The sequence below is a fragment of the Cupressus sempervirens genome, chromosome 5 (assembly GCF_028749045.1).
Source record: "Cupressus sempervirens isolate cs-2001-9-10 chromosome 5, ASM2874904v1, whole genome shotgun sequence".
NCBI classification, from domain to species: domain Eukaryota; kingdom Viridiplantae; phylum Streptophyta; class Pinopsida; order Cupressales; family Cupressaceae; genus Cupressus; species Cupressus sempervirens.
Window position 1 is genome coordinate 341,190,856 of NC_143122.1, and position 72,089 is coordinate 341,262,944.

The following is a 72,089-nucleotide window of genomic DNA, read 5'->3' on the forward strand; positions in this document are numbered from 1 at the left end:
GCCAAGGATGGATGATCTTATGGACTACTTGAGTGGAGCTTAGTACTACACAAAGATAGATCTCAAGAGTGGCTATCACCAGATATGGATATGAGAAGGAGATGAGTGGAAGACTACATTCAATACCAAGGACAATCTATATGAGTGGTTAGTCATGCCCTTTGGAATGACCAATGTGCCAAGCACCTTCATGCAGCTTATGAATGAGGTACTAAAGAAATTTTTGGGAAAATTTATTATTGTCTATTTGGATGATATTTTGATTTTTAGTAAGTCTTTGGATGAACATTTATTACACATTCATAGTGTCCTTGAAAGGTTGAGGGAAGAGAAATTGTTGATTGATCTAAAGAAGTGTAGCTTTGTCAAAAGGAAGTTATTCTATTTGGGGTTTGTTGTATCATTTGAAGGTCTAAAAATGGACCTAGAGAATGTGAAGGTCATCATAGAATGGTCTACTCCAAGGTCTGCCACTGAGATGAGTTCATTCCATGGTTTGGCTATTTTTTATAGTAAGTTCATTAGGAACTTCAGTAGTATATGTGTAGCCCTAACTGAAAAAATGAGGGGGGATAGAAAAGAGCTCAAGTGGACTACAAGAGTTGCAAGTAGTTTTGAATTGCTAAAGAAGGTGACAAAACAACCTATGTTGACACTTCCTAATTTCAAAAAAGTGTTTCAAGTGGATTGTGATGCTAGTGGCAGTGCTAATAGGGCTATGTTGAGCAAAGAAGGAAAGCCTATTTCCTATTTTAGTGAAAAATTTAATGATACAAAGAAGAAGTATTTTGTTTATGATTAGGAGTTCTATGCAATAGTTTAGGCCTTAAAGAAATGGAGGCATTATTTGTTTCCAAAATAATTTGTCTTGTATACTAATTATCAGGCATTGGAGTACCTAAATAGACAAGGTAATTTGAATTAGAGACATTTGAAATGGGTAGAGTTTATGTAAAGATATACATTTGTTTTGAAACATAGAAGCAGAAGGTCTAATAGGGTTACAGATGCATTAAGTAGAAGATAGTTTTTTCTAACATAAATGTAGGTTGAAGTGGTTGGGTCTGATGAACTCAAGAATCTATACCTTGAGGATCCTAACTTTTTAAAAGCTTGGAAGGCTTGTAAAGAATCTGTTACTCAAGATAGGACCACGTGACTGGATTACATAATCTAGGATGGTATGTTGTTTAAAGGAAGTCAATTGTGTATTCCAAGGAGCTCCATGAGAGAGAACATGATCAAGGAGAAACACAATGGAGGGATGGTAGGACACTTTGGTTGAGATAAGACCATTTCCATTATTAGTGAACATTAGTTTTGGCCTCAACTATCATAGGATGTCAAGAAGTTTTTTCACAATTGCCAAGTATGTCAAAAAACCAATGCTTTAGTCAAAATACTAGACTTTATCAGCCATTTCCTATTCCATTGAAGCCTTGGGAGGACATAAGTATGAATTTTTTTAATGTATTTTTGAGGACACAAAGGGGCAATGACTCTGTATTTGTGGTGGTTGATAGGTTCTCCAAGATGGTACACTTCATTCCATGACACAAGACTCATGATGTAGTGCATATTATAGATTTTTTTTAAAGAGAAGTGGCGAGGCTACATGGTCTCCCAAAAAGTATTGTTTCTGATAGAGATACTAAATTTGTTGGGTATTTCTAGAAGATTTTATGGAAGAAGTTGAAGACAGAATTGAAGTTTAGTTCTACACATCATCCACAGACTGATGGACAAATAGAAGTAGTGAATAGAAGTCTAGGCAATTTGTTAAGGTTTTTAGTAGGAGATAAGCCCAAAGGATGGGATTTGATTCTACCATAAGCAAAATTTTCTTACAACAATTTTATGAATAGGAGTACTGGTAGATCTTTATTCCAAATTGTGTGTGGGAGTAGTCCAAGGACTGCACCAGAGCTGAGGAAGATGGATCAAGGAGATAGGAAAAGTGCTCATGTAGAAGACTTTGCTAAACATGTCAAGAACCTACATGAGGAGGTACATGCACATATTACCAAGATGAACCTATAGTATAAGGTTAGAGAAAATCAAAAGAGGAGACCTAAGGATTTCCATGTTGGGAATTTGGGTTACTTAAGGTCATTTCTGGCATTTTAAACATAGTTTTTGGTGCAGTTTGGGAGAAGGTACTATGGGGAGGGTTTTCTCTAGAATTAGACAACATTGTAAGCCCCTAGGGCATGTCATTGAGTCTATTTTCATTGTACTGAATGTAATATCATATCAATTCTGATAATAATATTCACTTTTCCTATTGTGTTTGTTTTGTCTTGGGTTGTGCCTTCATCATACATCTCTTTAGAGAGATTTAGAAAGATTCATGAAAAGAAGAAGAAATAGGCACCTGATGTATTGTGAACTTTTTAATGTGAAGTAAAAAATTGATGTCTAATAAGGAGTATGCACCTATTGTGCATCTATTGTGTTTGAGATTCTTTTTAGTGTGTGGACAACTAATGTTGGTCAACAACAACATAAACTATTTGGTATTCTTGGAAGTTAGATGTTTTTCATCTATGTTGTCATCAATGCCAAAGGGGGATATTGTTATCATGAATCCTAATGATACTACATTGGGGGAGTATCCTGAGCATTGGAGTATATTGACATGTTGCATTAATGACTATGTTTTTCATTGATGTCTACATAGTATAGTTTTTATAAAGACTGGTTGAGTAGTAGACAGAGGTCTTGATGGTACATAAAATGGTTTGATTGTCTAGTGATGCATTGTTATGGACATGTTCAACATAGTGTCCTAATGATGTGGTCAAGTACACAGATTCTAAGTCAAAGATAAATGAAATTTGTACCTAATTTATAGAGAGAAGTTCAAAGACAAAGAACTAGGAAAGCAGTTCTTGATGTTTGTTGACTATATTACTGTATATGAGAAATATGTTAGCAAGAAACACTAATCTATCAAGAGAACAAAGCATTAACTAGCATAAAAATCATAACATATATAAGAGACAAAGTGAAACCCTCAAATGAGAATATGAACCATGGAATGGCTCTCCCAATGAGGATGGTCACTTGATTTAGGGATGAGTCTACTATGTGGATGTAGGATGTATGCTCAAGGTTCTCAAAATAGCTTCAATGGAGATGGAAATGGAAAATTGGTAGCTTGAGAGCTCTCAATTTGGCATTATAAGGGTATGGTTTAAAGGCTTTATTTCTCAAACTAGCATTATAACTTTAGCTCAAAGGTTGTGATGAAATGGCTTGGGAGGGGATTCAATTTATAGGCTAAGGGCTTGAGGGATGGAGGGTTAAGATGAAAGGAGAGATGAAAGCTTAAGGAGGGCTAGGATGCACTCAAAGGGGAGCACATGGATTGTGTTTGTTTAGCACCAACCAAGGAGTGACACATGTCACAAGGTGAGTAGATGGAGGAAAGGGGAAGGATGAGTCAACAAAGGAGGCTCAAGGGATAATATCCTCATAAATACCCTTCATTATGGCTTGTAAGAGCAATGAATGGGTTTGTAAGAGTCTTTATGGCCTTTGTAAGAGCATTCATGGCTAAGTGGTTGGGATATTTTGGAGAGAGTTGAGATTGTTGACTTTGCTTAGCTTAGGAAAGTCTTACGCTTGCTTAGGGAATGTGACAAGTTTAGGGGGGGGATTAGAGATGGTTTAGGATTAGACTAAGCTTGTTAGAGATTTGCAATTGGATGGCATTCATGATGGTGGGTGAGTTAGTGGCTAAGCTTGGTTAGTATGGGTGGATGGGGTGGATTAGGTTAAATGAAGGGTTAGGGATAGGTTAGGAGTTATTAGATTTGAGGGTTTTATTTATCAAATAGATTTATTTAATAAATGGGGATTTTGGAATTAGATAGAAGAATAGGATTAATTGATAAATGATAGGTTATTTGATTTATCAATTAGGACTATAGATGATTAATTAAATTAATCTGCTAGGGGATGGCAAAGGATTAATTAAATAGGAATTTAATTAATGATGCCTTTAGAGATAACTAAATAGGATTACCAAAGTGGTGTAATCAAATTTAGGTGTCTACAATTACATCTGAGGTGTAATGAAGAGATGTGCAGTGAGGCAGTGATAGTGGATAGTTAGGTGGTGATGTCAGTGAGTGCATAAGCACTAGTATCGCACGTGTGAAGTTTTGTATAGATTGTGAGCTGATAGTGCTATTGTAATTATAATTAATTAATAATCTTATTATAATTAATTAGGAAAGCCTCAAGGCCGACTCAAGGAATTATTATGAAGATGTGGTATAAAGGAAATATGTTTTCCTTGATTGTGAGTGTCTAAAAAAGTATTTTTGATCATTGTATGAAGTGAGAAGTGTGAAAAGGAGCATACTGCTTATTGGATGTGTGTAAGAAATCCACATGATTATTAGATGCAAGTTTCGTGATCTAGTTACAAGATCAAAAGGAGTAGAGGTTTGGTATACATGATAGAGAAAGAGGAAGGAATAGTACAATACCATTCTATCATTATGCAAGGAATAATACAAAGATCATTTGGACAATGGGTTCATTGGTGTTTCCCTTGAAGTTTTTTGGGAAATGGGTCTAGTTGTCTTCCACAACTCTTAATAGGATTGGCACAACTCCTAATAGGGTTGCAATCTCTTAATAGGGATTCAAAGTCTCCTAATAGGGACTCATATGTATTGAATCTATTCATAGACTCTTAATGGGGTCCATCCTCTAACAAGGAATATTTATATTAGTACATCATCTTGTGGTTACCATACCCACTAGGGTTTTCCCTTTGATCAAGGGTTTCCCTAGTTAACATATTTGGTGTTATTGTGTGTGAGTATCTTTTTGTGGTTTTAGTTTATATTATACATATGGTTAAGTTTTCTTAGGATTGATAATTATGATAATAGTTGGATAACTAATTCAGCGCCCCTCCTCCTCTCAGTTATATTAGTGGAGTATATTCTAACAAGTACCTATCTTGGTCTCCCTCTCACACTAAAAGAAGTAACCTCACAATATTGGAATGGGCTAGTGGAATGCTTACAGATGGAGCTTGCAAGTTGAACAGGTAAAATTCTAAGCCATGTAGGAAAACTTTAGCTTCTTGTGACCTCATTACATGACATCCCTATCTATTTCCTTTCACTCTTTAAACTCTTGGAAAGATGTAAAGAGATTATTGAAAAAATTTAGAGAAATTTCCTATGGTCCGGAATGGAGGACAAGCACAAAATAATTTTAGTCAACTAGGAGAAAGGTTTCCAACCTAAGTCAATGGGGTAACTGGACATTAGGAGGTTTGGGAATTTGAATAATTCCCTCCTGGCTAAGATTAGTTGGAAATTGTTGTGCCTTCAGAGTAGTTGGTGTAGTATTATTAGGGCTAAGTATCTTAGGGGTTAAGCATTGCACCAAAAACTTTGAACTATGGTACCCTTGATAGGATAAAAAATTTGGAACCATATTCTGAAAACACACAAAATATTAAAGAAGGGAGCTCATTGGGTGGTAGAGAGTGGGAACAATGTTGATTTTTGGGAAGATCACTAGCTACATGATGGCCCCATTATGAATACCAAGTTCTAACCTCTAAGAGAGTCATGTACCAAGCTCCATGGTACTCTGGTTTGCAGCTATATTGACCTTGAGCACAAATGGAAAAAAATTACAATTAGGACAATCTAGGAGTGAAGGTGTTTAAAGAAATTCAGGAGATGTTACAGAATTATTGTATCCCCTCTATCCCATTGGAGAATTATTTTATATGGAAACTTACCCCCTCTAGAGAGTTTATGGTAAAATATTCTAATGCTTGTTGTCTCAAGGGTGGTGAAGCCCTAAAGGAATGGAAGAAAGTTTGGCACCCTTGGATCCTACCATGGATAAATTTCTTTTGGTGGACGACTCTACACAAGGTCATCCTCACCATTGATAATCTACAAAAGAGAGGATTCCAGTTGGCTAATGGATGTATGCTATGTTATAATGCAATTAAATCCATACAATACCTCCTCATACATTATCCCTTTGCTATGGAGGTTTAGAGGGAGGTTCTCTCCTTATGGAAGACTCAATGGTGCTTCAATGAGAAAATTCACCAATTTTTTTGTTGGGATGGTCCCTCTAACCACCATACCTCAAAATATTCTAGAGAGTCATCCCCTCTTATGTGGTTGGGAAAATATGGAAGGAACCAAACAATCACATTTTTAGGGACAAGGCTACTTCTAGAAAGGTGGTAACCCAACAAGTGATCAAGACATTGAAAGAATGTATTGGGATATGGTAGTGGAAATCTCCTCTAAACCCCCTGAGAGACCAAGACATGAGATGTGATAATTATTGAGACCTAGGTCTAAAGTAACAAGATTTAATGACTCTAAAGCCAATGCTAGACGTAAAAGGGTTTGGCAACCCCCACCCCCTTGAAGACTGGTTGAAACTTAACTTTGATGGATCAACTATTGCTAGGAGGATGATGGTTGGAGGTGTTATACAGGATATTAATGAAAAGGTGGTGGTTGCATTTGTTGGGAACTACGTGTATGGGGAGGGGGGAGTGAACAATGAAGTGAAAGGCTTGACCGTATTATGGGGACTAAGGATATCACAAGCTAGAAGTATTAATAAATTAGCTATTGAGGGAGATTTGATGTTGATTTTTAATATTGTGAAGGATGGAGCTGTCAGGTATAACTAGAAGATAAAAGTGGTAATTGAGAAAATCTGCAACCTATTGAATGGGCTACTTGAAGTCCACATGGAGCACATATATCAGGAAGGAAATAGTATTGTGGATGACCTTTCCAAAGTGGGTCATAATGTTTAAGGAATAAAGGAACATGATGATGTTAGCCAAACTAGGCCATCTAGACAAATGCTGGTTGAAAGAGAATGTGTTCTTGTTCAATGTAATAAAGTAAAACAAATGGCATATTGATGTGAATCTAGGTTAGTGGGAGAACCCAAGAGTGAAAAATCATAAAGTTGATATTTGGAAGGATTTGGTGTATATGTTAATTTGGGGATCCATCATCATGAACATTTATTGCTATGGTGAGAGGAAGATTCGAGTGGATTTAGTTAGAAAAATAAGTCTAATAGAGGTGGGAGATGTATACAATAATAATGGAAGTAACATTATACTTCAATCAATACACAACTAGCAATGGTTAATTTTGATTGGAAAGGTACAGTTCATACATGTTAAAGCTAGAAGTGGATTAGAAATGTGAAGCCTTGTGAATTTATGATGAGAATCAATTGCTTTTTTTGATTCATTGTTAACATTAAACCTTTAAATGACCTTGGTTTCCAATTTTGCAACAAGGGGATGTCAAATAACACTATGGATTTAGTGATAGAACTTGGGGAAGACATGGATGCCAACAACTACATTCAACTGGAAAAGATTAAAAATTGTATCAAGAAGAGTGAGGCGTCATGGGTTTATCTATGTGAAGGTGGATTATTTTTTTTCATGCAAGGCATTGAAGGGTATGATGAACATGTATCCCTATAATTCATCGATACCTAGAATAATAGGAAGGTGAACATTAATGGGGTGATGTTCAAAATAATAGAGGAATTCATTGCAATAGTAGGTGGGTTGTCTCTGAAGGGTAGGAGTTGGAACAAGAAGACCAAGGTTTTTGGTGAAATGAGCATGAGAAAAAAATTTCACTCTAAGGAGGAGCTTGTTTGCATGAGGGGTGGATTTTCTAGGGAGGACCTATCCATACCCTGGGACATTGTATGCTATGCCATCATCCGCTATATAAATCTTGAAGATCGAAATTAGATATTTAATTATTACCATTTTCCTACTCTAAACCATTTTAGTAACTAGGACCTAATTTCCATGCGACAACTTATTTTGCATCTAGTGGAGGATAATGTGTTTACGATTCAAAGAAAGAGAGAATAAGGTAGATCCTTTTATATCCTACACTAGGTCTTCATGTTCAAACTTTAAAAATTACAGTTTTCCTTTAACCCACTTCTTCTGGTTAACCCTATCACCATCATAACTCCTCAAGTCTCTACAAACCCTAGCCCTAGTTCAGCCTTGAAGAAGGTGTACAATAAGCCCCTAGGTAATAGGAAAGACATACACATTATTGAGTCTGATACAGATACTAGGTGGAGTAATTAAACTTCAAGGAGGTCTAGGAAAAGGCTTAAAATAGAAAAATTTAAGATACCACCCAAGAAAGAGATGAGTTTAGAGTCCATACAAAGTGAAAAGAGGTCCACCAAAAGATAGAGGAAGATCATGCACCTTGGTTTGGGGGGAAATGAGATTCCTAGCTCATCTCACATTTTGAATACCCTGGAAGCTAACCCATCCTTGGGTAACATTTTAGGGTAAGATATTACTTCCCAAAGAAAGGATGCAACATAGAGCAGGGGGAGAATGGGTGTCATAGCCAGGGATAGGATCAAAGCAAAACTCGATTGGACATATTGGAGAATTTGATGCATGACCTAGCCTACAGCCATGAAGCCCTATGCCCAAAGGTTGAAACCCTAGTAGAGTTCTCCACTAAAGTCACACACACAATGGCCACCACTATTTATTTTCTATGGGTAAGAAAGGATGAGAAGGATGAGGGAAAAAAGAGTGAGATTTCCTACTCCCTCTACAACTTCCTAGCAAATGATTGGATCAAGAATCTATTGGAGAAACCTATCAAGGAAAAGGTTGAGAAACTAGCCATGGAGGATCTGAATGAAAAGAAGGTAAAGGACCTAGAGGAGAAGGAGGGGAGTTAGGCCATATTATTTCTTTTTCTTTATTTTCTTTAATGTTATGTTTAACTATGAACTCTATGCCCTTGGTGGTCTCTTTAGTTATTATGGATTATCATATTAGTAGTAGCATTTGTAATATCAACTGTTGGACCATTTTTTGGCATATACTTATTAATTTTAAGGGTAGTAAAGTGGATACTAGTGTTTTGAAGGTTAATATTAGGGGGTTTAAAATTAAGATGTTTTTGATGTTTTGTATGACTAGAAAAGGGATTGGTTAGATAATGGAGGGTAACTTTCAACTAGTCTCCAACCTACTGTACAACGGGGTCAAACCCCCTTTTTGGCTGCTATATACATATATTTAAAATTATCGTCATAGCTTGATTATAATAATTAAGTGTACTATATATTAACTATAATTATGACCCATAATTTATCTTTTATTAGTCCAAAGAGAGACCAAGAGTGACATAACTTAATATCATGGGTTGATGTGGTCTTGTCCCTCGCACATTGATATAAAATAATATGTTTACATTTTGGTAAGGATGAATGACATACATCATGAATGAACCATGATAAGACTTGGTTAAGCTTCATAAAGTTATGAATCATTACACTTCAAAAAATAATACATCAAGTTTTCTTACTCATTCATTGAAGATATAAACAATAATATAGATAAGGAAAAATAAAAGTATATCCTTTTACATATTAATTAAAGAGATAATATTGTAATCAACACTCTGTCAAAATTCATAAATGTTATTAGACACATGAGACCCATTATTGATTATTTTATCATTTAACCACCACTAAAACCAAGTTCAAATTGTCTTCCTCACATAATCAAACTACTGAGTACCTCTTGACTAGTACAAAACCATTAATACCTTTAATTTATATGTTTTAAAGTTTGATTTTCCTTATCACAATTGATAGAAGACCATATGAAATTCTACTAAGGATATTCAAAAATGTAAAACTTTTCTCCCTTTTATGAATATGTGGGTAGAAGTTTGAATAACAATTTATAGATTAAGATTGATATTTTATAACTTAATTTGTTGAGCTCTATTTTTATTAGTGTACAAACACGATGAAGATTGATAGGATTTTTGTTTTTAACATAGAATTACTATTTTTTTGTTATATTATTTTTCATTGAAGTCATAAGTTTTGATTAGATAGAGTGAGATGGGGCTCTGTTGAAAATAATTATTAATGTCAAGCCTTTACCGAGCAGTCAATGATAGTCGAGTTCACTTGGGCATTGAAGACAGTTTCCTATATAATTTGAGCATTTAGTTATAATCAAGTTCAAAGATATTATTGAACAAGCTCAGTCAGTTAATGAAACAAAGCCTATATTAACTGAGCTTAGTCAGTTATCAAAGGAAAATTAGTATGAAGTTAGTATTGTCCGAGTTGGGTCAGTTAACATTAGAATTTATGTGTTAAGCAAGTACTCAATTTTGTATTAGCCGAATGTCAACATATTAAGTCTAAATAATTTTTTTGGTTAATACAAGCCAACTTAAGGGATGATAATTGTTTGATTAAAAGAGTATTCAAGTTGACTTGACAAGGTGAATCATATGAATGAAAGGTAAAGTTGATGATTTAAATGTGGAATTGAAGAAGATGAATTAAGGAAGTGAATTTGGAAGAATAGTTGTAAGATGATAGACTATCTGAGTTGACGAAGCTACAAATAATATTCTGATCAAGGAGGATTAAGTAATCAAGCCAAAATAGAGATTTGAATCAGCAAAGTCAATTGCACCAACAATCAGGTCAAGTCATTGTTACTCCCTAATAATTGTAGTAGTGAATCAAATCTCCTAACAGAGTTAGCCTAATAGCTATTTAGTAAGTCCTCTACCAAGGTGGCATTTCTAGATTGAAGTGTTTGAAGACCTCTAACAAGGCCACTCATAATAGGGTGAATTAAATCCTCTAATAGGGTCATAGCTAACATTGTGTTTTTTGGTGTAAATATGTATTTACTATTTACACTTACTTAAGTTTACTTAGTTTAATGCATTATTTTAATATTTATTTATTAGCCACCTAGGAGTATGCATACTCTTGTGAGTTGTTATGTTGACAACATAGAAGTTCGCACCTCTTTTATGCACATGGTTTTAACAACACAAGAGTTAACACACTAATTAAGCATATGGTGTCTACAACCTTCTTAATTGCATCCACTCATCTAGAATGTTGGATAAGGTGTATGCTTAGTTGTCAATTCTTATATTATCTCTTGGTTGTTTCTAGAGACATTCTAGGTGCTTCCTGAGAGGCCTTTATTTACAGTTCTCCTAGTGTATTTGTACATTATATACTAAATAGAGCAATGTATTAGGACATACTATGATTAATAGATCATATCCATTTTTGGTCTACAGTTGTGCTTATGTTGAGTTCTATGATCTTGGGTGAATCTTTCCCTTAGAAAAAATTCTTACATGGCATCAGAGCTCAAGGAGATTCTCTTCACATAGCCATTCGAGACCATCTTCTTGCTTCAACACCTTAGCCCAAATCTAGAGTATTGCTATTATTGGGAGTGTCTAGAGCCAGATCTGACCTTGCCATTGCATCCAAAACACTAATTTGGTGAAAATCAGCTATAAAGTTGCCTACCCTAGGCCAAAGTCGAATGTGAGGCAATTTTTTTTCAAACTGGCACCCGAAGGACTGATTTGCAGAATTGGTATGATAACTTTAGATCTGTACATTTAATTTTTACATCTACTTTTTTTCATCAGTATCTCTACAAATTTTTTCAGATTTGCATTATTTTCCATAAATTTTTTAGCCATAAGGCCATAGGAGAGATTTTTTTTAGGTGAAGATTAGAGCTTGATGGTACAAATTAGACATTTGCATCACATTTAGAAGGTCAAAAAACCCCAAGATTGAATTTTGTTTCATCCAAATCAGACATCTGAGGCAAAATCTAGAGCCATTTGATTTTTTGAGGCGTAGTGGTGACTCAAAAAAAAATAATAGCAACAACAATTTTCAAATAGTGATATCTCCCTCATATGTACTCCTTTTTGCGAGCAATTTTTTTTTGTTTTAGGGTAGAACTTCATGATCTACACATTGGTGCAAGTGGTTTGAGATCTCTGTTCTTGATTATTTTTGAAACTCACAAATCTTAATTTTTTCCACTTAAAATGCTTAGTATAGGCTCATCTAGACTCCAAATTAGGTTCTATTTTTTTGAAAGTGCATATTTTTTTGTCTACTTCCTAGATCTATAATCAAATTATATCTTCTTTGGATAGAAATACTACTTTCAAAAATAGGGCCTAAATTGGCAAGTGGCTATCAAGTGCCTAAATCACACATTTTGTGGTGGGGGGGGGGGGGGGGGGGGTGGTGTTCTTTCATTCTTTGGAGGTTACATTGATTAGTCCATCATAGAAGAGGAGTATTGTTCTAGTACATGTCGCTATGGCATTAGACCCAAGTTGACAAAAAGAAACTATAACACATAGAGTGATACACTCCTTGATCATCTTAGAAGAGAGCATAAGGAAGTATTTCCTTATTTATGTTCCAAAAAATTGATCTCTAATGTATCAGAGCCACCTATTGGCAGACTGATTGTTATCATTCTTACTAGTCTCTCTTCTTCTAATTATTATAAACTGGTTACTAAGATATGGTATCCATATGATCTTTGGATGTATCTTTGGGAGACGTATGGAGATCTAACCATTCCTCCATTCCCAGAAGATATCATACCTCTAGTTGTAGCCACATCCTCTTTAGATGAGATCACATCTCTAGCTTCTGTTGCTCCTACTAATCCTATTCCAGCCATAGATGCTTCAAATTCAGTGTAGTAGGACCCTTTATGTCTTAATACTCTACCTTAATGTAACAAATTCCTTCTAGATATTGCATAGTTGTTTGTGGAGTCTCATATTAAAGATGTGGAAGACACTATTGAAGATATTCATCTTCTCTTTAAGGAAAATAATACATTCATTGTCATAGTGATAGATTCATGTACTTCAGCATAGCAGGGTACACATGGTCTTCTAGGTGATGACTTCTTGACTAACATTTCAAGTTTATTCATAGAGTCACACATAGTAGATTTGGAGGACTTCTTTGATGATTTATTGCTTCTCTTTACTGGGGATGATCCTTCTATAGTTGCTACGAGGGCCCACTCCAACCCTCATGTCCATTCTCTACATGATCAATCTTTTTGGGCTAATGTGATTGTGGATACTTATGTACAATATCTATAGGAGGTCTCTTTGTCATTTGAAAAGACTGTTGGTTTTTTGAAATAGGTTCTACATCACTCCTTGTTTGATCTATACTTCTTCTCAATAGTTTTGGAGGAATCCATCATCAGTATTGACATAGGGACACTTGAACAGGTTTCAGAGACACCGTTCATCTTAGAGATTCCTTCTCTATATAGGGGATGCATCTCCTTTTTACCCTTGCATTTGTTTCTTCCAAAGGGAAGAAACATCATTCAAAGGTCATGGATCAGCTTCTACAATGGAGCATTTCTCACCGATTGAAACACTACTTTTAGGGGGGGGAATACCTCGTCTCCTTCTTCCCCTTCTCACTTATATACACTAGATGTATGTCATAATGGGCGCGTCTTGATTACTCTAGGCATCCATGCACCCCTTTTCATCTCTCTTTTTTGGGGGAGAGTTTTTCCCTCTTTCTTTGCTTTATGAGAGATTTGTATCTTCATTATATACATGGGTACCTAAGATGGCCTAGTAGTCAGGACCCATCTTGCATTTCATCCTAGTTCTTGTAAGCTTAAGGACATTCCCCTAAGTTGCACTTAAGGGGGGGTGTTGGTGTAAATACGTATTTACTATTTACACTTAATTAAGTTTAATTAGGTTAATTCATTATTTTAATATTTATTTATTAGCCAGATAGGAGTATGTATACCCTTGTGAGTTGTTATGTTGACAACACAAAAGTCCACACCTCTTTTATGCACATGGTGTCTACAACACAAGAGTTAACACACTAATTAAGCACATGGTGTCTACAATCTTCTTAATCTTATCCAATTATCTAGAATGTTGGATAAGGTGTGCGCTTAGTTGTCAATGCTTATCTTATCTCCTAGTTGTTTCTAGAGACATTCTAGGTGCTTTTTGAGAGGCCTTTATATACAGGCACTCCTAATGTGTTTGTACATCATATACTGAATAGAGCAATGTATTAGGACATACTCTCATTAATAGATCATATCCATTTTTGGTCTATAGTTGTACTTGTGTTGAGTTCTACGATCTTGGGTGAATCTTGCCCTTAGGAAAATTGTTACAGTGTTTAACCTTCAACAAGGTTGACTCCTAATAGGGCTCATTTTAGAAGAGTGAAAAATAGTAACTAGTTGCAATTAGTGGTTTTCCCAAATTGGGTTTCCATGTTAAATTTTGGTGTCTCTTGTATTCATGTTATTTCCTTTATGCTTCTCTAACTAAGTTATTTATGGTTAAACACATTAAATATCTTAATATCTAGTTAACTCTATGCTAACTGAGTGACAATATTAAATTCAGTGTAACTGAGTTACAACAAAAAATTTAGTGTTAACTGAGTATTAGTAAGGATTTGGTTTAAAGTGTTGTTGACATCTTAAGGGACTTGGATTTATTTTTTGTAGTAAATGATTCACCCCTCCCCTATTAGTTACTCCTTCTCATTTTCAAAAATTGGTATTAGATCTATTGAAAATTGCAGATAAGGTTTTAATGACCTAAGGTAAAGATTAAGATGTCTTACATAAGGGAGATTCCTAAGTTGAACTGAGATAAATTCCAAGCATTGCAGTAACTCATGAAGCTATATTTGGAAACCATTGGAGACACATGCCTAAAATATCTAAAGAACAAGTATGTGGCACTTGTTGGACCTTTGAGTGTGGACCAAATTATGGAAAATAAGATTCACAACATAATGATGATTGATGAAGTCAAAGATTTTCCTACTACTCATGAAATGTGGATCAAGCTAAAAGATATCTATGGAGGAGATAAAAATGTGAGGAGAGCTAAGGCATAAAGTCTAAGAGGTCAATTTGATCAAATGACTATGAGAGAAGATGAAAATAGTGGTTAGCAAGGTACGAAGAACTCTTCTTCCTATTTATGAAATTAGAGTTTTAGTTATTCAACAAATGAGATGTGATCCCAAAAAATGATATAATTTTGGATGCACTAGTAGGAAGGTTGATAACCTTTGAGTTAGAAAAATTTGATAACTATGATCCTAACTCTAGTAGTATTGAGTTTGCATTTCAAGCTAAACTATCACTCAAAAAGAAATTTGGAAAATCTAAAAGCAAAAAGTTTGATAGTGAAGATGAAGATATTTCTAATGATGACCTTGAAGTCATTGAATCTCTGCTTTCAAGAAGATTCCCTAAAGCTAAAGGAAAGTACCAAGGTAAAATACCTCTAATTTTTTTTTCTTGTGAAGAAGTAGGCCACATTGCTGCAAGGTGTCTAAAAAAAGAAGGCAAAGAAGAAAAGAAGCATGACAAGTATAAAAGAAAGAAAGATTTCAAAAGCTACACAAATTACTTGAGGATAACGATAAGAAATCTTGTTACATGGCTAAAGACTCTAATAGTAGTGATGATGATGAAATGATTTACATATCTATTAAAGATGAATCAAATGATAAAATGACCCTCATTTCTCATATTAGCAAGAATGACACATGGATCATAAATAGTGATTGTTCTCACCACATGACTAGTGGTAAAACAAAATTTGAGCACTTGGAATATTATGATGGTGGGAATGTCAAATTTGGAAATATAAAAGGAAAATGATGCATTGCCTTTGTTAGAAATATAGATGGAGTAACTGAGAGGGGGGGTGAATCAGTTACCACAAAAAAAAATCCACAGATCCCTTAGATGTCTTAAAAACTAGTTACTGCTGTCACTCGGTAGCCACACAAAAAAATGCTATAACTCGGTAGATGTACTATAAGTTATTACTAATCTTTAAACATTCACAAAGATTTAACATGCATGCATAAAAGAAATAACATGAACACAAGAGACTAGATTTAATGTGGAAACACAATATGGGAAAAACCACCAAGTAACTAGCTACTAATTTTCACTCTTTTAAAGTGAGCCTTGTTAGGAACCAACCTAATTAAAGGTTACAAAAGCACACTATGAGGTGTGATCTTGTTAAATGATTTAATCACCCTACTATGAGTGGCCTTGCTAGAGGACTTTAGAACAATTCAATAGAATTGTGCACCTTGTTAGAGGATTTACAAAAATGGCTATAAGACCAACTCTTTTAAGAGATTTAGAAATCATTGCTACAATTGTGAGAAAGTAACAATGAGTTGACCTGAATGAGATGCAACTAAATTTACTGATATAGATCTCTATTCTGCTTCACTAGATCCTCATTGATTGAATACAACTTTTTTGCTCCTCAAGGATATCTGATCCTTCTTCAAACTTCACTCACACTTTCCTCTTGACACTTGCATGCTTTCACATTCATCCATCTATACTTTAGAATTCACAACTTGACATTTTATTTATACCTTACAAATTATCCAGTTAGCTCATTTACAACTTACAATTACCAATAATCATTACATGAAAAAATTAAACTTTATTTCTCAAAACAATGAAATCCTTCATTGGCCAACCCTGCTCGATAAACATTGCTCTAGAAATGATTTCCAATGTTAACCAACTGAAGCTCGATAAACACTATGAACTTTGAAAAATCTTTTGGAGACTGAGTGAACTTAGTAAACACTAGCTTTCCTTCACTGACCTTGTGAGCTTGGTAGAAACTGACTTCTGCCACAAAAACCTTCGACACTCAAGTGAGCTCAGTAGAAACTGTTTCCATAGAATAACTTTCAAGAATGCTTGGTAGACTTTGTAATTTGCTTTGTTGACCAACTAAGCTCACTAGACTTTGTATAATAATTGATATGACATTTGTGTAACATCAAAGACAACACACAATTGAACAATTGTATCCAACAATCTCCCTCTTTGGATTGATGGCAACACAACATGTCATAGCAGATGAAATTTGAAAATAAGTATTTTCAAACAAAACATTTCTCCCTCTTAGATTTTAAGCCACAAATTTCTCAAATACAGTAATCTCCCTCTATGAAGGAATTACATAGAAAACTCTCCACAAAAAAATTCAAATTTCATAAATATGATAGTACACTCTCCCTCTTTGACAACACATGCCAAAGACAACACAAATCATATGAGTAGCAATGTACCTTAAGTACTGATTCATATGCAATGTTTCCATAACTATGTTGCATCAACTGATAGATCTTCAACTTGGTTCTTGTTGATGCATCACTAAAAACTTCATTTTAGTGATCTTCAGATAGGGGAATGACCCCTGGCTTACCTCTTCAATATGAGAATACATCCTTAGGCAATGGCTTGGTGAATATGTTAGCAATTTGTTCTTTTGTATGGACATATTCAATCTGATCTCCTTATCCTACACCAATTCTCTGACAAAGTGATACTTTATTACAATGTGCTTGGTTTTTGAATGCATCACTAGATTCTTAGATATGTTGATTGAACTTGTATTGTCACAAAACATAAAAACTGGTTCTTTGATCTCAACCTTCATGCCTTCCAATAACTATTTGAACCAAACAATATTAGAACATTTCACTGCTGCTGCAACATACTCAGCTTCTGCTGTAGACTGAGATTACTTGTCCAAGAAACCAACTTCTTTCCAAGAAAGAATGCTCCTCCACTTGTACTTTTTTTGTCATCAATGTTTCTTGCCCAATCAGCATTAGTAAACACTTTCACATCCAGATTACCTTCAATTTTGTACCATAATCCATAATCTTCATTGCCTTTCAAGTATCTCAAGATCCTCTTGATTGTCATCATGTGATTTTCTCTTGTTTTTGCTAAAAATCTTGCCACAATACCAACTACAAGATCAATATTAGGCCTTGTATGAACTACATACTGCAACTTTCCAATCATTGATCTATATAAGGTTTGATCTACCTCTTTTGATTCATCATCCTTGGTAAGCATTAGTCCAATACACATGGAAGTCCCAATTGGTTTACAATCTTCCATACCAAAATTTTTGAGTATCTCCTTGATGTATTTAGATTGAATGATGTAGATACCATTCTTGCTCTACTAAATTTGATGACCAATTGAAGAATTTAATCTCTCCAAACATTGACATCTCAAATTCCTTGTTTATTTGCTCTAATTTTTTTTTGCATAGATCATCATTTCCTATAAAAAAAGTATCATCCATAAATATTTCTACCAAAACAATATTGTTGTCATGTCCTTGCTTGATATACAAGCTACTGTTATCATTAGTTCTCTTAAAACCAATTTGAATAAGATAGTTATGAAATCTTTCATACTATGCTCTAGGGGCTTTTTTCAGACCATACAATGCTTTGTACAATTTGCAGACCATGTCCTTCTTGTCTGGATCAACAAAACCTTCAAGCTGTTTAATGTAGATTTCTTCATCTAGAATACCATTGAGAAATGTAGATTTGACATCCATTTGATATACCTTAAATCCTTTATATTTAGCATATGTAAGTAAGATCCTGGCACCTTCCAATCTTGCAATAGGAGAAAAGGTCTCTCCATAGTCTGTTCCTTCTTCTTGAGAGTAGCCTTGTTTCTTGATATCTTACCATCTCCATTCAACTTATTTCTGAATACCCACTTAGTTCCAATCATATTTTTATCTTTAGGCCTAGGTACAAGAGTCCAAGTTTTGTTTTTCTCTATTTTCTCTATCTCTTCATTTATAGCCTCAATCCAAATTTCATTTTCTAAAGAATCTTTGACATTTTTAGGTTCAAAATCAGCAAGTAGACAAATACTTTTTAACTTACTTCTTGTCATAGTACCTTCAAATTTGTCTCCAATAATCTGATCTAGTGCATGATGTCTCCTTACATACTTTGCTAATACAGGTTCCTTGCCTTTTGACTAAGTTCCACTGTCTTCATTTTGAATTTCAATTTCAGGTTTTGGTTATTCTAACTATTGCTTAGGTCCTTCAGACTTGGTAGGCATTGGCTTGGTAGCATCTGAATGTGACTCAGGTTCCTTCAACTTGGTTTGAACTTCTTGCAACTTGGCGATTGAAGACTCAGGAGTAGAAGTTTCTTGATTGACAGATATGTCTGGCATTATATTAGGTTCAATGAAAACAAATCTCCTGTAATCTTCTGGTTCCTTTTTGCTTTCTTCTTCAATCCTTTCTACAAAATCATCAACTTTCATATGTGCACTTTCTATGACTTTTTGAGTAGACAAATTCAAACATCTATATGCCTTACTCTTGCAAGAATATCCCAAAAATATGCCTTCATCACCTTTCACATCAAATTTTCCTTTTCTAGATTCTTTGAAAATGTAACATTTACTTCCAAATATTTTTAGATAACTTACATTAGGTTTATAGCCATACCATAACTCAGAGGGGTTTTGAATGAGTCCTTCTTCAGTTGTACTCAATTCAAGGTATGAACTATAGTGCTGATAGCTTCCTTCCAGTATTTCATAGCAATGTTCTTTTCAATCATTAGAGTTCTTGCATAGTCCATGATAGATCTATTCCTCCTTTCAACTATTCTATTCTGCTTAGGAGTTCCAGGTGTTGATACTTGTCTTTTGATTCCCTTTTCAATGCAAAAGTTATTAAGCTCATGGGAGATGAATTCACCACCTTTGTCTGACCTCAAGCATTTCAGTCTTTTCCCTGTTTCCTTCTCTACTCTAGCCAAATACCATTTGTACTTCTCAAATGCTTTTGATTTCTCTCTCAGATACATGATAGTCATCATTCTAGAGTACTCATCAACAAAAAGAATGAAGAACTTTTCTCTAGTATAAATCTCAATTACAATAGGTTCACTCAAATCAATATGCACAATTTCTAAAATTTCTTCAGAATAGTAATTCTTACTTTTAAAGCTAGTATTTCCCATCTTACCAATCTGACAATTCTTGCATAGACCAAGTTCAAGTTTCTTTATACTAGGAATGCCTCTTACTTTCTTGAATTTGCTTATTTTTACCAAGTTATCAAAGTTCACATGACATAACCTTTTGTGCCATAACCAACTTTCTTCAACTTGAGCAATAAAACATGATTATTCACCAATTCAAGATAGAACAAGTTACCTTTTGTTTGTATGCCTGATCCAATTAGCTTTCCTTTGTCATCCAATAGTCTTTCTTTTCCATGCATGAATTCCACTTTGAATCCAATATTGATTAGTTGTGTTGCACTCAATAGATTGAGTTTTAGTTCTTCACCCCAATAGGCACTATCACATACAAGCTCTTTGATTAGTGATATTCTTCCTCTTCCTTTTATGCAACAAGTTTTATTATTACCAAATCTCACACTGCCACCATCATAGTCATCAAAATGTTCAAACTTAGTTTTATCACTAGTCATATGATGAGAGCAACCACTGTCTATGATCCATGTATCATTTTTGCTCACATGAGAGATAAGTGCTATCTTATCTTCCTCATCATTATCAGATTCATCTTTTACAGCAATGTAAACAATCTCATCTTCACTATTGTTAGAATCCTTAGAATCTTTAGCCATGAAACATGTTTTCTTACCTTTGTCCTTGAATGATTTGATGTCTTTCTTGCCATTGCACTTGCGACCTTTCTTCTCATCCTTGTTTTGCTTGTTTGGGCACCTAGCAATAATATGACCAATTTCCTCATATGAAAAATAGATCAAAGGAATCTTACCTTTGTATTTTCCTTTCCCTCTAGAATATTTCCTTGCTAGTAGAGCTTCAACCACCTCAAGATCACTGTTAGAACTCTGTTATGATTCTTCTTCACTTTCTAATTGACATTTCTTTATCTTCTTGCCCTTTTCTTTGAGTGAAAGCTTAGCTTCAAATCTTGATTCAATGTTCTTGGAAGTTGGAACGTAGTTGTCATAGTTATCTAGCTCAACCGTAGTCAATATTCCTACTATGGCCTCTAAATTTATCCTATGATTTGCTTCACATCTTCTTTCCTAAATTGAAAAAACCCTAATTGCATAAATGAGAAGTAATGTTCTAAAAACTTTACTTACAACTATTTCTTCTTTAATATCTCCTCCAGAAGCTTTGATTGCACTGACACTTGCTTTTACTCTTTCAACATATTTGGCAATGTTCTCATCCTCTCTCATCCTCATCTGATCAAATTGAAGACAACACATAATTGAACAATTGTATCCAACAACCTTAACTAATGAAATCAGATGTGACAATTCTTACTAGGTTGAAGGACTAAAATACAATCTACTTAGTGTAGAAGAGTTAAACAACATTGGATTCAAGGTAGAATTCATGAATGGAGAGGCCAAGTTGCTGGGTGGGAAAGAAAATCTAGTTGGGACTGGAAATCAAACAAAAGGTAATCTATTCTACCTAGATCTAACTAAAAATTCTTGTTTCCCAGTTCAAGTAGAGGAAAGTTGGTTATGGCATAAAATATTGTGTCATGTGAATTTTGATAACATGGTCAATATAAAAAATAATAAAAGAATGAGATGCATTCCAAGTCTAAGGAAATCTGATATGGGCATGTGCACAAATTGTCAAATTGGGAAGATGGGAAAGACAAGCTTCAAAAGAAAGAATTATCATTCTGAAGAAGTTTTGGAGCTGGTTCATATAGATCTTTGTGGACCTATTGGCATAGAAAGCTATTGTTGAGATAAATATTTCATTTTGTTTGTTGATGATTATTCTAGCATGATGATAGTGATTTACTTGAAAGATAAATCTAAAGCTTTTCAAAAATTTAAGTGGTATCTAGCTAGAGTGGAGAAAGAAATAAGAAAGTAACTAAATTTTTTAAGGTCAAATAGAGGAGGAGAATTAATCTCAAATGAATTCAATAAATTTTGCAATGAAAGAGGAATCAAAATATAGGCATCTACACTTGGTACACCTTAATATAATGACATAGCAAAAACAAGAAATAGATTCATCATGGATTGTGCAAGAACACTAATGATAGAGAAAAATGTTGCAATCAAATACTAGAAGGAAGCAATCAGTACAACATTTCATACCTTAAACTGAGTTCAACAAAAGAAAGATATAGATCAAACACCTTATGAATTATGGCATGGCTATAAACCTAATGTTTGTTATTTCAAAATATTTGGAAAAAAATGTTACATCTTAAAAGAAACAGGAAAATGGAAGTTTGATGTGAAAAGTGATGAAGGCATATTTCTAGGATACTCCAACAAAAGAAAAGAATACAAATGTTTGAATCTTACTAATCACAAGGTTATAGAAAGTTCACATGTAAAAATTGATGAGTTTGCATAAAAGAGTGAAGAACAAAGAAGAAAAGAACCTAAAATGTACATATACTTTGTCTACTTTGAACCTGATACTTTACCTAAAATTTAAGAGAATACAATTAGAACTTAGCTATCTTTACCACCTAAGCCCCCTAAATCTCCATTTCAACCCAAGTTATAGCTAGTGAAACTTGAGTCACAGTTTGAAGAACTCGAGCCTCAGTTAGAAGGACCTAAGTTTCAGCTAGTGCAAACTAAGTCATAGTCTAAAGGACTTGATTTATAGACAATAGGGCCCAAGCATGATTCAAAAGATCATTTTGAGCATGGTGAACTAAGTGAATCAAGTACAAAATTCATAAAGAAGGAACTTGTACTTGCTAGAGATGTTAGACGCAATCATAGACTTGAGAAAATCATTAGAGATCAATCAAAAGGCACAATGACAAGGAACAAACTAAAAGGTACAAGTTTGCTTATTGAATTTAAACCTATAATTATTAAAGATGCATTAGATAATGAAAGTTGGATTGAGGCAATGAATGAAGAGATTGAACAAATTGAAAGAAACAAAATTTTGACTCTTGTTCCTATACCCAAGGACAAGAATATAATTTGCCCACAAAATGGGTATTCTGAAATAAGTTGAATGAAAATGGAGAAGTATCAAAGAACAAGGAAAGGTTAGTATGCAAAGGTTATGCTCAAGAAGAATGTATTAATTATGGAGAAACATTTTCTCCTATTGCAAGAGTAGAATGTGTTAGGACACTACTTGCTTATGCTATGCATAAAGGATTCAAAGTACACCAGATGGATGTAAAGTCATCTTTCTTGAATGGAATCTTTGAAGAAGAAGTTTACATTAAGAAACCTGAAGGTTTCATAGATCCTAACAAAAGGGATATGGTTTCTAGATTACACAAAGATTTATATGGTCTCAAACAAGCCCCCGGAGCTTGGTATGAAAGATTGCATAGCTATCTGATAAGAATTGGTTTTCAAAGGACAAATGACAACATCAACCTATACATCAAGGAAGGTCCAGAAAAGAAGATATTGTTGGCAATTTTTTTTGTAGATGATATATTATTCACTAGACATGATGACTTATGAAAATATTTTTTCAGAAGAAATGAGCAAAGAATTTGAAATGTCAATGTTTGGAGAGATTAAATTATTTGTTGGCCTGCAAATTAAATAGAAGAAGGATGGCATCTACATTACTCAATGAAAGTACATCAAAGATATATTGAAAAAATTTGGAATGGTGGATCCTAGAACAGTTGGAACACCTATGTCTATTAGACATAAGTTTTCTGAAAAATGATGATTCCAAAGAGGTAGATTAGACTACATATAGATCAATGATTGGAAAAATTCAGTATGTAGTAGTGTTGGTGTAAATAATTATTCACTATTTACACTTAATTAAGTTTACTTAGGTTAATACATATTTTTTATTATTTATTTATTAGCTACCTAGGAGTATGCATACTCTTGTGAGTTGTCATGTTGACAACACAAGAGTCCCCACCTCTTTTATGCACATGGTGTCTACAACACAGGAGTTAGCACACTAATTAATCACATGGTGTCTACAACTTTTTCATTCTTATCCAATCATCTAGAATGATGGATAAGGTGTGTGCTTAGTTGTCATTCTTATCTTATCTCCTTGTTCCTTTTAGAGTCATTCTAGGTGCTTCCTGAGAGGCCTTTACATACAGACACTCCTAGTGTGTGTATATCAGATACTAAATAGAGAAATGTATTAGAACATACTCTAATTAATTGATCATGTCCATTTTTTGGTTTATAGTTCTGCTTGTGTTTGAGTTCTTAGTTCCTGGGTGAATTTTTTCCTTAGGCAAATTATTACATGGTATTAGAGCTATACCAAATTCTTATATGGTATCAAAGCTCTTGGAGATTTTCTCATCACATAGCCATTCGAGACCATTGCTGCTTCAATGTGTAAGCCCAAATCTAGAATACTACAAAAATTGAGAGCATCTAGAGTCAGATCTGACCTCGTCATTCTGTTTGGAATGTTGATTCGGTGAAGATCGACTATAAACTCAGCTACTCTAGGCCAAAGTCAATTGTAAGGTAGAATATTTTTGCAAACCGGCATCCGAAGGACTAATTTGTGAAATTGGTATGATAGTTTCAGATCTATACATTTAGTTTTCAGATCTGTATTATTTTCATCTGCATCTCTATTATTTTTTTGGATCTACATTAGTTTTTGAATTTTTTTTGGCCATCAGGCCATAGGAGAGATTTTTTGCAGGTGAAGATTGGTGCTTGCTAGTGCAAATCAAATATTTGCATCATATTTAGAAGGTCAAAAATTCCCAAATTAGATTTTGTTTCATCCAAATTGGACATCTGAAGCAAAATCTAGAGCTTTTTAATTTTTGGAGGCATGGCAGTGATTTAGGAAAAATAATAATAGTAGAGATTTTCAAATAACGATATCTTCCTCATACAGACTCCTTTTTGCAAGCATTTTGTTTTCGTTTTGGGGTAGAATTTCATGATCTACACATTGGTGCAGATGGCTTGAGATCTCTATTCTTGAATTTTTCTGCAAGTCGTAAATCCCATTTTTTGCCACTTCAAATGCTTGGTATGGGCTCATCTGGACTCCAAAACAAGTTCAATTTTTTTTGAAAGTGCATTTTTTTTGTCGACTTTCTAGATTTGCAATCATATTATAGGTTCTATGGATAAAAATACTACTTTCAAAAATAGGCCCTAAATTGGCATGTGGATATTGCATTAAGTGCCAAATCATACATTCGCGGGGGGGGGGGGGTGTGTATTGATTGATTATTTCTATATTTTGGGGGGTGCATACATTCATTGATCTCATGGAGGCTTGTCACACATGTTGACATGGAGTTAGACCCAAGTTGACAAAAAGAAACTATCACAAATGGAGTGATACACTCCTTGATCATCTAAGAAGAGAGCATAAGGAAGTATTTCATTATTTATGTTACAACAAATTGATCTCTAACATTGAAGAACAACCATCTGTTAATAGACTTTTGGATACCATTTATTATAGTCTCTCTTCTTCTAATTTTTATAAGGTCATTGCCAAGTTATGGTATCCATATGATCTTTGGATCTATCTTTAGGAGCTATATGAAGACCCGCACATTCCTCCATTCCAAAAAGATCTTTTACCTCCAGTTGTAGCTGCATCCTCTTTAGATGAGATCACACCTCTAGCTGCTCTTATTGCTCCTACTGATCCTGTTCCAACCATAGATGCTTCAGATTCAGTGCAACAGACCCATTCATGTCTTCCTACTTTACCTTAATGCGACGACTTCCTTCTCTCCATTGCAAGCTTGTTCATGGAGTCTCACATTGAAGATGTGGGAGACATCCTAGATGATATTCATCTTCTCTTTGAGTTGAATAGTACATTCATTGCCACAATGACAGATACATATACTTCATTGAACAATAGGGTACACTTTGTCTTCCAGGCGATGACTTCTTGCCAGACATTTCAAATCTATTCTTGGAGTCACACACAACCAATTTGGAGGAATTCTTTGATGATCTACCACTTCTATTTGCTAAGGACGGTCCTTCTATAGTGGTTGCGAGGGCCCACTGTGATCCTCATGTCCATTCTCTACATGATCAATCTGTTAGGCTAATGTGATTGTGGATACTTATGTATAGAATTTGCAGGAGGTTTCTTTATCATTTGAGAAGATTGTTGATTTTTTAAAATAGGTTCTACATCACTCCTTGTCCATTATGCACTTCTCAGCAGTTTTGAAGGAAACCATTGTTAGCATCGACACAGGGACACTTGAACAGGTTTCAGAGATACCTTACATCATCAAAATTCTTTCTCCATGTAGGGGATGCATCTCCTTTGTACCCTTACATTTTTTAATTCCAAAGGGGAGGAACATCATTCAAAGGTCATGAATTAGCTTCTACATTGGAGCATTTCTCACTGGTCGGCACACTACTTTTAAAGGGGAGAACTACCTTGTCTCCTCCTTTTTTTTTTTTTGGGGGGGGGGTGTGGTGAGGACTTTTTCCTCTTATGGGGTTTTGTCCTTCTCCATTTCTCTCTTGTATATACTGGATGTATTTTGTAATGGAGGGGTATTGACTACTCCATCCATCCATGCATCCCTTTTCATCTCTCATTTTGGGGGAGGGTTTTTCCCATGAGATTTTCCATCTTTCCCCACTTTATGAGAGATTTCATCTTCATTATGTACATGGGTACCTAACATGGCCTAGTAGTCGGGACCCATCATGCACTTCATCCTAGTTTTTGTAAGCTTAAGGGAATTCCCCTAAGTTGCACTTAAGGGGGGGTGTTGGTGTAAATAATTATTCACTATTTACACTTACTTAAGTTTACTTAGGTTAATGCATATTTTTTATTATTTATTTATTAGCCACCTAGGAGTATGCGTACTCTTGTGAGTTTTCATGTTGACAACATAGGAGTCCGCACCTCTTTTATGCACATGGTGTCTACAACATAGGAGTTAGCACACTAATTAAGCACATGGTGTCTACAACCTTGTCATTCTTATACACTCATCTAGAATGATGGATAAGGCATGTGCTTAGTTGTCATACTTATCTTATTTCCTGGTTCCTTCTAGAGACATTCTAGGTGCTTCTTGAGATGCCTTTATATATAGACACTCCTAGCATATACATATCACATACTGAATAGAGCAATGTATTAGGACATACTCTGATTAATAGATCATATCCATTTTTGGTCTACAATTGTGCTTGTGTTTGAGTTCTTAGTTCTTGGTTGAATTTTGTCCTTAAGAAAATTCTTACATGGTATCAGAGCTATACCAAATTCTTGCAAGTAGACACAATGCCCGATACTGCATTAGCAATTGGTATGGTGGAAAGATTTTATGCTAATCCAAGGGAAAATCATACGATGTCAATAAAAATAATTGTGAGGTATCTAAAAGATACTTAAGGTTATGGTTTGTGGTATAAGAAAGGAGACAAGTTTGAATTAAAAGCCTTCACTGATGTTGATTGGGTGGGAAGTATTGATGAGAGGAAAAAAACTAGTGGTGGAGCATTCTTTCTTAGAAAGAGGCTATTGTCTTGGAAAGGTGAGAGGAATAATTGCATCTCTCAGTCTACAGGAGAAGCATAATATCTTGTAGCAATAGTTAATTACTCCAACATCATTTGGTTCAAACAACTATTGTTAGGTATGAAGGAATAATCAAGGATCTAGTAGCTATCTTCTATGATAACACTGATGCAATTAAAATATCCAAGATTTGAGCAATGCATACCAAGAAAAAGGACATTGTAATAAAATATCACTTTCTGAGAGAATTAGTAAAAGAAAAAGAGGTGAGATTGGAATATGTGAATACAAAAGAACAAATTGCATACATATTCACCAAACCATTACCTAAGGATGCATTTTTGTATCTAAGAGGTAAGATAGGGGTCATTCCCCTATTTGAAACTCACTACACAAATATTAGTGATTCATCAACTAAGCATTTAAATATCAATAAAGTTGATGTAGTATTTTCATAATAGATTGCATATGAATCAATATATTAGGTACATGGAAAATCCATTGTATGTTGTCTTTGGCATGAGATGTCAAAGAGGGAGAGTTTTTTGTCATAGTAGAGAAATTTTTTATTAGTAAGTCAAAGGGAGAGATTGTAGTCAGAGAAATCAAAGAAGTCAAAATAAATCATTCTAGAGGGAGAGATTGATGTCAGAGTTAGTTTTCATTGATAGAGGGAGTTCTCATGGATGAAAATTAGAATAAAACTAATGATATTATCCTTACTTCTATTTTTCTCTAAAATTTATTTATATTATGATATGTTGCGTTTTCATGAATGCCAAAGAGGGAGATTGTTGAAAAGAATTATTCAATTGTATGTTGTCTTTGATGTTATACAAAATGTCAAGCCTTTACTGGGTATTCAGTGATAGCGAGCTCACTCAGGCATCAAAGATAATTTCCTATATATGTCAAGCATTCAGTTATAACCAAATCCAAAGATAGTATTGATTGAGCTAAGTCGTTTAATGAAGAAAAGTTTGTATTAACCGAGCTCATTTAGTTATCAAAGGAAATTCAACATGAAGTTAGTATTGACTAATTTGGGTCAATTAACATTAGAACTTCAGTGTTAACTGAGTACTCAATTCTGTATTAGTCAACTATCAACATATTAAGTCTAATAAATTTATTGATTAATATAAGCTGACTTAAGGGATGATAATTGTTTGAGTAAAAGCGTATTCAAGCTGACTTGACAAGGTAAATCATATAAATGAAATTTCAAGTTGAGGATTGAAATGTGGAATTGAAGAAGATGAATTAAGGAATAAAATTTGAAAGGATATCTGTAAGAGGACAGAGTGTCCAAGTTGATAGATCTATAAAGAACATTTTAATCAAGGAAGATCAAGTAATCAAGCCAGAACATAGATTTGAATTAGGAAAGTTAGTTGCATCAGCAATCAAGTCAAGTCATTATTACTCTTTAATAATTGTAGACTTGAATCAAATGATCTAATAGAGTTAGCCTAATAGCTATTTAGAAAATCCTCTAACAACGTGGCATTTCTAGATTGAAGTGTCTAAAGACCTCTAACAAGGCCACTCCTAACAAGGTGAATTAAATCTTCTAACACGGTCACAGCTAACAGTGTGTTTTATAACCTTTAACAGGGTTGTCTCCTAATAGGGCTCACTTCATAAGAGTGAAAAATAGTAACTAGTTTCAATTGGTCATTTTCTCAAATTGGTTTTCCACATTAAATCTTGGTGTCTCTTGTGTTCATGTTATTTCCTTTATGCTTCTGTAACTAATTTTTTTAAAAAACACATTAAATATCTTAAGATCTAATTGTATCATCTTAAAATGGAAGCACTTCCATGTTAAGAGTGTATAGCCCTCTGAGTAAGCGGTCTAGGGTCATGTTAAGAACTTTTAATGGGTCTTTCATGGATCTGGCTATTTTCCCCTTGTTTTGCTTCTCTTTCTCTCTATTTCTAGCCTATTTTTGACAACTTTCTTTGTGAAACTAAGGACTTTGACTTTCTAGGCCAAGGATGAACTTTAGGTCAAGGTCGACCTTGACCTTAACCTAGGTCATAGATGACCTCAACCTTGAGCTAGAGTAGGTTCAACTTCATCCATGACCCCAGGTCCATTTTTTAATTTTTGGGAGTTTCGGGACATCAGGCTTTGAAAAGTTTCTTATTCCCACTTCTAGGTCAATTGTTTTGGGTGTTAGAATGGTAGATTCTTAAATTAAATTTAATCTAGGTCCATTTCTAGGGGTCAAGGTTAATTGGGATTTAATGCTCCCATGTTGGGCTTCTCTAGGAGTTTTTTCCCTAGATCTCTATATAAGGAAGTCTTCTTCCCTCATTTTGACATCCACCTATTATGAAGTTTATGCACACAAGAGATATCAAAAAAATAATTATTCTATGAAGTGAAGATCTTCTATCTATCAAGAATTCAAGCATTCAAGTGTTCAAGTGTTGAAGCATCCAACTCATCATGGAGGTCCATTGTTAGCTATTGAAGGATTCAATCTCTACGGAGCCCTCTTGTTGAAGGTTTCTCCATCCATACTCATCCAAGCCTTTTTATATGCAAGGATACATTAAAGATTGGTATTGAAGATCTAATTTCATTGATTTGAGACATCCTACATGCATTTAGAGCATCTGTACTTTGGATTCAAGGATTTCAATATAAGCAAGGTGAATAGTTCCATTTAATTTGTTTATGCATATTGAAATTTTAATTACATTTTAAGGTTGATTCTAAACTAGGGTTTGACCAAGGAAAACTCCCCATTCAAACAAATAAATCATTTTTCTTGTAGATACAAGTGTGGAATAGTGAATTAAGGAGTAGATTTGGATACCCATTCCATCGAACTTGAGGGATTCATAAATAAAAATTTTGTCAGAGTAGTGCAGGTCACAGTTAAATTTTTGGGGTACAATTGTGCCCTAGGGTAAGATTATGGCCCTCTATTTGGGTCAAGGTCAACCTCCCTTCAAAAGGAAAATTTTTTTTTGGGTTTTCTCTGTCTTGACATTTCTAGTCTTAAATAGGTTGCAGAGATCCCCGAAATTTTACATAAACATCAGACATCAACATTTTCTAGATTTATCCTACTTCAAGGTAAGAATTTATATTATATTTATTTCAGATGTCAAGACTTACTTCTCAAATAGAAAGATTGTAAGATCTCCTTTCTTCCTATTCCCCATTGCTTGATCCATATGTGGATTGATCACTTTCTTGCACTTAATCAATTTGGATCATTTTTGGAGAATTCAGGTTGAGTATAGGTCCTATTTTCTTTCTATTCACTAATTATCTCTATGCTTACTAGGTGACAATATTAAATCCATTGTTAACTGAGTTACAACAAAAAAATTGGTGTTAACCAAGTATCAGTAAAGATTTAGTTTAAAGTTTTGTTGACATCTTAAGAGACTTCGATTTGTTTTTGTAGTAATTGATTCACCCCCAGTTACTCCTCATTTTGAACAGGCTCAAACCCTTAACAAAAATTCATCAAGTCAAGGGGATGGTTTATAAGAACTAAAACCAAGTAAGAAACACTTACAAAAAAACAAATAACTAGCACAAAAAAAACCAATAAAAAAACTAGCAACTAACAACCAACAACCACCAACACTAGTATACAATATGTTAAAGGGAAGTAGGATCACTACTTGTTCAATTCCTTGAGCTTGTCTAGGAAAGAGGCCCACTTGAGGGTCTAGAAAAAACCACATACTTAGAAGTCAATTATCTTTTAGCAACCATAAGAAGACTTTCTTCTCTCCCATGACTTTCATCACTGTATTTCCTCTACGAATCCTCTCCTCTAGTTCATCTTGGATAACCCCAATAACCTTCCCTATTTTATCTTGGACCATTATGTAATGAGTATCCATTTATAGCAATTGTGCACCTAGTTGAGTCTTAGATTCATTCATGGAAGCCAAAGCATGCATAATTTCATTTATTTCCTCCTCTAAGGGCACCTAGACTTTGAGCTCAACAAAATTATTCTTCAATAATTTCCTTTTTATTCAGCTTTCCCCCAAAATCCTTTCCAACCTCCCACAAAGTATCATCTCTCTTAGCTTTCATCCGATCTTTAACCATGTGATCTACCTCCACCACAACTTCCAATTTATTAATTTTTGGCTAGGTAATTTTAAACTGAAACATGAGCCATTTGAAAATGGGTTTCACTCTTTTAAAGGTTTGTTATTGACATCTTTTAAAGTTAACATAAAGTAATTAATGGTTAATCAAGTCTTCATATTAAAATTTATTAAATATTTTCAAATTCTTTATTGTAATATATTCATATCTATATGTATGTCTTTTCTTTCCACTTTTTTAATTATCAGTTTGGACCAAAGCCTAAACTATTTATTTAGTTATTTTTGATGAATAGTCCCTTCTCTATTATATAAAACATTCAAGTTAAATATTCACAAAAAATGTCTAGGGTGTATAAGATCACCTTATAAAATTTCACATGGTACCAAAGCTAGACAACTTACAAGCTATTCATTAAAAAAATAACATAAAAAACATCAGGCTACAAGGGTAGTGCCAACTACAGGAGGAGGATCATGGTGATCATCTGATCCCCATAGATCAACAGTGTTAACAGGTAGTTCAGGTAGAGATCACCCATCATCTCTAGCATCTTTTTCTTTATCTTTTTCTTTCTCATTCCTAGGAGGAAATATTTCTAGAGCTAGGGGAAGGAAAGACCATTTAGAAGAAGTTTTCTCGGGTCATGCTGAGCCACCACTAGGGGTGGACCAATCAACAACAACATGAGTAGTAGCAAGGGCACTTGAGGACCATCTAGATCCGCATCAGAATAGAGAGGTTTAGTGACAATGCCAACCATCATTCCCATAACTAGGAGAGAAGCAGAGAGCATGACACCGAGGAGTTTGATAGCAGTGGGTAGATAAACTGCGGCCTAGGTATGGCCATAGGGTGAAGTGCAATTAGAAAAACCAAAAACTGGTAGCATTTTGACCACTATACAAGGGGCATTTCCACAATGACTCAACAACTCCTATAGGTGAGCCACTTCAAGGGCCACCTTGTTCATCTATACTTGAATCTTCATCATTACGTTGTTACATATGAAAGCTTTAGTATACAATAGAAATATCTACATGAAGAAATATGTGAGTAAAGAGAACAACATTTCTATCTTTTCATAGCATGAATAGAATCTTAACCTTGAAAACATGCCAAATTAGGGTATACTTGAAGAGAATTATAAGTGAATCTCCTAGCAAGATCATATGCCAAGAAAAAGGCTCCAACCTAAAGGAATTGAAAAATCATGAGTTCAAAGCCAATATTTTTGGCCCCTTTGATATAATCGAAAGATATGTAAAAAGACTTAGGTTGTCCACCAAAAGGACATTGAGGGTCAGAAACTTCATGATTCTTGAGTTGAGGGCTTAAGAGCTACCCCTAGAATAGAACAAACAAAGAAAGTTTGCAATATTTGGCTTAGCGATGGTGGTCCATATTGTTAAATCTATATCTCCAATTTTGTCAAGAAAACTAGAGGTGCCACTATAGGTTGACAGTATAAACCATAGGAAAGTGTCCCTAGGTATCCTATCTTGGCCTTATAATGAACAAGAGGAGTACATAGATACGATTTCAAATTCTTCCACCATGGCTTGATAGGCTGAATACCCATCTTGTGAAGCATGTGAGGAGGAAAAGGAGAGACCAATGGGTAAATGTCTAATGATCTGGACAAGTCAAAAGAAACTGGACTTGCATGTCATCCCAAGTTTAGAGGCTCATAGTAACTTGGTAAAATAAATTTGTAGGTGTCTTGATGCCACATTAAAAAAAATGTAGTGCATTACCACCTTGCACTTTAACAAGTGAAACCCCTTGCATAGAAAAAAGGAGAGACCAAAAAATGTTATGATGGTTCATAGAGAGCCCATCCCTAAAACCATCACTAGCCCAACAAATTCATGACTTGATGGCTTCCTAGGATTTTCAGATCCTTTTGACAACAAAGGTACCATGGATTTGCACTAGTTTAGGAGTGATGAAAAGGGTTTGAACAAAAATCCCCTTCCAAGAAGGTCTGTTGATTAGGAAACAACAAGAAATGCAATTCTTGAGAATAATTTCCTAGGCCTCATCTCTAATTAGAACAAAAATAACCCATTTGGCACATAACGCAATAACTCGCTTCTGAGTGGAAATAAGGACAAGGCCTCCAGAATCCTTGGGAAGACCACAACACTCCCACACAACTCTGTGAAATCCATGATGATCAGCTCTAGAAGCCCAAAGAAAACCCTAAAGGAGACTTTCCAACTTCATGTAAGAGGCCTTGGAAGGAGCCCAACAGGAGGAATAGTAAACATGGGTGGAAGCCATAACTTTAGAGAAAATCTAGAACTTTCTAGCCAAAGAAAGAGGCTTGGTAATCTAGTAGTTGAGCTTCTTCCCAATCTTTGCAGGGACACCATTCCAAAGCTCCACAACTGAAGCTTGGATGGAAAAGGAGAGACCCAAAAAGTAGAGACCCTCTACATGTTGAATTCATTTCCATTTACACTACAGAAGCTATGGCAGGGCTAGACTTGAAAAGACTACTTGTAACACAAGATTTTGTGTCATTGAATAGATGAACTAGAGACCAAGAAAAAAAGTGTCAAGGCATTTCAAAGAATTGAAAACATTTTCTTCATCCTCAATGAGAGTGAAGGAGGAGTCATCAAAAAAGCTCCCATTGACAAGCTGGGTAGGTGACTCAGACAGCCCGAACCCTTCAGCAAGGAGCCCTTTATTTAGTTATTATTATTTGTTAAGATCATTATTATTTTGTATTAAACTCTAGTAGATTAGAACCCATGACCTCCTAGATAAGAGGCTCTGAATTTACCATTGTGTTGCAGGCTCTTGCCTTAATTTTTTTCCTTTTTATCTAATTTGTACAATGATTAATATTTGGGCAAATGCTACTTTGAAGACATTGTATTTGTGTTGAGATTGACGACAAAATAAGTTTCTTTGATCCATGATTAAAGTCATTATGATTTATTATTCCAATCATATTTGGTTAGTGATAATTGCATGTGTATTTACACCAATTAATATGTAACTATTGTATATTTACATGTTAAGTATATGTCATCTCAATTTTGTAGAGAAAGATTGTATATAGGCTATACTATGTCTCATGTGGTCACATTTGCTCCCCCTTTTAGCTTGACACTCAAAAGATGAGAACTCTACTCACCAAAATCTATAGGGGAGGTTTGACTTTAAAATCTATGACCATCACCTAGATCCAATGAGTAATATGTGTTCCATTTATTCTCATGAGAGATGAATTCATTTGTCAATCACTACTCATAAAATATGAGTCAATGAGTTTAACTCAAAAACTAAGAATAGTTAAATACTTGATAGCAATATCACAACAAATCTAAGTTTTATCATTATTGAATTAATACCATTATTCTTATTCTTATTTTATTTTCTTAGTTCTTATAAATTTATATATTTCATATTTAAAAAATAATAATTCTAACCCTTTCAAACCCTCTTCTAACCCTCTTCTAATTCAAAACTCTCATTTAAAAAAAATACCTCTCTAATAAAAACTAAAATTTAATATACTCAAGATATCACTTAGCTAGAGACTAGACAATAATTACATCATCCATAATGATGAATACTTGAATAGTACTTTATAATTGAGTAAGAAACATAGATTATATTTTACACATCGAGGCATTTTCTTCCTAGATTATATTTTACACATCCAGGCATTTTCTTCCTTTGTTTAAGGGAAACGCATATGTTGAACAAAGCTCGAGCCCACAAATACCCATATTCTATCATTTCATTATCACCTCTTTACTAAGTAGAATAATTCGAACGTCCAACGCGAAGCATCTAATCAAATATAGAATAATAAAACTTGAAGAAATAACTTACCTGTTTTGAAAATTTCACACCCCTGTTCAGATCACAATTTGGTTGAGGCCATGTTCAGTAATCACCATTGAAAATAATTTCACTCTTTGATTCAAATTTTTTGTTGAAGTAACAAATTCATAATCTCTCTGTTCTTATTAGACCAAGACATTCATAGAAATAAATCATTTCTTATAATCCACCTTAAATCATATACTAAATTAATTTTTTTCAAAACATTTCAGAATTCTTAAATATTAAAATTAATAATTAAAATTGTATCAATAAAAGCAAAGTAAGCATTTATCATTTTTACAGAAAAACAAAATACCAAGTTATTATCGATTATTCAGTATTTACACAATTTAAAACTTTAATAGAATAATGATTAATATTTCACTGTATATGAAAGAAAGACAACCACTACCACTTATTAAAAGGCTTCCCTTGGGTTCTCCACCCTACAATATGGCCTTTATTGAGCTAAAATAATCTCCTCCCTTGCTCATTTCGCCTGCCTTCAATTATTTGAGCAAAAGAAAGTGACTTCTTAATTTTTATTAGAGAGCCTTATGCCAAACATTGCTTTCATCTGCCATTAAAATAACACAACTTTCCTCGAGCATATAAGAAAAAGCTATAATATAGCATGTTTAGGAACATCTCTTTTTCAATATCATAAAGCCGGGCCCCTCTGATGAATGTGACTGCTTTATTTGATTGTTCCCTCTCCCCATTTCTTGACCTCATTGCTGACGAAACAACATTGTTTGCATTACACATTTTCCTCTATAAAATCACCCCATCTTGTGTAAATTTCATAATTGCATTTGATTTTCTCATTCTCATTAACAATAGTTTGATTGAGCTTCATCTGCAAAGAGTAATAATCATGTCTTGCTGTGGAGGAAAATGTGGTTGTGGGTCAGACTGCAAGTGTGGCAGTGGGTGCAATGGGTAACTCATACTTCTCTTTCAATTCTGTACATTCCATTGCTTTTCTATAGTTTTATGGCTTTGTTGGTCTTACCAGAGCTTAACGCTAAGAATCAAGTTATTTTGGAATTGATTTTTATAGATGGAAATAAATTGATTTGTAGAAGGGTTTCTGTTATTTTTTATTGTGGTGGTACAGATGCGGCATGTATCCTGATCTCAGTTATAGTGAGAGATCAGTTTCAATGGAATTTCTGTTGGCCAGCTCTGCATCTGACATGGGGTAAGCTATCAAAGCCATTGGTTTAAGTTTAACTGCTATAGTTTTCTGATTTATTCATTTAAGATTGAATATTAACTGATTGTGTTGTTGTTGTTTTGGTATTGTATGAAGGTATGTGGATGGAAGTATGACAGTGGGAGGAGAAAATGATTGCAAGTGTGGGTCAAACTGCTCCTGTGACAACTGCACCTGCAATAAATGATCTCAATACATTCTGTGATACTTAGTATATATAGGCTGCATGATGTTGTGCAAGATAAAGCATAATATACGTATACACTATAATAATAAGATGCAGCTCACTTTTCTGTTGTGTTATACCTGTATGACTTTGCGTTTAAGGTTATGGAAAGTTAGCAGTATGTGTTTTCTATTTTGGAACTTTCTAATTTGAATACAAAGCGTGGTTTTTTTTATACATGTCTGGATGTGGGTAATTAGGAAAGATTTCTTCCCTGGTCATCCGTTTAAATTTATCAGTTGTTGTGTTCTTTTTAGTGGTTATGATATGAATTGATTATAAGATTGAAATGGGCTTTGCTAAGATTATCTGAAATTTGGGTTCATAATAAAACACAATCATTTGCAAGCATGAGGATGGTTTACAGTTGTAAAAGTATTTTATGTGTGACCAAATTTATACAATTATGTAAATTTCAACAAATTTATATGTTTGAGTGAGAGTGTGTTGGTAAACAGATTTGTCACTATAAAATTGACCTAATTGAGTGTATGTGGTAAACTATTCACAATAGTTAGATAGACCTTTGATATGTGGCCTTCTTTTGCATTTAGAAGGGTAGCTCCTTTGTATGATATAATTTTGAAGTTTTTTTAAAAATAAATTAAACTCTAAAAGAGCAATAGAGAGCCATCGATGACAAATGCACTAGACAACTTCAAAGCTTTCCTGCACTAACTTAAATTGGTTAATTACAACAATCAAGATCTACGTTTGAGAATTATCACTAGTGCAATATTGATCAAAGATTCATAAACATCCGCACAATAACATAAAAATGCTCACTGCAAAGAGAATCAATATTTCTAACAATTCATATTCATAAAAAGATAACTCAAATTGTACGTTCCTTTATTTTCTTGCCCCAAGAATCTGAGAGGAATTTTTTATTACAAAGACAAAATTTGTAAGCACTTTCCAAATATTAAGTGCTATTTTGGATCAAAATTTTAGCATAGTGTTCCCTTTTTCTAGTCCAAAAAAAGTCTCTTTACCAAGCCAAAAATGACTCCTTATATAGACATGGAAGTTAAGAACTACTCTTTCGTGGTTAATAACTACCTTCAATATACATGATTTGGGTGAGGTAAATTAACCTCTACAATCTTTAACCCAAACTGATAAAGATCATTGATTAGAGAGATAGAAGATGAAAACCATTACATCATATGAAGGATAAGATGTTTATAGAGCCCTATTATGGCTTCAAGATCTGTGTACATTGAAGACGCTTTGCAACTATTTCACAATCCTTTCCAAACGTTGACAGTTACCCTTATGGGACCGAATATTTCACCTGAAGAGAAAATAATAATGCATCCACATAATTTTTGAAGAAATCCACCCAAATTTCACTGAAACAGTATTAATGCTATCAAATTCTTGTATTGTACCTTCTTCACTCCTACCATTTTTTCATATTCAATGTGTATGATGATGGAACATTAAATCCGGATGAAACTTTATTGAAGAGCTCCCTCCCCGGATGGCAAATCCATCACGATCTGCATCCCATGGCCATGATGCTTTAGTGGGATCATCGATTCTTTCTGATAATGCTTTGCAAGCTACAAATCCCCCAAGACCAATTGGAATAATTGCAGCATCAGAACAATTAGATAGCATGTAATCAGCTTCTCCTCGAATGACGTGATTTGCGGCAGCTATTAGACAGAATTGTTTGGACCCATCCATCCCAGATCCATTGCCATCATTGCAGATCCCATATTTGTTGTTGCAAAAGGTACACAGAATGGATTCATTTTCCTATAAGAAATCCTTAGTGCTTCTACTGCATCATTGAACACCTTTATCCACCCATTGCTAAACCAATCAAAACTCAACATTTTGATTCGTCCAATTCTTTGAGTACTTCCTCATCCATTCCTCCATTTGCCAATGCTTTCTTTCCAACAGTGAGCATATAAAGCATAAATTTATCCATTCGTTTTGACAGCTTTGGTGCAACCCAACCATCTATTGAAAACGATTGTATTTCACCTGCTATTCTAGTTGAAAAATCCTTGCAGTCAAAGCTCTTGATTTCACTAACACCACTTTTCCCCTGAAGAAGATTGTCGTAGAAGTATCTGGATCATGACCAAGGGAAGTGACCACACCCATTCCAGTCACAACAACCCTTCTTTGCTTGGTAATAATTTTATTCTTAGGAGCATCCTTCACAGTTTGCGCAGCAACAACCATTACTTTGCCTGTAGCTCTTACTGTCTGTCGTCTCCAGCCAATCTTTATAGGCTTGGATCCAAAGAAGCTATCTGGGAAAAATAACTAGGAACCCCTTGTGTTATTGTATTCTGGACATGCTTCAAAGGAAAAGCACAAACCCAAACCTTGTAGACTTGAACCACAGCAGGTAATCAGACTTCCTCCTACTTCAGTGTAATCCTAACAAAGTACAAACATTGAGCAATTTGCTGACAACTGTCTGGAGCGAGCAATTCCCTAATCCAACACAGAGTATAGAAAATCAACCCCCTAATCTCAATGAATCCTGAGAAAAAGACACCTCTTGTTGGCCGAAATGTTCAAATCGGGTGAGCGCAGCTACCGTGTCGCAGCCTTTCGTTTGTGGGCAGAACTAATTTTTTTATTCCATTGTGAATCATTGTGCATGCTCTTCCAAGACTTCGAATTATTCCACCAAGCTCTCTACCTTTTTACCTTATCTGTGGCTATGTTTGCATTGCGCAGCGGAGAAGAAATGCGAATAAAAATTGAGGGAGCATGGTCTCAACTATGCTTGGGCTAGAGGTGGCACCTTCAAACTCACATGGATCACTGAATTTGTTGCCAAAATGTGTTAACAATCTCCTCCAACACTTTAATCATGTGCAGGTTGAAGGATGTGTATAAGATACTTTTCAGTTTCTTGAATCATGTGGAGCCCTTCACCATATACAAAGCTTGTCAAAATCAGACGCCTTCTCTTTGACTCTGTAATTTATCCATTGTCTCCACTTTAAATTTTTTTATTTTTTATTTTTTTCTACTTTTCAATCTTTTAGGGCCCGTTTGGCAAGTGGAACAGGAATACAAGAATATGAATACTATTTCAAGTTTGTTATTTGGGGAATACAAAAATGGGATATACATTCTTATTCTCTATTTGGTTCAACCAAAATTTGATAGGGAATATGTATAACCTATGTTTGGTTGTGCAAAAGCGGAATTGGAATAAGTTTTTTTTAATTGTTATTTTTATAGATTTTTTATTTTTATGTTTTTCAAATTTTAATTTAAGTGATTCAAACATAGCTCCCCTGAACTTAGAAATAGAACTTTATGGCGTTATCATTTGTGCACAACCTATAATATAATAAATATTATCAAGCTAATGAATAAATTGTTTAAATATTTTTAAAAAAGATCATTAGTCTAATGTTTAAATGTCATAATTTTTGTAAGTAAAAATTCATTAACGCATTATGGTAAGTAATTATATTAAAACAATGAAATCCTTAGCCAAATTCTTCTATTAATAAAATATTTTTAAAAACACCATTTTTCCATTAAATTCAACGTGAAACCTTTTTGTTCCTTATGAAAAATAAAATCCTTCATTAAATTCTTTTTAATAAAAAATCGTTCTTTCCAATTTAACAAATTCTTAATCAAAACTCAACTCTCCAAAATAAGGAAACATGAAGAAACAAGTTAAAATATGGATTTAAAAATTAAAAAATTAGTCAATCAATTGAAATAGTAATGAAACTAGTATAATTTATTCATCATTTTAATAGAATTAGTCACCACAATACGATCAGAAACAAGTTCGAAACAACAAAATAGCCAAATCATTATTAAATATGTCCACCATTTCTATTCAAAATCATAAAATAAATTACAATAGTTTCTTTGGTTTTTAACTACATTTATGCATATGGTCCCAAAAGACTAGTACGATTGAAACAATTATAATTCCCAACATGCTTCGAAGAAACATGTTTTCACTCTCTCGGATCTTGCACAACTTGCAATCAGTACTTTCATGTGCTACGGATTTAGCTATGAAAAATATTGGGGGCACCTCACCGACCCACTGAAAGAAACTACAACCACTATCCCCTTGCAATATGAATTCTAAATTAGTAGTGTCCAAAACAATTAGTTTCAGTATAAAAATGTAAGTTCATACAACAAAAATTAGTAATAAACTTTCTTGCATTTGGACAACAATAGAATTTATGTTCTAGATTATCCTTTGTGTGCGAGGTCTTCAATACTACATGGCCAATGCCACACTCATACATTGGCAACTTTAAATCCATCAAACCTATATAAAATATGAACAAATACAAATAAAATGAAATATTCAATTAGCAAGTATTATAATAAGGATAGTGAGGATAAATGGTTGAAGAATGACATTTAGAGGAGATCCATAGCCATTACCATATGAGTAAATTATCTTGGGAAAACTTATGATCTCAAACAAGCTCTACATAACTGAAGGTTTCTTATCTCAATTCAAATTATGTAAAGCTCCTGAAACTTGACCACTAAATTTGTTGTTCTATACAAATTTGTCCAAACTTGTTGACATGTCTTTAGATTTCGACCAAATTTCAAAAATATCCGCAACAGCCAAATAATGGCAGTCATGAACTGACATATAAGATCTCAAATCAAGAGAGTCAAACAATTTTTAAAATTTTTTTGAGCTGAACATTAGTGAGAACAATTATCTAAGATTCTAAACAAGTACATAAACTGTGATATGTTCTAAGAACATTTAACCAAGCTATACAAAATCCCTGTACCTTAATGGGATTGAGGCTGGTTAGAACAAATGAATATTCAAGTAAAATATTGTATGTAATGCAATTGTGAATGTTGTTATGTAGGAAGATGGACAGGAAATACTCACAGAGTGTTAACTTAATCCAAAATTCAACGAGGGAGCCTTTCCCTACTCCAAATCCACTTATTGTGAAAGAGGAATATAAATTTTAAGTTCATACTGTTCTTTTTAATAGTTACCATGCATCTACTATTGTTGAGGCAAGTGAAGTAATTTTTAGTCTATTCATGTCATTTATTCCATTGGCCTCTAGCATTGCTTCAGACTGGTTCTACAGATTGAGCCCAACCATTTATTAGTTGCATATTTTGGAGGAAGTAATGAGGGTGCACCTTATGTGAAGATATGGCTACAAATGTACAAGGTGTGTATTTGTTTTAAGTTGTTCAACATAGATTCTATTGCCAATGCTGTTGAATTAGAATGTAGAAGCAGAAAATAATATACATCAAATAATGATAAGGGTGACAACTTTTATGTTCTGAATTCAATCTCATATAGTTAAAAACACAACAAATGACTACAACATCACTTACAAAACTGAGACATTATTTGTCTAATATTTTCCCTTCTCCATAATTTATGAATGTGAACTACAGTGTTTTCACAATAAGAATTGCTAAAGATATGAAAAAATAATTGTTGCAGCTATAGACTTGTTGCATATCAACTAAAAACTTGTTACACAGCAACAAGTAGGTTGTTATAGAGCAACTAAAAATTGTTACAACGAAGGAAAATAAACCTTCTTACACAACAATAATTCTTCCCTCTCACCATCTACTTCAAAACTGGCATGATTTAATTATTACTAAATCCTTCCAGTGAAGCAAGGGATTGATCATGTCGTCATGATTAATTGCATAGTTAGCAAGGATGATGATTTATTTACAAATGTCCCTATAGCTGTTAAGTATTGAATAGGAATCAAAGGAGTCCAAAAATGCCTAGGCCATTTTGAAAATGTTTTCCACCCAAAAATGTTTTGGTATTCCTTGTTGTAATGGCATTAATAATCATCATCAAGTAGTCCTCAAAATAAACATTTTTAATCTTGTAAAAGAAACTAAATATTAAAGCCTAAAGGTGAAGTTGGTATGTAATTGTATTGAACTCATTTTTTGGTCTATGATGCTATGTTGTTGGATCCATGAATTATGTAGCTTAGGTAGTCTTTAGCCTATCAGCTAGTACCTTCAAAGTTAAGATAGCATACAACATCATAAACAAATGTTGGAGAGCTGTGAATTGCCACCTAGGCATAAGAAGAATACAAATGCCACAAATGGAAAGAAACAGTCTATCTAGTACTTTTATAAACTTTTCAACCAGAAGAAGGAACTCTATTTTTGTCTTAAAGGATTTTTATAATTTATGAAAACTCACAAGCTTAAGACACTTTATTGCATTTTGTTACACAACAATTTGTCATAGCCAGATCTTGAAACTTCCTTAAACATGGCTAAATTCAGAAACTCAATTACATAACAACTCTATAACACAAATAAAAAGGTTTATTATTTAGCATTTCATCACAGTAAAATCTTAAACTTTATTACACAAGTTGAGTTCAGAAACTTCATTACACAACAATTCGACAAAGTTAGATTCAATTTCACAGAGTCATATCTAAATTTTCTAAAATATACTGAAATCCGAAAGCACTATTATAAAAATATAATCAATTCCAAAAACTCCATTATCTAACATATGAACTATTTCATTCTACTCAATTTCAAAATAACAAGATCTTCGACTATTCAAACTCTATCATTGATCAACAAAGTATATACCTACATGTTACATTTGATAAGATCAAATGGAGTGAGACCAGCACATGTGTGATTCCATAGCTGAGAATGCCTCCACATATAAAGGTTAAATAGAATTCAAATGAATTCATTTTGCTGGTATGGATCAAACAAACTTACCAGGGATTACAGAGCCATTGAATTTAAGAGGTTGAACAACTAGTATGGCTATATATGTCAAATCATATATCATTCAAGCTAATACATATACAAAAAAAGGAAAAAATACAAGGTTGAGTCATATATCATCCAAGCTGATACATATACAAGAAAAGGAAAAAATACAATTGTTTCAAAGGAAAGAATGCAATTGCTTCATAAATTATGCAACATCAATAAACTTGATACATCTGGAACATAATACACAATACACAATTTTTGTTTACAAATTCTAAAATAGAGCAGAGTATTAAAACATGAACAAAATGTTCAAGTATAAATGTTACCAAACTGCTCAACAAAATGTAAACACTCAATATAGAGTGCTAAATAGTTCTAAACAAGATTGAATATAATATAAAATACTATTTTTCTTATCCCTGAGAATATTACAATCTTCCAAATTTATATCTAATATAATCTTCCCTTGCTGTGTCATCCATCTCTAAGAACCAAATAGTTCTTGTTGGTTCTTGCATAAAATTATCAGATGCGACAGTCATAGTCAGTCGACTAATTTTGGGGATGGCTTTCAAGGTAGCAAAAAAATCTGGAACATCTTTCCTAGTATCCTCTTTATCAAATTTGATGTTGTGAGACTGTTTGATTCCCTCTTATATCTCATGGATTCTTTTAGATATTACATCCAAAGAAGCAACTATGCTTGCCTTCCTCCTCTTCGGTCTCCTTGTCGTTGGTGTTGAAGGAATACTTCTAGCGGATGCAATGGATTGATTTGATTGAAGAAAATCTTCATCCAAATCAGTAGCACTGTTCACAAGTGTATTCAAATCATCATCATCATCCAAATCAATAGCATCATCATAAAGGTTGCCATCTTCAATATCTTGTGGTGTTCTAGCTACACTTCCTTCTGCCATGTCATTTCCCACTATGATAGGTAGATCATTAAAATAGTTAAATGGTTGCCTCCTATACACTTTTGCAGTTTTGAATTCTTTTCTCTATACACATTGCCTAAATTAAATAATTATATATTTTTATGACATTAGTATTGAAAAAAACTTTGAAGAGGACATTACCTTCCGAAGTTCATCTCACACACTATCCTCAGCTTCCACCCATTGAGTTACGTCATTCCAAGAAAAGCCATTAGTATTTCGTAACTCCTTCATTATTCTATACCCCATCTTCCATGTTTTCAACTTATTTCTAAAATTTTCCTTTCCAAGGTTCAATTTCAACTCTTGATTGAATCTCCTCTCAATAGCACTCCATGCTTCTCTACGAAAACCTCCTTCACCTTTCCTTCCTAGGTTGACTTGCTCAAGGAGAAAATCCAACAGTTTTCCCTTCATTTCTCTAGGCCATACAACTTTTGGATTTCTACAAGAAGTTAAAGTAGGAGTAGAAATAGGTGTAGCAATAGGGGTGGCAATGGGGGGCATATTAACCTCCTCATGTATGCTTGTCAAAAGATTTGTGAAAGACATATTGCTGCAATAAGCAATTATTATATTGTTGGAAAATATCCATAAAATAAAAGTGCAAATTATATATATTGTTTAAGTCATATTAGAAAATAAAATGTAATGACAATGTAAACAAATAAACAACAAAATGTAAAAGTAGTTCACTGAAAATCACAAACAACTTTTCAAAAACAATGGCCCAGGAGAATAAAATTGGGTGCTGGACCATTCGACAATATTGCTGAAGTAGATACAAATGCAATAAGCTTTAGTAGCATGTGTTGACCAGGGTCTTACTATTTCCCACATTCTAATGTTTAAAGGACAGTACAATTAAAAAATTTAGTGCTACCAAGAAATGAGGATGCCAACTTGAAATGAGGAGACATAATGATGCACTGTATAAGGAAGTTGTAAAGTATAAATAAAATAAATTGAATGGATATCATATGACTCAAAAATTACTTATTCTACCACTAAAAATGTCCCATACTAAGTAGACAAAGTGATACAATAACTAATGTGGGATGAACTATTTAATGATAAGAAATTCATGAGAAGACACAACATTTGGAAGAACACTTGATCAAATGTCCACTTTTCCATTCACAAAAGTACATACAAAAGACCAAACCAATGAAACATAGAAACATGGTATTATGACAATGAGAGTACATAATTTAGCAAGAGAGGGGAAATTAAGATCTAAAACTAGCTGGTATCTCTCTCACAGAGAGTAATGGAAGTGCAAGAAGGTTGATAAGGATTGGCTTGTGGATTGGAAGCATTGTAATTGTAATATGATTGACCTGATATTGAGCATGAAACACTATCTACTACCAAAATAACATAGCTGATATATTGGGTCTGGCTTTGAAGTACCCTTCTATAGACCTTCTCACCATTACTGCAATTAACAACTCCTTCAATGCACATAAGACATGAAAAAGAGGCCTATTGCTGCAATATTCATCCAACCATGGAGAGAGGCCATAGATTCAATGACGCTATAAATAATGGATGTCAATATGGACAATTGGATTAGGTATTATAGGGAGGATAAGAAATAGAAATGAAAAGGATAGTTGTTTGCAGTGATTGAATGATAGACTGGTTAAGTAGAAAAGCAGATTTGATTTGTGTTGTTGGGCTGGTTAAATTGAATAACTTATTATACTTAACATGATCTATGGTTTTTTTGTTACAAAACTTAATAGTTTGATATATTAAACAATGGAGATGAAATTTCCTTGGATTGATTTGCAATGACAAATTTTATTAACAAAACAATCGGTAACTAAGATCAGAAATAGAAACTAAATAATAAACTAAAGACTAATTAACCTAGCCATTAAAGAAATAATACACATAATACAAATAAGTGAACCATATGTAGGACTACAATAAGAAATCAATATTGAAATAGCTTTATAGAATGTTGAATCACTATCACAGTTTTACAAAATGTTGAATCATATATCAAAATGAATGAACATTGTATAGAAAGTGTCAATGCAGTATTCTAGCTATTCAAAATTGAAGTAGAATGTATCAATGCAAGTAAAATGATCAACTAATATTGAGATCTATAGTCCTCCCATAGGCTAAGTGCAACAAGTTGTGGTGCCAAAAGGGGGGTATAAGTGGACACCTTTTTACTGAAATCAGCAATTTTTGAACTTCAACAAGAATTTGAAGATAGTTACGCTCAAAATTTTAAGATATGACAAAAAAAAGTAGTAGTCCTTTGAATCTAGTTTCTAAACTACTAATTTTTTTTTAGAATGGTTTAGTTTTAGGCACTCAAAAAAGGGGGTCATAGAAAGTGGTACTGTTTATTCCAAAAAAACATAACATAGTACAAAGTGTGGCCCCCCAAAAATTTTAACTTTTTTTTTGAAATTCTTTTATCACTCTGGTCAAAAGTTAGTTAACACTATGTAGTTTATCCCAGATTTTTTGGGTAATTTTATAATGTGTTTTTTTTTTAAATGAATTTTTTAACTAGACACATCCCAAAAATGTGAAATATCTGTGTGCTTCCCATAAAAATTATTGAAAACTAGTCTAAAATCAAATTTTTTTTTTTTTTCAAAGTGTGTAGAATGGAGTCTAGTTTCTAAAAAACTAAGTTCTTGCAAAATTTGATGAACGAGCTAAAATCTACAACCCAATTAGTACATGTTAGTTTTTAACAACAAATGGACATACATTTAAAATAAATTATAGATGAAAGGCTTGAAATAGTTCAAATTATAAATTAATTATATGGTTCTATAGCTAACACAGAGACCTACAATGTCATGTAACTTGATCTTATCGATGCTTAACCACGAGGAATCTTGAAGGAGAGTACACAAGAAAAATCAATCATTTTTTGTATGTTTGCAGCAAAACATGTCTTAGACTAGTTTATAGACTCTAAACCTTTCGGTTAGATCTCCAAGGCAAAACCAATCCTTAGGCTTGGTTTAATGCAAAACTTTGAATAGCGTGTACACCCTATAGCACATGCATGCTATAGCACACACATGCTATTTAAAGCTTTTTAAATTTGGGCCTCAATAGTGCATGCATGCTATAGTGCACACACACTATTGAGAGCTAAATAGTGCATAGAGAGGAAAGAAGAGACACAAAGAAAGAGAAAGAGAGAGGGGGGATGGTTGTGTGTTTGTGTATGAGAGAGACAGAGATAGAGAGAAAGTAGGGGATGGGAGAGGGGAGAGAGAGATTAGGGGATGAGAGAGAGAGGAAGTGAGAGAGAGTAGGGGTGGTAGAGAGAGTACATGATGAGAGAGAGGAAGTGTGAGAGAGAGTAGGGGTTGGCAAAAAGAGAGTATGGGATGGGAGAGAGGAAGTGTGAGAGAGTGAGTAGGGGTGGTAGAGAAAGTATGGGATGGCAGAGAGAGATTGAGAGTAGGAGATGGGAGAGAGAGAGAGTAGGTGGTGGGAGACAAAGTGGGAGAGGAGAGCGAGAGAGAGGAGGATGGGAGTGCATGTGTGTGAAAGAGAGAGAGTAGGGAATGGGAGAGGGGAGAGAGATAGAGAGAGAGTAGGGGATGTGAGAGAAAGAGAGTAGATGGTAGGAGAGGGAGTGGGAGAGTGAGAGAGAGGAGGATGGGAGTGTGTGTAAGAGAGAGAGTAGGGGATGAGAGAGAGTGAGAGAGAGAGTAGGGGTGGCAAAGAGAGATTGAGAGTAGGGGATGGGAGAGAGAGAGTAGAGAGGGAGCGAGTGAGAGAGAGAGAGAGATAGTAGGTGGTGGGAGAGGGAGTGGGAGGGAGAGAGAGGGGGGATGGGAGTGTGTATCTGTGAAAGAGAGAGTTTAGGGGATGGGAGAGGGGAGAGAGAGAGAGAGAGAGAGAGAGAGAGAGAGAGAGAGAGAGAGAGAGAGAAGGGGATGGGGGAGAGAAAGTAGGTGGTGGGAGAGGGAGTGGGAGAGGGAGAGAGAGGGGGGGAATGAGAATGTGTATAAGAGAGATAGATTAAAGGATGGGAGAGAGTGTGAGAGTGTGAGAGAGTAGGGGGTGGCAGAGAGAGCTTGTACAAGATGGGAGAGAGGGAGAGTGAGAGTAGGGGATGGGAGAGAGTGCGTGAGAGATTATGGGATGGGAGAGGAAGAGTGAGAGTAGGCAATGGGAGAGAGAGAGAGTAGAGAGGGAGAGACAATAGTTGAGAGAGAGAGAGATAGTAGGTGGTGGGAGAGGGAGTGGGAGAGGGAGAAGGAGAGTGGGGATGGGAGTGTGTGTGACAAATCTAGAGAGTAGGGGATGGGAGAGGAGAGAGAGAGGGGGAATGGGAGTTTGTGTGTCTATGAAAGAGAGAGAGAGAGTAGGGTATGGGAGAGGGGGGAGAGAGAGTAGGGCATGGGGGAGAGAGAGTAGGCAGTGGGAGAGGAACTGGGAGAGGGAGAGAGAGAGGGGGAATGTGAATGTGTGTAAGAGAGAGTAGGGGATGGGAGAGAGTGTGAGAGTGTGAGAGAGAGTAGGGGTGGCAGAGAGAGCTCATATGGGATGGGAGAGAGAGAGTAGGGGATGGGAGAGAGTGTGAGAGAGAGTAGGGGATGGGAGAGAGAGAGAGAGAGTGAGAGTAAGGGATGGGAGAGAGAGAGTAGAGAGGGAGAGAGAGAACTAGAGAGAGAGAGAGAGATAGTAGGCTGTGTGTGTGTCTGTGAAAGAGAGAGTAGGGGATGGGGGAGAGATAGTAGGTGGTTTGAGAGGGAGTGTGAGAGGGAGAGAGAGAGGGGGAATGAGAATTTGTATGAGAGAGAGAGAGGGATGAAAGAGAGTGTGAGAGAGAGTAGGGGGTGGTAGAGAGAGAGTACAAGATGGGAAAGAGAGAGTGAGAGTAGGGGATGGGAGAGAGTGTGAGAGAGAGTAGGGGATGGGAGAGAGAGTAGAGAGGGAGAAAGAGTGAGAGAGAGATAGTAGGTGGTGGGAGAGGGAGTGGGAGAGGGAGTGGGAGAGGGAGAGAGAGAGGGTGATGGGAGTGTGTGTGAGAGATCTAGAGAGTAGGGGATGGGAGAGGAGAGAGAGGGGGGATGGGAGTGTGTATATGTAAAAGAGAGAGTTTAGGGGATGAGAGAGGGGAGAGAGAGAGTAGCCCGAGAGAGAGAGAGACAGTAGCAGATGGGAGAGAGAGACTAGGTAGTGGGAGAGGGAGTGGGAGAGGGGGAGAGAGAGAGAACGAGGGATGTGAGTGTGTGTAAGAGAGAGAGAGAGAGAGCTAGGGATGGTAGAGAGTGTGAGAGAGTGAGCGAGAGTAGGGGGTGGAAGAGAGAGAGAATGGGATGGGAAAGAGAGTGAGAGTAGGGGATGGGAGAGAGTGTGAGAGAGAGTAGGGGGATGGGAGAGAGAGTGAGTAGGGGATGGGAGAGAGAGAGTAGAGAGGGAGAGAGAGAGAGAGTGAGAGAGAGAGATAGTAGGTAGTGGGAGAGGGAGAGAGAGAGAGGTGATGGGAGTGTGTGTGAGAGATATAGACAGTAGGGGGTGGGAGAGGAGAGAGGGTGAGAGAGTAGGCTGTGGGAGAGGGAGAGAGAGAGTAGGTGGTGGGAGAGGGGGAGAGAGAGAGAGAGAGAGAGAGAGAGAGTAGGGAGAGAGAGGAGGGGATGGGAGAGGGGGGGAGAGAGAGAGAGAGAGAGGAGGGGGATGGGAGAGAGAGTAGCCTGAGAGAGAGGGGGAATGGGAGTGTGTGAGATAGAGAGAGTAGGGGATGGGAGAGGAGAGAGGGTGAGAGAGAGTAGGTGGTGGGAGAAGGAGAGATAGAAAGAGAGAGAGAGAGAGTAGGGGATGGAAGAGGAGAGAGAGTAGGGGATGGGAGAGGAGAGACAGAGTGAGAGAGAGTAGGGGATGGGAGAGGAAAGAGAGTGAGAGAGTAGGGGATGGGAGAGAGAGTGTGATAGAGAGTAGGTGATGGGAGAGGGAGTAGGAGAGGGAGAGTGAGAGAGAGAGTAGGGGATGGGAGAGGAGAGAGAGAGAGTATGGGATGGGGGATGGTGGGATAGAGAGAGATGTGTTTTGACATAGTGCATACGTGCTATAGTGCATACAAACTATGCCAAACCACCCAAAAAGTGGTCACAAAGCAAGTTTGGGTCCCATTTCATCCATTCTCTAGTTTTTGTCTATTGTGCATTCTGTTGTTCTGACAGAAAACACAGGTTTCAAGTTGTTGGAAGTTAGCAAACACTATTTGAAGACTTTTTGAAGCTAGCAAACACCAAATTCAATCATTGGATATGCTATCTGAAGGCTTTTTGAATATTCTTTCTATAGAAAAGGTTAGTGCAATCCTTTTTAAATATTGTTTGTTGATATATAGATACAAATTTGATTATAATTTGACATGTTGCTTAATATATAGTGAATTCATTGAAATTTTTATGTTTGAATGAAATGTTATTTCGAAATGGTTAGAAATTTGACAAGTTGTTTGATATATATTGTGTATTCATTGAAATAATTATAATTTTTATATGTATTTGAATGATCTGTAATTTACACATTGTAAGTAATTTAGATGTTTGAATAATTTGACATGTAGAAATCATCATCATGCTAAGGAAGAAACCAAAAACTCAAAAAAATTAAGATAGGGAGAGAGATTTGAAAATTAAAAGAGATAAAATGAAACTACTATGTGAACAAAGAAAATTGCAAAGAAATAATGAAGAATTGAATTTTGAAGAGGATCAAGAACCACCGATACAAAGAAACAAAGAGGAAGAATTGGAAAGACAAAGAGAATGAATGAAACTATTACGTTTAAGAAGAAAATTGAATTGTGAAGCTATGCCATTTTCCAATGTTGGAGTTATATCATCCTCTCATGTTGAAGAGACACTAATTTGTAGATCTGATGATGTACACACTCCATTATGTCATGTTGAAGGCACAACATCAACATATCAAGTAGGTGATATTCCATCTTTTGCGTCTTATTGCGAAGGCATAAAATCTTTGGTTCAAGGTACAAAATACACTCAACCTTATGTTGATGTTCAAAATTTTGAGGGAGTGGAAGAGATTATACACCTTCTAGAATTTATTTTAGAAGACCAAAATATTTGATTGATATTGATACTAACATTTAGAAATCAATGCTTGACAAGATTAGCAAGTGTACTTGTCAAAGAAAAGTTAATCATGTGGAGATTATTTTTTAATAAATTAAATATTATAGGTCAATGCCAATTATTTTTTGAAATAATGAAAAATTTGAAATTTAGGCCTATCATGAAGATTTTTGGGCTAAGAATGATGGACGATTCAAATGAAAAAAAATATTATAAAGAATCTAATGAGTGATTATGACAAAGTGGGTTCTAAATCACACACCAAAGATAGTAATATCACAAGATGAATACTTACATCGACAATAGTAAGTACCCAAATGAAGAAAGCTCGACTCATGAGAAAGACAAGAAAAATATTGAAAATTTGTAGAGGTACTCTAAGAAGAGCCATGCTAAGGCATGAGAGATTAGAAGATCTAACAAAAAATGAGTTATGGAAATTTAGCAGTAGACTACCATGAAAGGATAAAAAAATTAGTGAAGCTTTGAAATCATTGATTGAAGATTTCTCAAAAAATAACACACATGTTTCTCCTAATCAAAGAGATGTTGTAAGGAAGATTGGTAGCCAAAATTGCGACCCACATGCGAAACATTTTTTGAGCTCAATTTAGGCTCAATTTTTTGCAAAATTTATTGATATGTATCCTCAAATTTGAATACGTCAAATATTTTTTGAGATGAGTAAACCTTTTTATGTGAAGATAAATCACAAAGCTTGACTCATGAGAAAGACAAGCAAAACATTGAAAATTGGTAGAGGTACTATAAGGAGAGCCATTCTAAGGCATGAGAGATTAGAAGATCCAACAAAAAATGAGTTATGGACATTTAGCGGTAGACTACCGCAAAAGGATAAAAAAATTAGTGAAGCTTTGAAATCATTGATCGAAGATTTCTAAAAAAATAACACACGTGTTTCTCCTAATCAAAGAGATGTTGTAAGGAGGATTGGTAGCCAAAATTGTGACCCACATGCGGAAAATTTTTTGGACTCAATTTAGGCACAATTTTTTGTAAAATTTATTGGTATGTATCCTCAAACTCGAATAAGTCAAAGATTTTTTGAGATGGGTAAACCTTTTTATGTGAAGATAAATCACACACACACAAATTCTTGTTGTAGGATACATATTGAATTTTCTAACCATTTTGATGTTTTTAGGCATAGATGTGTGTTTTTGCATTCTGAGTTTGTTTTGTAGGATTGTGACATGAATGAGCCACCAAGATCTTCAAGGGAATTCATATCCAACATTTTATGTGAGATAGGGGACGACCAACAATGTTACAAGACATCATGCTTGGATGGTACATGCTTATTTTGTGGTTCTTTGCAACTTTTATCAACTTGTCAACATATGGATAGTACACATGTAATCGAAAATTGAAATAGTAGATTATGAAAAATTTAAGATAGTGACATATGCTCTAAAAGATGAGAAACAGGGTAAAAGATGTGATTTAGTAATTGAAAAGATTCTAGCGTATGAGTTAATGGAGAGTTTTTGTGAAAAGATTATTTATGAGTATTCAAGGCATACACATAGAGCTCGATGGCTGGATTTGCAATTCAAATTGTGCAAGGATATGTTTCCACTGGATACCATTGTTTCGGTTGTAGACTTTGCAGAGAACTACACACTACAACCACAAAATGAGGTGAAAAAAAAGTATTATACTTCTCAATCGGTTTTCATATTTGTTCACATAACATTCATGCATTCACCTACAAGTATAGAGGATGACAGGAAGATTTTGAGGGAGTACCATTTTTACATCAACGATGATCGATCACATTCTACGGAGTTTGTATATGGTTGTTTTCAACTATTTTATGGAGATTTGGCTAACAGGGGCATAACATATTGTCAACACATTATTTGGTCAAACAATTGTGTATGTCAATTCAAGAATGTATGGATGTTCTATTGGTTGAGCAAGATGCATAGGTTGTGTAGAATTCAATATATGTGGAATTTCACAGAGGTTGGTCATGGAAAAGGAGAGTACTATGGTGAAAGCACATGCATCAAAAGAGCCTTAGCTCATGAAGATCTAAAGTACAAAGATGGAGCAATATTGATAGATGCAAAATCCATTGTCTGGTGGTGTAATTCTATAATGGGTCCAAGTAAGGAAGGTGAGTCTATGGTTCGTAGATTTTTTTGGTTGATAGATAATACTATCATTGCACGATATGAGGATTGTTGCACACTAAAAAGATCCATTAAGTTGCACTCTTTTAGAAGCTCTGATGCAAGTTCATGGAGTATCCACATATGAAAAATGGCATGCTATTGTCCATCATGTGCAGAAGAAAATTGGGATGACTGTGAGTCAACTGAATGGGTGGACAAATGGGATATATGGGTTTTGGACCCAATTAACACATATCATCCCCCACAAGCACTGGAAATGGTAGAGATGGATTTTTCTATTGACTTTGACCGCTTGTCTGATCTAGTGCAACTTGGTAATATATATATATATATATCTTTGTAAATTCAATATGTAACTTTATAACTTTTACCTAAGTATTTTTTTAATTAATGACCACATTTTGTACATTTGTCACTACAGGCCATGTTTTTTCTATTATTGAACCTAAAGACAATGAAGAAGGGACATATTATTATTTGTGTTATTATGTCCAAGCCAAATTGTTTTTGGATCACTCGGTTATAAATGGTGAAGGTTTAGAGTACCATGTCGGTGTGGTGGTTGTAAACAGAACATGGCTTAGATGATATTCTATGAAGAACCCTAACTTGTGGTTATTCGAGGATTGGAAAATAGAGAGGAAGATTCTTCATTATTCAAACCTTGTTGTTGCATCAAATGCCCACTTGATAAAATATGGTGGAAAACCACATAATAAGATTCTTTGGAAAGTTTGCAAGTCAGACCACGAGGAAATACTTGAAGACTTTCCCTTCTAAGGGATTGAAGAGGGGTATGAGGAGGTTCAAACTTGTAGAAGAGGAGTCCTGATGAAGTTTGGAAGGTGTCTTAAAAGTGGGGACAACAGGAAGTCAAGAAAGCCCTACCAAATCCTCAATTTTTCTATTTTTGTTGTACAGTTTGTACGCACCCTAAGACCCTAAAAATCCTTGAGAATGGGTCCTATGTATCAATTTTTCTTAAGGCCAGAGGTGTTGAAACTCTAAGACAAAGTGATGTAGCAGTACATAGTAGAAGTCTTCAAACAACAAAGAATGGTGGAAATGTTCAAATTCCCTCAACATCCAAAGTGAAGGGTCCTAGTGCCAAATACCTATCACAGGTATGGTGATGGGCTTAATGAAAGGTTATCACAACCCCACAAGACAAGGTAACCTAATCACTAGGTCTACCCAAGTACCAAGTACCAAAAACTCAATATGCACTACTGGATTCCCTTAGCCAAAAGAGGGATCAAACCCCAAAAACTGAATACAAAGACTAGGGGTGGACTACAATAATTGATATGGCCTATTTAGGTCCTAATAAACTTGAATACATGATTCATTTCATCAAAGACAACTTACAGTATGAAGTTTCTTTGAAAAACCACTAAATTGGTTTGTAGCCCTCCTAGAATGAGGAAGATGTGTAAATTTGGATTCTTCCAAAGGAAATGGTGACTTGACCAGTGATTTGGATACCCTTTTGGGTCTTATGAAACATGCCAAAGTAACCAATCATGGAGAAGAATGGAGGTTGTTGCTATTGCAACATTAGACCAGATTTGAAGGCTTAATTAGGGCTCCATTTGCATTGGAGGTAAACTTTCTACAAAGAGAAAATACAATCCAAAAATTAGAACATGTGGGGACATGTAAATGAGACAAATTTCTATGATCTTAGCCTCTAGTGAATGCAAGAACTCAATCTAGGACTGTTGTAAATGCTGATTTGGTGTACTCTTCATGAAGCACACCTAGGGTATGGCGGAAAACTCACCTCCTTGCATCTTCTGGAAAAAAATTTGTAGAATATGAAATTAAATTATTAAACCTTTTATTCCACCAAAGGGCATCAATTTCCCATGGTGGAATATGCCAAAATAACCTAGCCCTAGAAAGTTGCTAATTTGTAGGCTGATTTTTGGGTAGTTGGCAATAAAAATTGAATAAATTTCAAACTATGAAGAGTTAGAACATGAGACTTGTTGAAAAATGAAATAAATAAAATTACCAAACTTTTAGGTCCATTGAGATATCTCTAATCATTTTTACACGTCCGTACCAGGGTCTGCAACACGTGTTTATGCAAGAAAAAATGTTGATTTTATTGCTTTCAATGCCAAAATTTCATATCTGTCCTATCACCCACCTATAACGGCTTATATAGGATGATCCCAATGTTTATATGAGTTATTTGAACCAACTAGACATTTGGGAGATGAATTTATAAGTTTTAGCAACTTTTTAAGAAGTTGCTCAAAGTTGCTTTGACAACTTTTAGAGCAATTTTTGTATATTTTGCAAATTTGCATATCTAGTGACCAAAATTGGTCCTAAACTTATTTTTATGATCCTTAATGGATTTTAACATGAAAAACATGAAAAAAATGTAAATACCTATGCCTCGGATCATTAATGACCAATAGTTAGAAAAGGGCTTATAAAATGCCAATCTTGTAACTATGGTCTTACAATGAGATCCATTGTTAAATCTATTATTCCTAAGCATGATTAAAGGCCACAAGGACCTTAGTTTTAAATATTTATGGTGCTTGTTGAAGATAGAGTGGGTGCTCTTGCACCACAAAGGAGCTATTGGCCCTAGAAATCTGGGTGGAGGCATAATTAAGGGCTCTCCTTGTAGCCCTTTTGTGAAGAAATCTTGAAATGATTTCGGGTGCAAACCCATTGTTGTTATCCATTAAAGAATAATAAAAGTGTTCCAATAACACCTTACAAAATCATGGAAACCTTGTTTGAACTTGGGAGTTCTATGATACTCTAGTAGACCTATAAAACCTTTGGAGGGATACTGTTCCTAGAAGAGTAAGGGAGTGATGCTGCAAGTTTGGATCAATTAACCTAGTGAGGAGGTTGGACAAGGTTAGGAGATGTTCTAAGTAGCAAGATATCCTATAGACCACATAGATGTACAAAAAAATCCAAGATCCACATATAATATACAAGGTTGCATGGGGACAGGGGTACTTGGGGTACTTAGGGTATGGGTACGGGTACGGGTATGGGTATAGCTATTTTTTATAATAGGGGATGGGGGTACTTGGGTATGTAAAACTTTATTTTTAATTATACTTTTATATTTATAGAAAACCTAAATTTATGAGTCATGACAATGATTTTTCAAATTAAGAACAATGATAAAGTTTACAAATATAATGTATTGTTTTCAGTTTCAGATTTGTTATATGTTTGTAATAATAATTTATGATAAATTTTTAGATGCATAACATAAAATGAAGGTTTAAACATGAGCAAGAAGATCATAAATCATATGAAAATGGCATATTGAAAATGATAAATTTCTAGGTTCAACATTGATAAAGTTTATTGTTGATCAATATTGTATCAAAGTTTCAAACTAATTAGGTTGAATTAAGCTTGATAAACAAATAACAGAGAAGGAAAACTTTAAACATGAACAAGATCATAAATCATATGACGATGACATATTGGAAATGATACACTTATGCTTAAACAGTGATAAAGTTTATTGTTAATCAATATTTTATCAAAGTTTCAAATTGATTAGGCATTGAATTAAGCTTGATAAACAATGAGCTGATAAACAAACAAAAAATTGAAAAAATTGAAAAAATATTAATCAAGGTTCCTTGCTATGATGCTCTCTACCAAGTACTCGAAACTTGGGATACATGTCCCCGATACTTGGGTATGTGGGTACGAGTACCAGGGGTGTCATACATGAAGGAAAATATAATATATATTATGCTAACCGATAATGTCATACATGAACAAACATATAATATAAAATGATAACCAATAATGTCATACATTAACAAACACATAATATATTATGATAGCCAATAATGTCATACATGAACAAACATATCATATATTAACCAATAATGTCATAAGTCTAATAATTTCATGCATCAAATAAATGTCATGCATCAAATATAGAATGTCATATATACATCAAATGTATATCAAATACGTCCACTCACATAAAATCTAACACATATGTCCACTGATGCCTATACATGTATATATATCAACTATATGTTCTCCTTCCCATGAGGGAAAGGAAACAAATCTCTAGAGGTCTTCAGTCATCTTGTGGAGGGAGATGATGGCGATGATAGGGTCTTCCTCACACAGTTGCTCGTCCTCTTGTTGAGGCTCTTCTCTAACTTGAGTTGATAAAAAAAAAGTAGATATGAATCAATAATTATTATACATTGAAATCAAATATATGTACACAAAAAATTAATTATTTTCTTCACGCCATCATATAGTTGCTCTACAAGTCCACCTCGAAGGCTCATGGATGATTGGGTGTGAAAAGACCCTACAACAATTCAATCAACATAATCACTTATAAATAACATTAGAAATTTTGATACTAACTATTATAAACAACAACTAAAACCAAAAAAATTCTTTCATACCTCAATCAGTGGTTGTGAACTAGCCATAGCTGCAGCCGCTCCACGATTAATGAACTACCGAAGATGAGGAGGAGTCTCAAATGTCAAGAGCTGCATGTCATACAATACATGTTACATGTAACATGAAACATGAAAAAAAATACAATCAAATGAATTAAATTAACATGAAATAAATGTACCTCTATGAAGCTCGTATCACATTTAGGCTTAGAGTCCATAGTGAATGTTGATGGTCTTGTAGAGAACTGATGCACATGCATAAATTTTTTTGTCAATCCTTCACATGATTACTTAATAAATATATGTTTTAAATTAAATGATTAAATTGATACATACCTTTGGACTTGTTGACAAGACAAAAAATGGTGCCGGAGGATCACTACTAGGGCCACCAACACTCTTACGTTGAATTTTGAACAATATCAATAAATGCTAATTAATTAGTCATTCACTATATATATGAAATGTGATCAAATTAGTTTATTATAATTATAATTTACCTATGTGTCAATGCCAAATGTCTCATTCAGGAACTTATCAGTGACTAGCCCATCATCCTAACCATCTCTAGCATGACTGCCAAATGTGCATAAGGATTCGCATGATGTGCACATGTGACCACGATGTGCAAAAGGCTCCTCCTCAACTAATGGACTCATGTAATGAATGAGGGTTTGCGTCAAAGCACTAATAGTCCCTAGATTGCTAGTCCCTACATGTTCCTTCACAACTAAAGGAATAGTCACATGCTCAACTTGTGGCTTGACCATAGGTGCCCTAACTACATTAGGGTCACAATGTGCCCCTAGCCTCTCAAATGATGACCCCCCACCTCTACCCTGAGAGTCTAATATATCAAAATAATTGGGGATCTCCCCAAGGACAAACTCACAATACAATTTCCTTAAGAAATACATTGGGACCTTGTGATTATTTCCAGGAGGGGCATAAAAAACCATCCACAATCTATCCTAAAAATTATTTTTAATACCATCATGTATGCACCAATGGATGGGGAGTTGTTTAGTTCCCTCTCTAACAATATCTTGTTCACCAAGCTTTCTAAATAATGCACAAATCCTCCCTTTTGGTATATCTTTTTTTTTAACATCTTGATATGATAATTTATTTGCATAATATATTTTTTGTTCATTCCTCTTGTTGGTGTAAATAAGTAATTACTTATTACACTTACTTAAGTTTACTTAGGTTAATGCATTAGTTTATTATTTTGCATTATTTTATTATTTTTATTTGTGAGACACTTAGGAGTTTGCACACCTTATTGAGTTTTCATGTAGACAACACAGGAGTACACAACTCTATTTTAGCACATGGTGTCTACAACACTATTTTGCATGTCACACCCTTGTAGGCTTATCCTCTCATCATTGCACTTACTTTCGTGCTTGATGGAGGATAACCCATATCTGGTGGACAAGTGCTTGGTTGTATGACACATCATGTAGCTGATTACGAGGTATTCTAGATATATCTCAGAGGCCTTTATATACAGGCACTCCTAGTGTACTTTTACATTGCACATTGCATGAATTATGGCATATTGACTACATTGCCATTCTAATCATACTATCTCTCTCTCTCTCTTTGGTCTACTATGTGCTTGTGTTTGAGTTCTTAGTTCCTGGGTGAATTTTTTCCTTAGGCAAATTTTTACATGGTATCAGAGAAACTTGGAAATTTTCTCATCACGTAGCCATTCAAGACCATGCTTGCTTCATCACCTCAGCCCGAATCTGGAGTGCTGCAAAAATTGGGAATGCCTAGAGCTAGATCTGACCTCGCCATTACATCAAGAATGTTGAACTGGTGAAAATTGACTATAAACTCAACTCTCTGTATTTTGAGATAGATTTAATATTTTCGTAGGGTTTCTTAAGTGATCCGTACTGCAAAAATTCTGGCAATTTCAACCGGCGACATACTAAAGTATGGTGACAACGACCATCGATGGCAATCCCTTCATAAACTGCGGCTATCTTGCCTTTGGTGAAATAATTGCAGCATATATTTTTAAAGAGGCCAAAGCCTTCTCCCACATTACATGTGGGATTAAAACCCCAAACTCTGGCGACTGGTTTGCTCTACCCATGCACAGACTTTTTACGGTGATCGCAGTTTGGACATTCTGGCTCAACTTAAAAAAACCCCTGATCCACGCATTTTTGACGACCTTGCTATCTCTCGCAATGGTAAGAAGAACCTCGACCATTGCATTTTTATTTTGGCCTGCGTACTAGTTTCTCCAGCATGACTAAAGTCTCTCTCGCTTGCGAGGAATATTTTGATAACTATACCTGTCTTCGGGTAGTGGTTTCAGACATTCTGCCATTGTTTAAACTATGGTTTCTCCAACCCACTCACTCGCAGTGGTTTTGTGGCATTCTGTCAAATTTGTGTCACATTTCCATGATTCTAGTGAGGGTTTATAATATTTGGCACATGCAGGACTATTTCCATCATTCTCTACCGCTATCTTTTTAGACTCTCGCCCACAGCCTGTTGTGAGTCCCAGTTTGCCCCACCTGCCACGCGAACTCTTCTTCAATCGCCAACGTGAACAGATAGCTTGACTATACAGTCAGCATCCACCGCGACCCAGTCAATGTAGTCATCTGATCCAGGACTACCACATCACTCATGGAACGTGGCATTTTGACATGCGTCAAATCGTACAAATCAGTATAGTATGGATGATGACTCAACTGCCACGTCACCCTAGGGCGGGAATTTTTTGCTGATGTCAATAGAATGCTAGGTTAAAATTGATGACCATTTGAACATCATTTCCAAGCATCTTACAACTGCAGTGATGACTATTTGACCATCAAATTTAGCATCATAGTTTCTCCTCTAGACCCCTCTATAGATTGCTTTTCAATTTGGCAGTCTGACTTTTCGAGCTTATATCCCAAATATTCGAACTCTGATTCAGTGCAATTTTTTTTGAAATCAGGTAGAATTTCTTGAATTTTCTATTGGTGGTGTTGTTTTCTAGTTTTGGTGCCTAGAGTTTGCATAAATTGCATTTTTTGGCGACCGTACCTTCATAATCTTGCATTTTGCAACTTTAGAAGCTTCGTATAGGCACATCTGGTCACTTTTTCAGGTTCCATTTTTTTGAAAGTGTGTATTCTTTTGTCTACTTTCCAAATTTGAAATCAGATTCTGGGTTGTGTCGACGAATTTCTCACTTTCAGAATTAGGCCTTCTTTGGCATTGTAAAGCTTTGATTCTTTTTTAGAATTGTTGTAAAACTAAGCTATAGTGCTTAAGTGACAGATTTCAGCCTTATAAGGTAGTTATAAAAAAAAAATCAGAAAGTCCACTTTGTTCATTTTGACAAGTGGCCCATTGTAAATGCATTACTTATAAAGTGCCAACAACATCTTTTTTTGGGAGGGTCTTTTGATTGAGTGAAAAGGGGGGGTGTGTACTGTGTTTTTTGTGCTCTTTCATTTTTGCATCATGGGTTTTAAATGTCCTCCTCTAACTTCATGCAACTATTCTACATGGAAAGATATTGCATGGAGTAGATTAATGGAAAAAGGATATAGTCTTTATGTTGATGGTACAATTACCAAACCTACTGATGCTAAAGAACTCATTGATTGGAAAAATCAAGATTGACAAGCTTTAGGTGTTATCAAGAGTTGTGTAGGATCTTCTCTTTCACATTAAAAATTGTTCAAACTCTAAAGAAGCTTGGGATAAACTGGAACAATTGTATGGTAAAGTGGATGAAGGAAAGGGATTTCAAATTGAGGATGATCTACTTCTCTTGGATCCTAAGAATTATGACACAATTCAGGATTACATCATCAAAGTCAATGAGTATAGGGCACTTCTTAAAGATTATGGAAATCCCATGAAGGATGAAAAGTTGATTCATCACATCCTAAAGTGGCTACCTTTTGAGTACGCCAACTTTGTTTCAATTTTTAATGCTCATAGGTTGACCATGGGATCTGCTTACCAGAAGCCTTCCTTTGATGGATTTGCAGACATGTTGATTGTTGAACAATCTCACTTGGTAGATTTTGGACTTCTCAAGTCATCAAAGACCAAAGCCTTGGTGGCTAGTGATGATTAGAAATCTAGTCAAGGGGGAAAAAGCAACAAGAAGAAGAAGTAGTGGAAGTAGAAAACACAATCTGAGACACAAAAAACCTCCTCTCAACAAGGCAGTTTGTCATGCCCAAACTAAGAGGCAAAGACACAATTTTTTAAAAAAAAAATTAATAATTAAAATGCTCTAAGTTTGATATGGTTGTGATCACATTTTAAGTAAAGGTTCTCTACATTACGTCTTAAGTTTAAAAACTCTTGTGGAGGAATGCATCGTTAAGATTTTGAAACTTTCGTTATTAAGTTGATATTGACAAAAGTTTATGTTATTACATTAACTTACAACAATATGTGAAAATTATTTAAATAACAATTTAAATGAATTCGGATTTAGATTAATTTGAAAATATCTATTCAAGATCAACTATAAATCTCTTAGACAATTATCAATTGACAATCTAACTGATATTCAAAAAGTCACATTAGGAAAAAAACAACTAACTAATATTAAAACGAAATATATATATCTAAAATTCATTAAATTTAAACAATACAACTATCTTAACATAATAATTCTTACTAAATTTTAACTAATCATTAAATGAAAACTTTTTAAATTATTTAAACAACTAAATTAATTTAAAACTAAAATAACTACATCTAATAAAATCTAACCTTTTAAAATAAAACTAATTAATATTCAAAAACTAAATTAACATTAATATTAAAACTAACTAAATCTAAACTTAATTAAATTTAAAACTAACTTTAATAATTACTTCTAAAACATGCTAATAAATTAATACTACAATATATATATATATATATAAAATTTAAACAAATGACTTTACACAAATAACATAAGTTATAACTAACTTAAAATAACTTAAACTAAATTAATTCTTAACCATTTAAAATCTCTTAAATCAAAGTATCAGTCCTACATTTATTGATTTCATCAACATACATATACATAAAACATTAAATGACGAACATCAAATATCTGAGAGTAACATCACATAGCATGAAATAATATAGTATGTTTTAAACATCAGATAATGTCTCGACATCTCGAGTCATGAGTATCAAAATAATAGTAATATATCACTATGCTATGATGGGTCAGGGCAAGGCCTCACACAGTTCTTCTTCAAACAAGAAGGGAAGTAATGAAAAGAAGGACAAACTCTTTTGTGCATACTATAAAAAGCCAAATCATGACGAGCATCATTGCAAGAAAAAAAGAATCGATGAGTTAGAAAATCTACTCAAGAAGAACAAGATTCAAGTGCCAGGTACTTCCAAGGATTCTACTCCAACCTCTTCAAAAGGTAAAGGTCAAGCACTTATGGCAAACACAAGTTCTTTGGAATGGATACTTGACTCAGGTGCCTCTTACCATATGGGTTCTTCAAAGCAAGACTTTTCTTCATTGAAGCAGTCAAAGGTACCACACATCTTTGTGGGAGATGATACTAAGATGGAAGTTGAAGGGAAAGGAAATGTTGAAATGGAAGATGGGGAATTAAAATATGCTCTCTACATTCCAAATCTAAGCTCCAATCTCCTATCAGTTTAACAAATCACTCACCTTGGAGATGGTCATAAGGTTGAGTTCCTTCCAGATTTAGTGATGGTGCAAAGTCTAAAAGATGATTCATTGTAGCAGTGGGGAAAGTCAATGATGACAAGAGGTTATATTCCTTCTCCCACTTTGTGCCGAAGAGTCCTTCCCAAGCCTTTTTCACTCACTCTACTTCAAACATCAACTTATGGCATGAGCGGTTCGGTCACCTTGACTTCCACTCTCTTCAGCTACTTTGCTCAAAACACATGGTCAAAGGTCTATCCAATATCAAATTTTCTAAGGAAGAATGTTCATCTTGTTTAGTGGATATAAATATCAAGGGGAAGTATGATAAAGGGAAGTCTTCTCGAGCTCCAGTTGTTCTTTAGCTAGTTCACATGGTATTAGCAGGACCCTTTGCAGTGACTTCAGTTAGCCAAGGCTGCTACATACTCACATTTGTTGATGACTTTTCAAGATTCACTTGGATCTTCTTCCTTCATCATAAGAATGAATTGGTTCATAAGCTTGAAGACTTCAAGACTCATGTTGAACACAAGTCAAGGAAAGCCATCAAAGTACTAAGGGTGGACAATGAGAACATATATATTGACAGAAGACTCAAGAACTTTTGCAGAATTAAGGGGATTGATCTTCAGAACTCACAAGCATTTAGTCAACACAAGATAGATGTTGCAACTATGAGGATTAGGACTCTCAAGACCATGGAAAGTTTCATGATTAAGGCCAAGTCTCTTGATCCTACACTTGAAGTTGAAGCCATTAGTAGTGCTACTCACATACTTAATAGATATCCTCATCTAGCCATAGATGGCAAGACTCCTTTTGAGGCATGGTGTGGCACAAAACCAGTTGTGAGTCACCTTAGATTCTTCGGTTGTCTAGCATGGGAAAAAATTTCTTCCAAGAGTTGCAAGGCACCGACACCTAGGCCTTGTACCTTCATTAGCTATGAAGACAATGTGAAGGCTTATAGACTTATGGATCCAGAGACTCACGAGATTTTTGTGGAGAAGGATGTTCATTTTGAGGAGAGTTCACCAAGCTTATCCTCTTCTCCTCTCCACACATCATACATAGTGGAAACTGATAGTGACACCAGCAATAGTGCTTCAATAGGTTTAGACACATGGGGTTCTATCGACAGTTTTAGTGAGAGGTCACATTAGTCTAGTCCACATGCTTATATTGCCACAGTGAAAGGTCCAACACAACATGGTACATCTCATCTTCCAGCTCCAGCTTCAGTTGACTTGGGAAACAGACTTGAGGACTTACATCTTCTCATTGATGATGATTCTTCTATAGTTGTTGCGAGGGCTCACTCTGACCCTCATGTCCATTCTCTACATGATCAATCTTCACAAGTTGGCATGATTATGGATCTTTATGAATAGAAATTAGTGGAGGTCTCTTTGTTAGTTGAGGAGACAAATGGTTCAGTGGAATAGGTTCAGCAGACATCCTTGACCGATCTGCATTCATTCTTTTCAGCACAGTTGGAAGGGCTGAACTTCAGCATCAGCATAGGGATACTTGAGTAGGTTTCAGGGCCACAACACATCTTCAGGAGTGTACCTTTGCCATTTTTTCTTCCTAAGGGGAGGAACACCATTTTGCATTCTTAGACCAACTTCTTCATCGGAGTAGCTTTTACTTGTTGGCATTCTTCTTTTGGGGGGGGGGGGGGAGCCTATTTTGTCTCTCTTTCTTCTCTCATTCTCTTTTGTTACTAGATGTATGTCGTATATGTCGCAATGGGGGGGTCTTGATTACTCCATACATTGATGCATCCTTATTTATCTCTCTTTTTGGGGGAGGGTTTTTCCCATGATGTTTTCCCTCTTTCCCCACTTTATGAGAGATTGCATCTTCATTATGTACATGGGTACCTAACATGGCCTAGTAGCCGGGACCCATTATGCATCTTCATCCTAGTTCGTAAGCTTAAGGGCATTCCCCTAAGTTGCACTTAAGGGGGGGTGTTGGTATAAATAAGTATTTACTTATTACACTTACTTAAGTTTACTTAGGTTAATGCATTAGTTTATTATTTTGCATTATTTTATTATTTTTATTTGTGAGACACTTAGGAGTTTGCATGCCTTGTTGAGTTGTCATGTAGAAAACACAGGAGTACTCAACTCTTTTTTAGCACCTGGTGTCTACAACACTGTTTTGTGTGTCACACCCTTATAGGCTTATCCTCTCATCACCACACTTACTTTCGTGCTTAATGGAGGATAACCCATATCTAGTGGACATGTGCTTGGTTGTATGACACATCATGTAGCTGATTATGAGGCATTCTAGATGTATCTCTGAGGCCTTTATATACAGGCACTCCTAGTGTACTTTTACATTGCACATTGCATGAATTATGGCATATTGACTGCATTGTTGTTCTGATCATACTCTCTCTCTCTCTCTCTCTCTCTTTGGTCTAATGTGTGCTTGTGTTTGAGTTCTTAGTTCCTGGGTAAATTTTTCCCTTAGGAAAATTCTTACACCTCTTAACCTACTGAATATCTAACTGACCACTAATAGAAGCTATGTGGGTCTTAATGGACTCGAGGGAGGATGCTAATTGAGCTCTCATTGGATTGGTTTGTCCACAAGATTTCAACCTAGCATTGAGTGCTTCTAATTCAGTTTTCCTCTTTCTATTTCATTTATTATGTTTTCTTGTGTGCCAATAGGAGGTCTTTCAATTGGTGTAGGTTGTAAAATTTTTTGTTCTTGTTGTGGAGGGTTTTGGTTTGGATCTTGTTGAGGGTTTTGGTTTTGACCTTCTTGGGGATTTTCTGGTTCATTATTCACATTTCTTGATAAGAAATCAATTTAAATCTAAATAAATAAACAAATTTAAAGAAAAATTGAAATAAAACCTACAAAACAATACAAAAAACATATAAAACAATGCAAAAAGAAGGTTAGACAACATACGGTATGCTCGTGATCTCAAACTTCAATGGTGAGGAGGCATATTGACAAGGAGGGTGCTAAAAACCTTAAATTTGTTGAAACATGTATGTGCTAGGAGGAGGAGTAGTTGGAAAACAAAGTTAAAATGAATGGGCTATGGATTTGCAGCCCATTTATAACAATTGGGGTTTTTTAAGGCACGTATGTAATATGGCAAGGTTGAGGGTTGATGGATTGGAAAATATTATTTCTATATACTTGAATCAGAAGAACTTCAAGTGCTAAAGAAGCCACATTCAAATTAATAATGATGAATTTGGGAGTATAGCATCATATCAACAATGATATTTTGAATTTGGCCTTCTTGTAATTTATTGGTATCAAGACAAGCTTGCCCCTACCATCTCTGTGGGAAGTCATGCATATCTTAGTAGATATTTTTCATTCTAACACACATAAGGATAGGAAAGAGAGCCAAAAGTAAGCATAACACCCTATTCCAAAAGACATGCCCTTTCGAGTCTAACAAAAACTAGTGTTAGCAGTAACTTTATCAGTCCACAAAGTTTTCTCTGCACATTTACTCCTGATTAAATTGATCCAATGAAGAGGATAACCAAAGTTTGGTTCCTTAAGAGGAATTCTCATTCAACTATATCATGGGCCTTAGCAATGTCTATCTTAATGGGATGAATAGTATTAGTAGTGTATACAGAGGAATTCCCAACCTACTATATCATGGGCCTTAGTAATGTCTCAGTAATTATCACACACAGGGTATAACTCTATTCCTCTGGACTTACAAATTCCAATAATTTGGAAAACCAAACTTAATTTCAATTTCCTATAATGTGCCAATCTTACTAGAAAAATCCATCTAGAAAATCAAACTTAATTTCAATTTCCTATAAATTTATTTGTACCCTTATTTTGAACATATTTTCAAACAAATAACATAAGCAAAAAGATAGGAAAGTAGGCAGTAAATAAGATTTGTTTCAAAGCACCAAATCCTCACAAAAAATTAATGAGAAAACAATCCTTGCCTACACAAAATCACTTTCCCATAGGATTTTGTAGAATAAGTTGCACCTAAATATTTTAGTTTTTCTATATAAACCCATTTTGTTTTGAATATATATAGTCCCGCTTTGTTTATGAATTTCCTCCCTCTGGTTATTATATATTTAAAAATATATTTCTTTGTTGAGAAGAAAAGAGTGAGCTGCAAAATGGAGTCGCTGACACCATCAGAGAGGACATTGGAAATAGTAGCATTGCTTGCCCCCATTATTGCTAAGAGAAAATTAAATACCCATATGGATGAGCAAATGCCAAAACCATGTATGTTTCTATACTTTCAATTTCCCAACAATTTGTAAATATTGACCTAATATTCTAGGTTATATAAATATTGACCTAATATTTTAGGTTATATAAACAAAATTATAAAAGTTGGTAAGTCAAAGATCTTTTTCCTATAATGTGCCAATGTTAGTGGAAAAATCCAAACTATGTTATGAGCTTTATTTGCCTCCAACCAAAACATAGCCACTCTAATTTTTTTGTATGAAACTGACTTCATCAATAACTAATTATCAAGATCACAAATGAACTTTAATATTTTCTTTGGCAATTCGTCTTGAGTGTCGGGTATGTGTAGGATCATAGTGTGCCAAAAAGTGACAATGTGAAAAAAATTGAGTTTGAAGACACCTAAAAGCACTTCAAAATCCGCTCTGACTTTTTTTCACCTATCCAAGAACCAAACTTGGAAGGTAAGGCCGAGCCTTATCGGATATCCGATAATTAGTGTAATAATATTATAGCATTATTATTATTATTATTATTATTATGATATATTATTATTTTTTTAATTATATTAAATAATATATCATATTAAATAATAATAATATTAAATAATATATCATACTATTATAATAGTATGATATATTATTTAATATGATATATTATTTAATATTAATTCTATATTAAATAATAATAATAATAATATATTATTATTATTATTATTATATTAAATAATATATCATACTAATATATCTTTGATTCAAAATGGTGTGCCTAAACCTACTAAATCGTGGAAACATTTGCCCCTCAGTGATCTGATTTTTGGCGAATTCCACGTTTCTATGCAGGGATCCTGGGTTTTTCGTTCCATTTAGAAAGCGTGGGAGAACATTTGCCACCATATTGATAACTCAGCCTTTGACTATCACTATACTCTTCATGGTGAGCGATCATTATGGTGGAATCTTCTCCATCAGGGCAAACCTCTTGCTTTGACCAAAGGTTGTTCGGCTAGATTTTGGGCCAACAAAGGTGTTAAATATATCATGGACATCCTTGAGCATAATCAACTCATCAGCTGGGATGTCCTTGCCAATAAATATAATCTTCCTGCTTCTCATAAGCATACTTACAATCTTATCAAAATTGCTTGTTCTCAGCTTAATCTTCCCCATAATACTGATGTGGATTCTCACTGATTTCTCTCCTTTAGATGGCAAGATGGTACTCTCCTCACTTTTGTCAAAGCTAAACATATTTACAGATTTCTTAATCATGATAGCTCTATTTCCCACCATCTTAATGGCATTTGGTACTGCTCCTTTACCTCCTCAGACTGGCATAAAATTTTAGATAAACTCTGGAAAGCTCCTATTCAGCCTAAAATTCAATGTTTTAAGTGGCAGCCCCTGCTGGACAAACTCCCCATAAGAAACCAGCATTCTAATCTTGATATTTGTTCTATCTGCAAAGTTCTTGAGACTATGAGACATATATTTTTTGATTGCTCTTTTGCTAGAGAAATCTGGCTCATGTTTGGTATATGTGTCACTCATTATGTTTACACTTTGGATATTATTTATGGTTTTATTGAGGGCCTTAGAAAAGATGCTAATTTGTTCTGGCAAATTCTCTCATCGCTCATCCTTTGGCATAAATGGAAATTTAGAAATGATGCTAAGTTCCAAGGTTTTACCAGATCTCTTACTGGATTTCATAGAAATCTCATACATTTTAAAATTGCTTCATAGGTTTGCTGCGTGTTGAATATGGAAAAAAGGAAGTTGCTTAGATTTCTGAGGGATGGTCAGGCTACCATGTTTATCTACGAGATGCATAATGGTTATGAGCTGGCCAATATAATAGAAAATCAGGTGGCGTTTGATGAAGCCCTTGCCAAACTCATGCAAGAGATCAAGAACAACAAGAACCCCTCTGCGGATAATCTCCACATCTTTCACTAGCTGCTAAATCAGAAAAAAGCCATATGGATGGAGGGACCCCTCGGTTGGACATCCTGGATCAATAAGTTTGAAGATGCTATCTCGTAGCTTTCCATTTGCTATGACTTTGGCTCACCTTTCTCCTTGTATTACTCTGATGTAGTTGTGTTTCGGATAACAGTCCCTCTTGGTGGACTGTTTCTTTTGTTGTTTTTTTGATTAGTTGGTTGAGGCTCTGCCTCCCTCCTTTTTGATGTACCTTTTTGATCCCACAATTTATAATATAAAAAATATTAAATAATAATAATAATAATATTATAATAATTATTATACTATAATATAATAATAATAATATTATTATATTATAATCGTATAATATTATACTATAATTTAATAATATTATAATGTATTATATTATAATAATATAATATAATATTTAATATATTATAATATATAGTAAATTAATATAATATATATAAAATATAAAATAAAAATATATAAAATGTAATATAATGTAATATATATTATATATTATATGTTATATATTATATGTTATATTATATATATTATATATTATATATTATATTATATATATTATATGTCATAATATGTTATTTCGGCCATATCGGATATCCGATACCTATGCATAGGATAAAATAAAATCACAGACTCGCCAGCCCTCATTTCACATTAATTTGGGGCAAGTATTACCATTATCCATCAGATATCAAATACAAGATCAAATATCAGATATTCAAGTATGTTTTTTTTTTCCCAACTCATTTTTAACCTAAATTCAATAGATTTTAGGATGATTTTGTTTGTTTTAGTTGAATCTAGGGTTTTTTTGACAAAAATGGTTAAAATTTAGATTTTTTTTAATATATATTACATTTTGTAATTCAATAGGAATGGCTAATCAGAATGATGACACTGAGGTAGGGAATAATATTCCTCGTAACCCACCACCAAATGATCTAGTACCCCCACAAAATCGTCCACCAAACGATCTAGTACCCCCACAAAATCATGTATCAAATGATCCTCTACCTCCTCAAAACCATCCTCGAATAAAGGATTTGATAAATGAAAATCTCACTAAGTTGAGAGGTTTGCATAGAACATATAATAATGTACCTGCACTGGCTCCTATGTTGTCCACATTAAACACCATAGTGGATAACATTGAAACCCTTACGAACCAACAAAATTTTGCTCTTCGTTGGCGTGATGAAATGCACCAGATGTTTGATGATGGTTTGGATTATGATGAGGTCGCAGCCCTCAACATAACCAAAGACGATTTGGCTAGCCTTTTTGCTAACCCAAAAATGAGTATACCAGTTGACCCAAAAAGATCCAAACTATCGATTAAATGGTGCACAAATGACGCCATACGTGCAAATTTTTGGGATCGTTGGTGGATGGTCTTTGATATCCCTCCACATGGCAATTTAGACATACCATTTTATTTCCTTAGAAAATTATATGCAGAATTTGTGTTGAAACTTAAAGTGAACTATTGGAGCATGAAGCCCAACATGGGCTTAGGACTAGGAGCTCCTTAGGATAGACCCTCTTCCCAGTGGAAGAAACTTGGAACTTTTGTTCCCCCCACTGATATCTCCCCCCCTCCTCGAGTGCAACATCCAGTTATTATGGCAGAGGCTAGCTCTTAGACCATCAGAGCCATTCATGGGCTAAGTAGCCTAATGATATCTTAGGCTAGGTCAGTCCTGCCTCCTCGTGTTGATGATGTTGGTGCCAGTTCATCATTGGCTAGCTCATCACACGTTTGTGTGCCTCACACTTGCATTACATGCAAGAATATTTTCCTGGGTCCCATAGGTGATCTTCCTAAGTATCATTTTGTATTAGACAAGGATACACCAGACACACGTGCAGAGGCTACAGACCTTGATGCGAGACAGGAGGGGAATGCAGAGGCATGGACTCCTTTGGTGTCAGTACGTGTATACATTTTTTTGTTATGACATATGCGATTTAAAGTTAATTTTTATAATAGAGTAATTTTAATTTTTAAGCCATACTTACTTTTACATGTATGTGATCTTCATTCATGTTTAGTTGATGACTGAGGAGGAGCTCAGACAGATAGACGATGCTATACTCTCGGCCATTTCATTT

At 34.8% G+C, this 72,089-nt stretch overlaps 1 protein-coding gene and 1 pseudogene across 1 annotated transcript; one reads left to right on the plus strand and one right to left on the minus strand.

The window, feature by feature from the left end:
* Nucleotides 1-36,026: 36,026 nt before the first annotated feature.
* Nucleotides 36,027-36,865, plus strand: LOC149556090 (metallothionein-like protein type 2). Its single transcript, XM_089830236.1, has 3 exons — nt 36,027-36,187; nt 36,366-36,449; nt 36,561-36,865. Exons 1-3 carry the CDS (start codon nt 36,123-36,125, stop codon nt 36,649-36,651), a joined length of 240 nt encoding a protein of 79 aa, XP_089686362.1. The 5' UTR covers nt 36,027-36,122; the 3' UTR covers nt 36,652-36,865.
* Nucleotides 36,866-37,720: 855 nt separating this feature from the next.
* LOC149556091 (3-oxoacyl-[acyl-carrier-protein] synthase II, chloroplastic pseudogene) lies at nt 37,721-44,363 on the minus strand (annotated as a pseudogene).
* Nucleotides 44,364-72,089: the final 27,726 nt, after the last annotated feature.

What these genes read in the sequence shown, in the direction of transcription:
- LOC149556090 (XM_089830236.1), top strand. Translation starts at nt 36,123, where the DNA reads ATGTCTTGCTGTGGAGGAAAATGTGGTTGTGGGTCAGACTGCAAGTGT. An exon ending in TGTGGCAGTGGGTGCAATGG is followed by an intron (nt 36,188 to 36,365) that starts GTAACTCATACT and finishes GTGGTGGTACAG; the next exon opens with ATGCGGCATGTATCCTGATC. An exon ending in AGCTCTGCATCTGACATGGG is followed by an intron (nt 36,450 to 36,560) that starts GTAAGCTATCAA and finishes TATTGTATGAAG; the next exon opens with GTATGTGGATGGAAGTATGA.